Genomic DNA, 72,089 nt, shown 5'->3' with positions numbered 1-72,089 from the left:
GGGCAAGGACTGCCGCAGCTGAGGAGGGTGCTTGGTTATGAGGGAAGAAGCCAGCTCTGACCCAGAATGGCATTTAAAGGAAGTGGGGCAGACAATACTGGTACTTATAGAGGCTATATCCGGAACAGTCCTGAATTCCAGGGCCAGGACCGTCACAGCTCTCACCCTGACCAATACTGAGCCCCTGTCCCAGCCACTCTTGTTCCAGTACTGCTCCCCTATTGTGGAGGGTGCTGCTGCTGGTGCTGTGAGGGTGGGAGAGCACGCACTTAGAGGAAATGCTCAGACATGACTCTCAGGGCTTCTGCCTCAGCAATCTGGGACCCAACCCCACACCCAACAGGGTAGTGTTGACCACTGAGCAGAAGAGAAGCCCTAGGTCACACGTGGCTCTGGCTCTAGCCAGCACACCCTGGTGGAAGATGTAACTTGTGTTCACGTCAGATCCAGCTCTCCCACCAAAGCCACTGGGCACGTGGAGACTATTCAGGGACATTCCCATATGAGGATACCCCATCAAGCCTGCAGTAAGTAACTCTTTCACCTACTTTCATAGAGACAGAGAACAAACAAAGTGAGAACATGGAGGAATTTGTTCTAGTTGAAAGAAAAAGAGAAAACTCCAGAAAAAAAAAAATCTAATGAAATGGACATAAATGATTTACCAATAAAGAGTTTAAAACATTAGTAATAAGAATGCTAACTGAATTAGGGAAATGAATAAATGAGCACAGTAAGAATGTTAAGAAGGAACTAGAAAATACAAAAAAGAATTGGTCAGAACCAAGGAATATAATAAATGAAATGAAAAACATACTAGAAGGAATTAATAGCTTACTAGGTGATACAGAAGAATGCATAAGTGATCCAAAAGATAAAGAGCTATGCATTTGCATGTTTGGAGCAGAATGTTTGTATAATGGGGAAATTAGATGTATTATGACCAATTAGGACAAATTACAATTTTGTAGGCAGAATTAGTAGGAAATGTCTTGTAAGTATGGCAGGTTGATCACATATATTTATTTTCACTCCTACCAGGACCTTCTACAATGACAATTTTAAAAAATAAATGGAGATAATTATATCGATATATAGATGTGTAGATTAGATTAGATTAGATAGGTTTCCTATACTTGTGTAGATAAGTGGTGGAGACCACCTTATAGATTATGAAGTTACAGAATCAAAGAGTTAGAAGGTACCATAGATCTTATCTAGTCTAATACGTTCACTAAAGTTCAGTCCCAACAGGTAGTTTCCCAAATTATACTTTAGGACATTGCTAACAACCTAAAAGTTATTCCTTTTATTAGAGTGAATGCTGTTTTTTTAGAAACTTCTATCTTCTAACCTTAGTTATGACTTCTGGAGGCACACATACTAAGTATAATTTCAATTTCTAATGATAGTACCTGAGATATGAGAAAGTAGTTTTTGTTTCTTACTGAAAACTCCAGACTAACATCTTCATTTCTTACTTAAAACTTCTCCAGACTAACATCTTCAACATGATGTGGGCCCATTCCCTTCCTGATCACTCTATTCTCAGTGTCTTCCATGTTGCTAATTGTCCACATTTTGATATTTTGGTGCCCAGTGCTAAAGAAAATTATCTGGATATGAGTTGATCAGAGTAAGCTATTTTATGTCTGTCCCCTGGATATGTTTCTAAAGTTGGAATGTCTCTATAAAGAGGATAATGCTTAACCTTGGCCCCTCTCTGACACAAAAAATATTTTAGAGATAGAATATTGGGATATTATTATTTTAACAAATACACAGACAAGAGCTATCTTCTTATCAATAAAGGGATTTTAAACAGATATATTAAGTTCCTTGAGATAATGAATTACTCAGATGACAGATCACCACTCCTATTTTTAATTTACTCTACATGAAGAGAAATGAAGAAAACTGTTCTGTAGAAACATCAGTAATAGGAACTTGATTTTCTCCTTTAAGTTACCCAGTCAGAGGAACATAATTAAGCCCAGTCAGAGGAACACAATCTCTCCTAACAATTCTTTAAAGTCAACTTGATTCCAATCAAACATTCTATCAACCAGTTTCAATTCAGTGTCTTCTATAGTATCACCTAACACTGAGCAGAAATAAAAATGAATCATAAGACAAAGTTCCTTCCACAATTTTGCCACAATCTGGGGGAAAGATAAGGATATAAATGAAACTATTAGAAATATAACATGGTATATCTTTTATTCTACTAAGTGTGTGAAGCATCCTCCAAAAGATGTATGTCATTCATACAGATTCATAACAAATATGATCATATACTCTGTGTCTGGCACTATCATTTTGCCCTTTTAAAGTCATCTGATAAGTAAAAACAAGCAAAAAGACATTCATAATATATAGTATAAAAACAGTATGAAAGATGGCATTAAGTGGAGTCAGAATCTTAGTAAATGGAAGTAATTGATGATTTTGTGTCAATACATTATTTTCAACTTGATTATTGAATTTATGTTTAATGGAGATTCCTCATCTCCCTGTGGTTTTTCAGTTAATTAAAAGAAAGTTTGAAAAGTTCCTTAATATCCATCCTATACACATATTTAATAACTACATAACTCCTCTAATTCACTGTCCATAAACTTATGTTCTTAAATTTTATTGGGATATATCTGACAAATTTGTTGTGTTTGTTCATTCAAGTGACTGTGAACTACTCATTTTTGTAAGTTGCAGTGTTTTTTGCTTTACAATAAAAGTTACCTAAAATTACTTTTTTCTCCATGGCTCATGTAGAGAAAGCATTTAAATTAAATTTGATTAAAATTATGTCCTACTGGTTTGTAACAAAAACCTACATCAAGTCACACAAGAGGAAATTTGAACTTAAATATCCCACTACCTTATTATTGCTTTCAGTTCCCTTTAATAATTATTAAGTATTTAATAAGTATGATAACATTTGAATCAAATAAAATATGAAAATGGACTACATACATCTTTGAGTTTAACTAATTTGGAGGCTACTGCCTATAACTCAAGGGGTACACTTAAAGTCAGGGATGATTTTCTACAAATGTTACAAAAAGGCACTTGCATTCAATACTAATTAAATACTGGGTATCAAGTAAAGATCAGCTAAATGTTATTTTTAAAATTCTAACTCAATAAAATATAACAGAATAATAACTGTATCATTAAAGTATAAATATTATTTGAGATCCATACTTAACAAAAACCAATAAATCTGTGACACCAAAAAGTTATGTCTTCTTTATCATTTTAAATTGTTAGTGTAATAGTTATCTATTGTATAATAACTTACAAGCAAACAGTGGCTTAAAACAGCAAACATTTCTTATCTCATCTTAAGGGTGGTTTAGGTGGGTGATCTGGCTCAGTCTTTCTTAACCTTGCAGCCAAGCTCTCAGTTAGGGCTGTGGTCATCTCAGATTGGACTGATAGATTTGCTTCCTAGCTAATTAACATAGCTGCTAGCAGATCTCAAAAGCTCTGCTTCTAAGCTCATTCATGTAGTGCTGGTAGGCTTATCATATGACCTTTTCTTTGGCTGCTTGAGCATCCTCACACATGGCAGCCAGTTTTCCCCCCTCTAGAACTATTTCAGAATATATAGAACTATTTCAAAACATATTATCTGGCTTCCCCAAAGCATGTGCTTTGAGACAGAGAGAACAAGAGAACAGACTTAAGAATTGACAGTGATCACAGTCTTTTTAAAACCTAATAACTTGTTTATTTTTAGAATTCATGTTGCTAAAAATTACTAGAATGCAATAATGAATATATGTATGTTCATGTATAACTGAAAAATTGTGCTGTACACTGGAAATTGACACAACATTGTAAACTGACTATAACTCAGTAAAAAAAATGTTAAAAATTACTAGCAACAAATTATCTAGGGGTGATTTTAAAAAAGTAAAAATAAACTAATATAGAGCAAAAAGTTAAAAAAAAAAGAGCTCTAATATCAACAGTGACATCCTATAACTTCTGCTGTATTCTGTTCCCATTCAAACAGAGAGGAAATAAGCTTCACCCATTGAATATAAGAGTATCAAATAATCTGTAGATATGCTTTAAAACAACCACATTTAATTACTAACTATAACTTGGAAAATCTTGCAGAATTTTTAGAAGAGAACTTTGTAAAAAAATTCCTCACATTTTATAGTTGTAAAATAAATATATCAAGGGAAATACCTGGGATATACATTACTAAAAAGTATTCTCAGAGTCAGAAATCTACTTGAAATTCTTACTTAGAAGACTCTACTTCAAGGTATGAGTAGAAAGTTACGACAATTTGACTCGCCCCCCCACCGCCAATTGTAGTAACTGTCATTGTCATAAAGCTTCTTTCCTCTAAATCCAAGCCTGATTTTTCTTACGTCATCTCTTTTAACAAGTTTAGAAAATCAATACTATAAGTTTCAGAGAAAGTATGGTATGCCATATCTTTCTTCAGTTTGTTGGTTTCTTCCTTCTTCAAACCTGGATGAATTTAGACAGTTTTTCCTGAGTGTCAAACCCATTTTTATTTTATAATCATCTTTCCCAGAAAAGACTATGCAGATTTTACATATTCTTCCTTTCTCGTAAAATTAATTTACATTTTATAAGCTATTTCTAAACGGGTTTTCTGAGGGAAAGGATATTTAAAGGCATCAGAAGATTTTTTTCCTCTTGGAAACATATTAAATTTTTCTATTGGTAAGCATAATGTGAACATTGAAAATAAGATTCTTCAATTATATTTAATTGGCCATTTTAGGAAGCTATTTTTAAACATTCAAGAACCATTCAAATTCATCTTGTGATTAAATGGCTAAATAATTTAGTATTGGTATAACATTTGATATGTGGTAAAGAGAACATATTAGTTTAGCACAACTAAGAAATGTTCTACTGATGAAACTGAGAAGACACAATTGAAATTGAAAAGACAAAATTCAGACATCAGTTTCAATAAGAAGCAGCAGAATGAAACTCCTGAAAAAAAAAAAAGGAACATTACTGATGTAGAGAACAATCACCATTTCAGGAAAGAGATAAGGGAATCCATCATACTGAGGCAGATTCAGATAAATATACCAAGACTGATTGCAGGCAGAAGCCTGCAGCTTTGGAAATACTATAAGACTACAGTATGAAAGCTCCTTAAGAATGTAAATATGTATGTAAATATGTATGTAAATATGTATGACTGCCTTTGACTACACTGTGGTCACAATAAAAAAATGTAATATATTTTTGTTACTGCTGTCATTTTAATGTTCACATTTTTGGACCTGACTTATACATATTGAAATTCTGGGGACTCCAAGAATGCTCCAGCAATTTTACTTTGACTCTGCTAATTTGCCTTGACTTCATCTTAATAAACGACCATGTCTTACTCATCTTGGTATTTCCACAGAGATTACATTAGAATTTTACATGTATTAATTATTAAATTTAGTTTGTTTAGTTAAATATTTAAATGTTAGCAATGAGCTGAGTATGCGAAAAAAAAATTCTCTAAAATACCACATGTAAAAATAGTTGACTAAGTGTTAAATAAATTGATTTTTTACATCAAATAAAATTTAAAGATTTTTACATAATTTAAAAGCTAACTAAATCCCACTGAAGATAGATACATCCCTAGGATAATACAAAATTCTGTGATTTTGTAAATAACTAAAGAATTCCCTATATATAATTAGAATATCTCTGTTGACACAAAAATATAAAAATTTATAATTATTTAATTTAATTATTTAATGATATTTTTACTGCTTAATTACCCATATGATCCATCAAGCCCATGGAGAAACTTCAACATCTGGTAAAATGAATAGATGACAGATGTAATTAATCCAAATAATAAGCCACTGATGGTTTTACTGATGGTATTGCTTAACTATAAAATGCAAGTTATGCATATAGTTTTTCCCTAAATTCTAATGGATCCACACAAAAACCTTCCATAAAAGTCTAGGTGCAAAATGTTGGGTTTGTTTTTGTCCACCTTCTATGCAATCAGATTCGTCAGTTGACAGAGAAGGATTAAAGAGTTCTTTTAAATGCTTCAAATTCTGAGAGAATTTTAGAGAAATCTATTGGTAAAACCAGTATCTTTAAATGTTTTATCCTCCAGCTCTCCTAGCAGTCCTTGATGCTTTCAACTATTTTTACGTTTTAAAGCTTATTCTTTACACAACTTCTAGGGTATAATATTATTAACAGCCCTACCTTTTGTTCTCTAATTTTCCCTCCTACTTAAATATTAATTTTGTCAGATAAGAATATTAGAATAAAAATAACTACCATTAAGTAATGCTATCACTATCATTTGACACAAAAGGGAATATTTGATCAGCAAAGTAATCCAAAGGGCATAATCTCAGATTAAACAATTGACAAACTTGCTCTTTATTAAAAAAAAAAGAAAGAAAAATTATACTAAAATGTTTAACATAGATAAATACAAAATATTTTCTCTGTAATATATATGATAATGGCTAACATTTGTTGAGTGGTTACCATGTACCAAACACCATGGTTTATATATACATAAGGTATATTATTTAGTTAATTAGTTATATTATTTAATTATCAATCTCCTATGACAGAGAACTAATGTTAACCCTACTTTACAGAAGAAGCACTTAATTGATTCATGATGAAATAAGATTTACAAAAATAATTTTCTCTACTCCAGGGACTAAACTGCTGACAAATAAATAATATATTTACTACTCTTTTACTGGTACAATTCTTTCAAGTTGGGGATATTTCAAAGAACAACATACAGTAGAGCTCAATTCCAACAACTTATTTTCTAATTTTAGCCATGAATTTTTAAAAAATCAAATTTCACATGATGAAACTCAATATCTTTTCTCCCAAATTTTCCAGTGAATTGAGAGATTACTTCTCAATTCAGTTACTTCTCTACTTTTTTTGCATTTCCATACAGGATTTGGAAAGTGAAAATTGGAGGGAAAGGCAAGATGTTTGCTTTTGAAATCTTCAAAAAGAGATAGAGGGTGATTTTCACTTCACAGTTTCTTATAGTTTGGGGAGATCATTATGACTATAGCCCTTGGTAGTTTGAATGGAACAAAGAGGACATACTGATGAGGGGCCATGATCCAGTAAAAATTACACCTTAAAAGCATTAGATTGAATAATGCTAAGAATATGATTTAAATCCATGACACCATGCTCAAATAACAAATTTAGATATCTGCTTTTGCTAAGAGAGGCAAACACAAATTTAAATTCTATTAAATAGAATGTTCCACTGCCTGAGGTTAACCATGATGTCAAGAGTAGTACAAAGAGTGTAACTGATGAATCTTGGCCTCTAGAATTTGTCCAGTTTCTCAAATACTTCTAAAGTATTTTTATTTATTGAAATATAATTGACTTACAATATATTAGTTTAAGGTGTACTGTGGGTTCGTCACCAGTTGTGGGTTCTGGCCAGCAGAAGTCCCACCGAGACAGAATGAATTACTCGAGACTGTGTGGAAAAAGTCAAGAGAGTGAGAGGGAGTTGGGAGCCAACTCCTCAAGCCTCTCAAATCTCCCATATTTATTGAGTACAGGCAAAGGAGGAATGCAGGAATTTAGAGAAGGACAGGGTGGGATCACAATGAGTACAAAGGCTTTGTTTATTGTTGGTGTTTGGCTCAAGGTCAGAAGACCCTTTTTGGTAAATCATATTCATGTTGAGCCTTTCAGCTTATCAGGGCAGAATGTATGAGAATCAGCTGCTTAACAGTTTTCTTGGACTCAGGCTGCTGTCCCTGTGTCTTAGGTTGCCCCCCTCAGGGGATCTTACTTGTCACTGGCTAACCAGCCTTCTCACCTCTGAGTCTGTAACTTTTTGTAAGTTGTTTACCATTCCAGTTCAAGGCTGTTTTGGGGATAGAAGACTATCTAACAGCAGACACACCCAGCGTTTATAGCTGAGGGCCTGGGTCATTGCTAAAACCTCAACTATGCAAGTAAGGAGGTTACTAAGCACATTTGCTCTTCTTCAAGGAGATAAGCAGCTGGGGTGTGTTACAATTTGTTAACCCAATCATGGGCTCCCACAGTGTACAATGTAGTGATTTGATATTTTTGGACATTACAATGTGATCACCATGATAAGTCTAGTTATCATCTATCACCATACAAAGTTATTACAATATTATTCACTATATTCCCTATGTTGGATTTACCCCCATCAGTTATTAATTTTATAACTGGAAGTTTGTATCTCTTAATAATCTTCAACTATTTCACTGAGCACCCTACACCACTCTTCTCTGGCAACCACTAGTCTGTTCTTTGTATCCATGAGTCTGTTTCTGTTTTATGTTAGTTTGTTTTTAGATTCCACATAAAGTGAAATCATATTGTATATGTCTTTCTTTGTGTGACTTATTTCACTTAGCATTATACTCTCTGTGTCCCTCTTTGTTTTAACAATGGTAAGATTTCATTCTTTTTATGGCTGAGTAAAATTCCATTGTCTATATATAAACAACATATTCTTTATCCATTCATCCATTAATAGATACATATCTTTGCTATTGTAAATAATGCTGCATATTGGAGTGCATATATCTTTTTGAATTAGTGTTTTCATTTTCCTTAGATAAATGCCTAGTAGAACTGCTGGATCATAATGTAGTTCCGCTTTTAATTTTTTGAGAAACTTCCATATTGTCTTCCATACAGGCTGTATCAGTTTACATTTCACCAACAGTGCATGAGGGTTCCCTTTTCTCCAGATCTTCACCAAAACTTGTTTTTTTGTTGTTGTTGCCTTTTTGATAATAACCATTCTGACAGATATGTTATCTCACTGTGGTTTTGATTTGTATTTTCATGATTAGTGATAAGCAGATTTTCATGTGCCTTTTGGATATCTGTATGTCTTCTTTAGAAAAATGTCTATTCAGGGCCACTGCTCATTTTTTATGGATTGTATGGTTTTTTGATATTGAATTGTATGAGAGTTTTATATAATTTGGATATTAAGCCCTAATCATAAATATCATTTGCAAGTATCTTCTCTCAATCAGTAGGCTGTCTTTTCCTTTTTGATGGTTTCCTTTGCCAGGCAAAGCCTTTCTAGTTTGATGCAGCCCCTCTTGTTTATTTTTTCTTTTGTTGCGTTGCCTCAGATGACAGATCCAAAGCATATTGCTAAGACTGATGTTAGAGGGTTTATTGCGTACATTTTATGGTTTCAGGTCTTATACTTAAGTCTTTAATCCATTTTTAGTTAATTTTTGCATATGGTGTAAGAAAGTTAGCCAGTCTTAATCTTTTTCATGTGACTAGCTTTCCCAACACCATTTATTGAAAGAAACTGTCATTTCCCCATTGTACATTCTTGCCTCATTTCTCATAGACTAACTGGCTTTTGTAAGCATGGGTTCATCTCTGTGTTCTCTATTCTGTTCCCATAGATCTGCATGTCTGTTTTTATGCCATTACAATATTGTTTTGATTACAATATCTTTGTAGTATAGTTTAAAATCAAGGGTCAGGATACCTCTGGGTTTGTTCTTCTTTCTCAATATTTCTTTGTCTATTCTACACAAATTTTAGGATTATTTCTTCCAGTTTTGTGAAAAACATCATGGGTATTTTGATAGGGATTGCACTGAATATGTAGATTGTTTTGGGTAGCATGAACATTTTAATAATATTAATTTTTCCAGTCCATGCACACAATATACCTTCACAATTATTTGTGTCATCTTCAGTTGCTTTTATTAAATGTCTTACAGTCTTTAGAGTACAGGTCTTTTATTTCCTTGGTTAAAATTTATTCCTAGTTATTTTCCTCTTTTTGATGCAACTGTAAAGCAAATTGTTTTCTTACTTCCTCTTTCTGATTGTTTGTTATCAGTGCATAACAATGCAGCAGATTTCTACATACTACTTTTGTATTCTGAAACTTTATTGAATTCATCTATTATTTCAAATACTTTTTTGGTAAAATCTTCAAGGTTTTCTATATAAATAACATCATGTTATCAGCAAATATCGACAGTTTCACCTCTTCTTTTCCAATTTGGATCCTTTGCATTTCTTTTTCTTGTATGATTACTGGGTCTAGGACTTCCAATACTATGTTAAATCAAAGTGATGAGATTGGATGTCTTTGTCTTGTTCCTGATCTTAGAGAAAAAGCTTTTAGTTTTTCAACATTGAATATTATGTTAGTTGTGGCTTGTCATATTTGGCCTTTGTTATGTTGAGATATGTTTCCTCTGTAGACACTATGTTGAGAGTTTTTATTGTAAAGGGATGTTAAATTTTGTCAAATGCTTTTTCTTCATCCATTGAGAAAATACAATTTTATTCTTTGTTTTGTTGATGTGGTGAATCGTGTTGATTGATTTGTAGATACTGAACTATTCTTGCATCCCTGGAATAAACCCCACCAGACCATGGTTTGGATGTTCCTTTTAATGTATTGCTGAACTTCGTTTGTTAAGGATTTTTTGCATCTATGTTCATCAAGGATTTTAGCCTGTAATTTTCTTTTTTTTTTTGTAGGGTCTTTGGTTTTGGTATCTGGAAATACTGGCCTCATAGAATGCACTTAGAAGCATTCCTTCTGCTTCAATTTCAGGAATAGTTTGAGAAGAATAAGTATTAACTCTTCTTTAAACCTTTGGTAGAATTCATCTGTGAACATGAATCATCCTAGAATTTTGTCAGGATTATTTTGTCACTAATTCAATTTTATTACTAGTAAATTGATCTGTTCTGATTTTCTATTTCTTCCTAATTCAGTCTTGGAAGATTGAATATTTCTAGGAATTTATCCCTTTCTTCTAGGTTGTCCAATTTTTAGCATATAATTGTCTGTAGTAGTCTCATGATTCTTTGTATTTCTGCAGTGTTGGTTATAACTCTCTATCATCTCTGATTTTATTTGGGCTCTCTCTCTTTTTTCTTGATGAGTCTGGCTAAAAGTTTGTCAGTTTAGTGTATATTTTTAAAGAACTAGCTCTAAGTTTCACTGATAGTTTCTATTGCTATTTTGTTTTTGTTGTTCTCCATTTTATTTATTTCTACTCTGATTTATTATTTCCACCCTCCTACTAACTCTTGAGTGCTTGTTCTTTCTCTAGTTTCTTAAAATATACATTTAGAAGGTTTATTAGGGATTTTTCTTATTTGAGGTAGTTTTTTATGGCTATGAACTTCTCACTTAAAACTGCTTTTGAACTCCCAATTTATCCCTCTCCATCCCCTTTCCCTGTTAGTAATCATAAGCTTGTTTTCCATGTCTGTGAGTCTACCTCTGTTTTGTAGGTTCATTTGTGTCCTTTTTTTTAAGATTCCACATATAGTGATATCATATGGTATTTTTCTCTACCTAGCTTACTTCACTTAGTATGGTAATCTCTAGATCCACCTATGTTGCTACAATTGGCATTATTTTGTTCTTACTTTTATGGCTGAGGAATACTTCATTGCATATATATAAACCACAATTTCTTTATCCAGTCCAATCTCTTGATGGACATTTAGTCACCTCCATGTCTTCACTATTGTAACTAGTGCTGCTAAAAACACTGAGGTGTATGTATCTTCTCGAATTAGAGTTTCCTCCAGATATATTCCCAGGAGTGGGATCGCTGTACATAGGGTAAGTCTATTATGAGTTTTTTGAGGAATCTCCATACTATTTTCTACAATAAGTGCACCAAACTACATTCCCACCAATAGTGTAGGAGGGTTCCCTTTTCTCCACACCCTCTCCATCATTTATTGTTTGTGGACTTTTTAATGATGGCCATTCTGACCTATGTGAGGTAATACCTCATAGTAATTTTGATTTGCATTTCTCTGTTAATTAGCAATATTGAGAATTTTTTCATGTACCTATGGGCCATTTGCATATCTTCACTGGAGAAATGTTTGTTTAGATCTTCTTCCCAGTTTTTATTGGGCTGTCCGTTTTATTGTTATTGAGTTGTATGAGCTGTATATTCTGGAAATTAATCCCTTGTCAGCTGCATTGTTTGCAAATATATTCTCCCATTCCATAGGTTGTCTTTTTGTTTTGTTTATCACTTACTTTCCTATACAAAAGCTTATAAGTTTGATTATTATTAGGTCCCATTTGTTTATTTTTGCTTTTATTTCTATTGTCTTGGTAGCCTGCCCTAAGAGACGATTGCTATAATTTATATCAGTGAATTTTTTCTTCGAGGGGTTTATAATATCCTATCTTATGTTTAAGTCTTTAAGCCCTTTTGAGTTTATGTTTGTGTATGGTGTGAGGGAGTGTGCTAACTTCATTGATTTACATGTGACTGTCCAGTTTTCCCAGCACCACTTGTTGAAGAGACTGCTTTTTCTCCATTGTATATTCTTGTCTCCTTTGTCAAAAATTAATTGGCCATAGATGTGAAGGTCTATTTCTGGACTCTCTGTTATGTTCTATCGATCCACATGTCTGTTTTTGTACCAATGCTATGCTGTTTTGATTACTGTAACTCTGTAGTATTGTCTGAAGTCTGGGAGGGTTATCCTTCCAGCTTCATTCTTTTTGTTCAGTATTGCTTTCACAATTCTGGGTCTTTTGAAATTCCATATAAATTTGAGGATTATTTGTTCTAGTTTTGTGAAAAACGTCCTGGGCAATTTGACAGGGATTGCATTAAATCTGTAGATTGTTTTGGGTAGTTAAGACCATTTTAACAATATTGATTCTTCCAATCCAAGAGCATGGGATATCTTTCCATTTCTTTAAATCATCTTTTACTTCCTTAACCAGTGTTTTATAGTTCTCAGCATGTAAGTCTTTCACCTCTTTGGACAGGTTTATTCCTAAGTATTTTTTTTTCTGATGGGATTTTAAAAGGGATTTCTTTCTTTACTTTTCTTTTCCGATATTTCATTGTTAGTGTAAAGAAATGCAAGTAATTTCTCTATGTTAATATTGTATCCTGCTACCTTGCTAAATTCTTTTATCAGCTCCTATAGCTTTTGTGTGGAGTCCTTAGGGTTTTCTATATATAGTATCTTGTCATCTGCATACAGTGACAATTTTACCTCTTCTCTTCTAATTTGGATCTCTTCTATGCCTTTCTCTTGCCTGATTGCAATGGCTAGGACTTTCAATACTATGTTGAACAGAAATGGTGACAGTAGGCATCCTTATCTTTTCCAGATTTTAGCAGGAAGGCTTTCAACTTTTCACTGTTACATATTATATTGGCTATAGGTTTGTCATAAATAGCTTTTATTATGTTGAGATATGTTTCTTCTATGCCCAATTTGGTAACAGTTTTTTTTAATCATAAATGGATGTTGAATTACATCAAATGCTTTAGTTTTTATTAGCACCAAGCTCTAACCAACTGAGCTAAAATTCAAATGCTTTAGTTTTTAGAAACATACAGTCCACCAAAATTGAATCAAGAAGAAATAAGATAATTTGAACAGATCAATCACTAGAACTGAAGCAGAATCAGTAATTAAAAAAAATACTCCCTGCAAACAAAATTCTGGGACTGGATGGCTTCACTGGGGAATTCTATCAAACATACAAAGAAATTATACCTATCCTTCTCAAACTCTCTCAAAAGACTGAAGAGGAGGGAACACTCCCAAACTCATTCTATGAAGCTACTGTCACCCTGATACCAAAACCAGACAAAGACACTACCAAAAAAGAAATTATAGACCAATATCTCTGGTGAATATAGATGCAACAATTATCAAAAAAAAAATTAGCAAACAGAATCCAACAACAGATAAAAAAGATCATACACTATGATCAATTTGGATTCCTCCCAGGGACACAAGGATTGTTCAACATATGCCAATCAATCAAGGTGATAAACTACATCAACCAAAAAAAAAAAAAAAAAAAAAGGACAAAAATCACATGATCATCTTAATAGATGCAGAAAAAGCAAAATTTCTAAAATTTCTTTTTGATGGAGCCATTTTGTATTCATCAAACTGACTCCATCCTGACTGTAATTTTTTGTAATATTTATTCTTAATCACATGGAATTCTGAGAGCCTCAGTGGTGAGGTAAAGGGTGTAGGGATTTTCATAAGTAAAGATCTATTTATTTTTCTCTGCCCCTGACACAAAATTTATTATGTGATTCCATCATCACTTGCTCAAAACACTTTGGACATGATAAATATTAAATTTTCCTTATTTTTCTAGCTATTGTGTTTATATTTAGTGCTTATTAATATAGAGAAAACAGAATCACCACTTTTCTATATCAGGGGAATGATGCCTATGAAGCATAAAATAGTCAATCTCTACTGCCCTTTTTATATCTACAAGTCATAAATTAAAGAATGAAAACCTACTTGACATGAGTTAAATCCAGTTTTCTCTCCACTACATTATGTCAAAAACTATATTATTTTCCTAGTGGGAGATAATGTTACTTGTGTCTTCTCTTCAGTTGTCCAAGTTCTGTGAAAGTGTACAACCTGTAGGGCCATTTTTTTCCCCTTTGGTAAAGTGGTTGGGAATCTTTCAGTTAATCTAGTCTTATTTTTGCAAAATTTACTTTTATCATTTCAGGAAAGTCATACTGCTCAACAGTCAGGAATAAGGATGAAATCACTTTTTTTAGGTAAAAAGAAATGTCTCCATGTTCTATATTCTTAAAAAAAAAAACTTTCTTCTTGCTGTTAAATAGAAAAAGCATCTAGAAAGTAAGTACTTTCAATGGCAAGTCATTTTTAACTGTATAATCATATATTTCCATTATGATGGTTGAAATAAGTGTAAGACAACTCTTTCCTGATTTAGTTTTTCATGGACTTTATGCAGCAAGTATTTTATTTATTTTTTAAGATCTTCCAGAGTCTAACTGGCTCAATTTTTATTTCATTTAAATGTTTTCCTAAGATTCTTAAGATCTCCAAATTTGGTGATGTTTTCAGAGTGAGTATTATATGTATAATAAGCAATGATAAAATATTCATTTTAGTTCTTCCTTGACCAACTGCAGGATTGGACATAATAATAACAAACTATTATCTGTATTGCACAAATGTATGCTACTTGAGCTAAACACGAAGAGTTTCTTAATGGAAATGTCTTCCTCTTCTAGATCCCTTGCCCAGGTAGCCTGTCCTTTTATTTTATGGATGAATTTGCAGTCTAATTAATTTTCTTCTATCTTTTAAGAGGACTTTGGCCATACAATGACAAGGACAAATTTTCCTTGCACTGTATTCCATGGGCACCACAATCTAGACGACTGCATTAGCAACTGCAGCTTGGCAACAGATTTTCTGGAATCAGTCCTAAGAGTGACTCATTCTTTTTGACAGTCTCTGTAAAGTCAAGTCCTCCTGTAAGAAACTCTTACTTTCTTCTGAATACTGATACACATGGCCAGAATGTTGGAGAGGGGAAGAGAGTCTAGATAGACTTCAACAAAATGCTAGTCTCACTCTAACTACAACCCCCAAAGAACAATTATATTATAGCAACAGTAAAGCCCCTGAAATCTCTGCCATATACTGTTTTCCTTTACTTCTAGAACCATTTTTTGACCTTGTATGTGACATAGAGAATGTATCTTAACCATAAGTCTTTAGATTTATATAGCGTCTTCATTACCATGACTCACATTTCCAGAGGCCATGCTCCTTAGCTGCAGTTGGTATGCTTATCTTATAAGTGCTTCATGTCAGTGGATAAGTTTTCTCTCCCTTTTCAAACATACACAATAAAACGTCACTCAAAATTAATCTGAATAGAGGTTTAAAATCTATCTTATATAATAAAAATATTTGTTCACAGAACCAACACTGATTATATTCCCCACTAATTTAATTCAATGTGTATTTATAATAGAAAATGCTGATTTATCATGTGACCAAGGTCTGAGCTGGATTCTTTCACATACTTTATCTAATTTTGGTGTATATTCAGCATTTTGCAGAAGAAAAATATGAGGCTGCATGTAGTTAAATACACAATTTCACATAGCTAGAAAATTACAGACCAGAAAAGTAAGCCCTAAACTGCTGACTCCATGCTCAATACTATTTTTATTAAGTACCATCATTATCAAAAAATAATAAAAATGGTATTTATTGAACACCTATTCTGAAATTGTATATGTACAAGATGCTATAGGCTTTATTTTGTTTAATCTTCACAACAACACTATGACATAAATACTATAATTAATCCCACTCTATCAACGGAGAAACGAAAATTCAATGAATCACTGAGATGAGATATAGCCAGGTAGTGGGTTCCAGAGTACACACAGCTAACCATGCACTACTCCTGAACATCTCATTTAAAATAGTGTGAGAGCACACTGTAGAACTTGGTCATTCCTTAAGTATTTAGCACTCAACTGCATGTTAAATTCATCATAAATTTCATGGAATCACGCATCAGTCACAAGTTCTGTTTTTCAGAATCTCCATGTACACACATGAATTCAAATTTTCTGGCTCCACACCATTTGCCTTTAAAAGTAGAAATGGTGGTAAAGACAAGAGGGTGTAGATAAACAGAGAAATGAAGAACTAGTTCACCTACTTTTTTCCTTCTCATTGACACTGAGCCAAGCCAAGGTGATGCCTGAGAAGGGGTGGTGGGAAATCCCAACATACTATGCTCATGCTGATTCCTATTTGAAGTCCAGTCTGTGCCAAGGCTTTCTAGAGATAGTATTTGAACAAAGCCTAACTCCTTGACTTACTGTTTTTAGTGTTTTTATTGAAGTGCAAAATACAAGCAGAAAGTGAACAAATAATAAATATTCAGTTTGATACATTTTCATAAGCACCCAGATCAAGAAACAGTATTATGGACATCCCAAAAGCCACTGTCATCTCTACTCTAGTCACTGCCCTTTGCAGTAAGCACTGTCTTGCTTTCCAATGATATAGATGAGCTTTGCACTGTATACTTATATGTAAGTGGAATAAAAGGTTATGTACTGTCTATTAACTCAAAATTATGTTTGTGACTTCACATCATTCTATTTAACTGCAGAATGGTCACTCATTGTGTAATATTTCACTGTGCGAAAATACAATTATATATGTATTTATTGTACCATTTATGGGTATTTGGGTAGTTTTCAGTTAGGAGCTAATACAAATAGTGCTGCCCCTGGACTGTTATCTTTGAATTGATGACATCTCTACTAAGGAGGTAAAAGGGGACAGCACTGATTTTACATTACTTCTATAAACACAGTAGTTTAAATATATGATTCAGGGGCTACTAGACAGCTTCAACTGTTCATAATTGACTCCCTGATTTTCACATTTGATATGTGACATTCTGCCACTAGTAACCCAGTCCCTGAAAGTAAACAATGTTTTTTCCTAAAGTTTTAGTTTTAAATGCAATCTCATTTGGCAATATCTTGGAATATTTTAATCTTGAGGGTCCAGGAATCCAAGGTTATGACTCACAACAACATAAGCCATCTGAAATTGCGTGCATTAAAATTTTTTGTATGCATGGGTATACAGCAGACATTTCCAGTTCCCTGCCCATATCATCTTGGAATTCATTTCCACCCACACCTAAGTTTGTTTACTTGAAAGCTGTAACTTTATCTGTGTGTGCACATCTGATTTGAACATAGAATGAGCAAGAAGTTCTGTGATGTTAATAATCCCAGAAGCAGCATCCCTTGGCAAATGATGGAAGAAGTTTGGAGGATAAATATTTCCATTCCTCTGTTTCTGATTGGGATAACTCAGGAATGTAGTATGCCGTCTCCAGATTTCCTGAGCAGGATGGAGTTCCAGTTGCCCATAGTGATAACTGGCTTGATCATGCACCCTTTATTGGCTTCCTACCTTTAGCTCTCTTGCTTCCATATTCCTCTGCCTTCATTTCCTGGGATCATCTCCCAAACAGATTTTTTTTGCACTTGAATCGTGACAGTTTATATCAAGTTGTGCATGTGTGTATTTGCACGTGCATATACATTTTGTCTGATAAAATTCCCAATGTCATCAAACGTATTTAAGAATAACCATCTTATCATGAATTTGTTTGTCAAATCTTTTAAAAATAGCACTTGATTCTGAAGGGAGCACTGTGAGGAGGGTTAGCACAGCAGAACTGGCTGCTTGTTCCTTGCATGTCTCCAAAGGACATCTGACCTTTGGCCAACCCCTGGGAATTTGGCCTTCAGCAGACTCATGTTGATAATTGATAGCTCTGTTGTATATACATGGAGCAGCAGACCATGCCATATCAGCTTGTCAGGATTCTTTTGCATAAACATCAAGATTGATGGTGTGTACCAGGTTTCATTTTTGGGGTCTTGAATTTTGTTATCATGGCTGGTTGTGTAGCAGGCCTACACGACCAGCTCTCCATAAAAGCCTTCCCTCAGGAGAATCTCCTAACATGTCCTCACAGTTTACAGACAGGGAAAAGCACTTCCCATACCATGATCCCAGGTGGGAGAGGACTTGAAAAACCTGTGCCTGGCCTCTCTGAACTCTACCTAATGTATAGCTTCCTGCTGTTCTTAGTGCTGGCCCTTTTTCTGTACTAAATCTTAGCCATGGTTATAACCTGCTATTACATCCTGTGAATCCTTCCAGAGAACTGGCAACCTTAAGGGTGGTCTTGAGACCTTTGAAACAATCACTAAGTAAATTTTAGCGAGGGCAAAAATTTTTACTCCTAGGAGACCTCCTAGGGAAAGACATGCCAAGGTAACAGTTTCATAACTGGGGTAGATATCTGGAAGGCTAGGGATTAATCCCGCTCTGTTGGATTTTCTTCAAAGAGGTGTATATAGAAGACTTTTTATAAACAACTTCATTGCCTTTTCAGATTATGCTTAGGATTCACATTTAGTGTAAACAGCAAAGAAAAGTATCTGTTGTTGGTATTCAATTATGGAAAAAATTTGCGAGCTCTTTTGTCATCACCCATCCACAAAATCTCACAATTAGTAAAAGTCCTCACAAATGTGTCACCCTCTAAACCCCCAGAACTACAGAAATTCGAATAGTTAATACAGAAGTCACAAGTGGTAGAAATCTCTCCTGGCCTAACTTGGGAAATGGGGACTTGGAACAAGTTTGAGCAGGAATTAAAACAGACTGATGCAAAGTAACAGAAGGATGTACCAAGTCAGGGCCAGCCTTCTATTAAAACTGGCAGGCTGGAAAGCCACATGCCTGAGAGTATAAAAATCACGAAAGTCAGAAGATGCCTTTTGACTTCCAAAGTGATTCAAGCCCTCCCAGATAACTTCCTGCATGTTAAGTAAACCAGATAAATGACGCAATATTTAAAATCTAAGTTATAGAGAAAGCTTGCTGTGCTGGGGTTATAAATGGAATCATTTTGAAAGAATCTTTCTTTCTTTAGGGCTTTCTAAACTTGCGGGGTGCAGATGCATGGATTTTGCCTTATTTTCAAGTCAATGTCTTTCACAAGTACTGTCAGAAATACTTGATCAAAATAACATTTACTTTCTTAAAATCACTAACAGCTTTTCTTTAGGGAAAAAAATCAGAGTCAGTTCAAGATGGCGATGTAGGAAAATCTAGAACTCACCTCATCCCATGGACACACCAAATCTACAGCTATATATAAAACAACTTCCTCTGAAAAAAACCTGAAACTAGCTGAGCAACTCCTTCACATCAGGTAAATGAGGAAAAGTCCATATCGAAGTGGGTGGAAGAGGCTAATAAACAAATCCCACCCCTGGTGCAATGACTCACAATCAGAAGGAAACTCACAAACCTAACACCCTGAGGGGTATAAACCACACATCAGGCACCACAACTTCTAAGACCTGCACCTGAACAATAAGCCCCCAAAACATCTGGCTTTGAAAAATTAACAGGGCCCACCCACATCTACAAGACCTAAAGTCCTAAGCAAACTGAGAAAGTCTCTCAAAGGGCTCACACATGGATGCATTCTTTTCAGGGCATAGCACAGACGCAGTCATTTGAAAAATGTTCAGGTTTTATGTGTAAGAGATTTGTTTGCTAATGATTTTCATGCTTTTTCTACCTTGCTAAAGCTAGTAGATGTCTTTTATTATTTTTTTATTCTAGACTTTTTTTTCCCTCAGTCAGTGCCATCTTTAGCCTCTAAATGGCAGGAACCACCTTCACTCTCTACCTCTGCCATACTCCAGAGAACCAGTTTCTCCTGAAGGGGAGCCTTTACGTACATCTGGGACCCCAGTATTTGCATCTAGTGACCCGGTGACCTGGTTTTAGCAGCTGCCACCCAGGGACACTTCTTGATCACTTGACTCTGAAGTCCAGGAAAGGCTTGTATTCCTAGACCCCATGGGACTGTAACAATTGGAGGGATAATTCTTGGCAGACTACCATGCCCAGGGAACTGCAGACGCCTATAAGCTTATCATTATAACTGCAGCCTGAGGCGCAGGTTTCTAATTAAACACACATCTAAGGACTGAGTATAAATCTTTCCAGAGCTCTTGGAGGGCAGGTGCCATCTTTGTGCTCCTCGTCTGCTTCACTACAGCTCACCAGAATCTCCCAGAAAGGAGCTTAAACCTGGAGCTGGAACCCTGGTTTTTGAGACTAACACTGAGGGGACACCTTTAGGTGGCTGGCTCTAGTGGCTAGTAGGGCTTATATCTGCAGCCTCACAGGACTGTACATATCTGAAAATTTAAAAATCTGCTGCCTGAGTGCCTAACTTCTAATCACCCTAAATCTAAGTTCTGACTGAGATCCTCTTCTTTGGAACACTGACATGTCTTGGCACAACCTCAACTACTGGGAGCTGTTTAAAATAAAGTAGTAGGACAAGGCTGCAATCACAAAGGTTTGAGAGATAATCAAGAGCTAGGGCAAGGTGGAATATTAAGGTTTATCTTCCATATGAGGCCACTCTTTCTAGACTGGTAGAGATGGCCATTTCATCTAGTGCATAGAAACTAACACAGAGAGTCAAGCAAAATGAGGAAACAGATGAATATTTTCTAAACAAAAGAACAAGATAAAACCTCAGGGGGAAATAGATAAGTAATTTACCTAATTAAGAATTTAAAGTAATGATCATAAAGATGCTCACTGAATGTGGGAGAAGAATGGATGAACACAGTGAGGCCTTCAACAAGATGATAGAAAAATATAAGAAAGCATCAAATAGAAGTCACAGAGCTGAAGAATACAATAACTGAACTGAAAAATACACTAGATGTTCAAAAGCAGACTAGATGAAGCAAAGAAAGATCACTGAATTCAAAGAGAGCAGTGGAACTCATTCAACCAGAGCAGCAAAAAGAAAAATGAAAAAAGTGAAGATGGTTTAGGGACTTATGGGACAACATTAAGCATACTAATATTCACATTATAGGGGTCCTAGAAGGAGAAGAGAAAGAGAAAAGTGCAGAAAACTTATCTGAGTAAAAAATGACTGCAACTTCCCTATCTTGGGGAAAGAAACAAACATCTAGATACAGAAAGCCCACAGAATTCCAAATAACACAAATCCAAAGAGACCCTCACCAAGACACATTATAATTAAAATGTTAAAAGACAAGGAGAGAATCTTAATAGCAGCAAGAAAAAAACTACTTGTTATGTACAAGAGAACCACCATAAGACTATAAGCAGATTTTCAGCATAAACTTTGCAGGCCAGAAGGGAGTGGCATGATGTATTCAAAACGCTAAAAGAGAAAAGTTTCCAGCCAAGAATACTCTACACAGCAAAATTATCATTGAGAATTGAAGAAGAAATAGAGTTTCCCAGACAAACAAAAGCTAAAGGAGTTCATTACCATTAAATCAGCAGTACAAAAAATGTTAAAGGGACTCTTTAAAGCTAGCAAAAGAGGACCAAAATTCAGTAAGAGAAAACATATGAAAGTATGAATCTCACCAAGATAAATAACTAGTAAAGGAAGTGTATCAATCACTTATAAAGCTAGTATGGAAGTTAAAAGACAAAAGAGGTGAAACTAACTGCAACCACAATAATTAGTTAAAGGATAACAAAATTTAAAGTGTAAAGGGCAGTATCAAAAACAAAATGGAGATGCAGAGCAAAAATGTAGTTTTAGAGTGTGTCCAAACTTAAGCTGCTGTCAAGTTAAAATAAATGGTTATAAATATAAATTGTTGTATGTAAGCCTCACAGTAACCACAAAGCAAAAACCTGTAGTATATACACAAAAAACGAGAAAGGCCAACAAGTTCATGGAAAAATGCTCAACTTCACTAATCATCAGGGAAATACAAATCAAAACCACAATGAGCTATATTACCTCACACCTGTTTGAATGGCTATTTAATGTAAAAGAGGTTGTGGAGAAAAGGGAATACTTACTTGTGCACTGTTGGTGGAAATGTAAATTGGTGCATCCACCATGGAAAATGGTATTCAGGTTCCTCAAAAATTAAAAATAGAACTACCATATGATCCAGCAATTCCACTTTTAAGTAGTTATTCAAACAAAGTAAAAACAATAACTCAAAAAGATATATACACCCTCATGTTCATTGCACCATTATTTACAACAGCCAAGATATGGAAATAACTTCAGTGCCCACTGATGGATAAATAGATAAAGAAAATATGATACACACACACACATACAATGGAATATTATTCAGTCATATAAATAATTTAGAATAAAATCCTGCCATTTGCAACAACATGAATGGACCTTGAGGGTATAAACATAAGTGAAATAAGTCAGGGATAAAGACAAATACCATATGATCTCACTTATGTGGACTATAAAACAATTTTTAATTTAAAAAAGCTCATATATACAGAGAACAGGTTGCTGGAGGCGGGAGCTGGAGTTTGAGTAAAATGTGTGAAGGAGGTCAAAAGTTACACATTTTCTGTTATAAAATTAATAAATCACAGAGATGTAATGTACAGCATGGTGAGCATAGTTAATGATACTGTGCATATCTGAAAGTTGCTAAGAGATTATATTGTAGAAGTTTTCATTAAAAGAAAAAAAACATTTTATATCGATGTATGGTGACAGATTTTTAAATAGATTTATTGTGGGAACCTTTTGCAATGTATACAAATCTTGAATCATTATGTGGTACACCTGAAACTAATATAATGTTATATGTCAATTTTACCTCAGTTAAAAATAAAATTTAAAAATTTTTAAAGAAGAAAAAAATTCAGGTAAACTTAAACCAATATGATACCTTCTCTATGCTATGAGTTTTCTATGCCCTGAGAAAGCAAGACAAAATAAATACCAGTTTAATTTTACGTACTGTTATTTAAACATAAACATCCATGATATCATCTAACTTAAAATTTGGTGTTATTGTAATAAAATAGTTCTGAATCTTACTTGTTTCATAAGGAAAATGTAATGTGATTTTCTAATTTTATTTAGATTTGAACAAAGTGTTACCTTGAATAAAAAAAAGCAAGACAAACAAACCTAAGACATCTTTCCAGCCCTCTAATGGGCACCCTGCTGGGATGCCACCCTTGTCTTTAAAGCCTCTGTCCATGGTCCTATCATACATTCACCAGCTGCAACGGATTCCCTATGGAGCTCCAGCCTCAGAGTGCTGAGTTACATGTTGGGACTGCCTGCAGGGAAGGCCAGAGTCTGTTTTTCCCACATGCCACCTCTCCACATTAGCAGCTCTGTTCCTCTCAGACCTGTGCATTCTCCAGTGCTGGGATTAGTTTCACATGAGGACAGGCCTGCCACTAGGACCCAGGAGCAGCTGTAGATGCATGTATCCCAGGGAAAGGAGCAGGAAGTCTGCCACAGGCTCTGAATTGGCTAGAGAACCTTCTAAAGCAGGCACTGGAGTGAATCTCCCTGCTGCATCAGGGCATAGGGAGACTGGTGTGAGCACACAGGCCAAGATGCCCTCTCCAGGGAGCTCTCCAGGGCCTGCCTCTGCCCCAGGGACAGCTGTGCTGGCTTTGGCTCCTGGGGCCTCTGCAGCAGTTGTGCAGGCGAAGAGGGGTCTCAAACAGGAGTCAAGAGCTTCCTGAACAACTGTTCATTCCAACACCCTGCTTTCTCTCATTAAACATTTGGGGGAAAGCTTCCTCACAAAAGGATTTTTAGGGCAGTGAAACTACTCTGTATAATACTATAATGATGGATATATGTCATTTACATTTGTCTAAACCCATAGAATATACAACACCAAGAGCAAACCCTAATGCAAACTATGGACTTTGAGAGTTTATGATGTGTCAATGTAGATTCATCAATTGTCACAAATGTACCATTCAGTGGGGAATACTGATAATGGGGGAGACTATGCATGCAAGGGGGAAGGAAGTAAATGGACAATCTCTGTATCTTCTCAATGTTTCTGTGAGCTTAAAAGTGCTCTAAAAATAAAGTTTATTTAAAAATTATAAATAAAAGGAAAACATGGAAAAAAAGGTCTTTGCTTCACAGGTTCCTGGGACACTTGAACAAAACTCCTTGTAGTAGGTCTCTGCAGAGTCCCTCAGTTTTAAGCCAAAGTGCCCTGTTTTAGGTAAAATATTTTGCAATCAGATCTCAAACTCATGAGGCCTTCTTTATAGCCTTCTGTTTCATCTTCCTCCTGCCCTCAGATTTCAGCCTCTGTATTTTTCACAGAAATCTTTACTTCCTATTCCTTCCTGGCAAATCTCAAACTCTCTTTTTATTTTACCCTATATACTAACAGCTCATTAAACACAGTCCAATTCATTCAGTTCATAAGAACAATTGATTTCCTCCCAGGAGTAGAGGGAAATATTTACATTCTATTTTTCTAGTGTATCAAAGAAAAGAGAAGTTTTAAAAAATCACACAATTCTCCATAAAAATGGAATGGAATGCTTCCTTTCCCTCACTAACTATTCCGGTCCCTAACCAAGTTGTGCCTGCTTGGCTGTACACACAGATCAAATCTTAAATCAATATGCTAATTTCTAATACTTCTGCCACTGCCCTAATCTAACTCACTACCATCTTTTACTTCTATCCCTGCATACTCAAATGAACAACCTTTTCTTCTTCCTTCATTTTTGAATCATTTGTCCTTAAAGAGACAGATGAGTTTTATATACTCAAAGAACAAGCAATCTTTGATCCATTATATGCTAGCTGTTGAGAAGGAATTATCTACCATGACTTTACCAGGCTGCCTTTTGTGGTAAGAGTCACTTGAGAGCAGTTAATTTGGTGTTATGGTGATAAAGAGGGAGAAGAGGGAAAATATCTTAGCATTTCTCAGCAGCAAATGTCTTCCTAAATAACATAAAATATCAAAAGTGCAACAGTGACTCTGACTATTGTTGGAGCTCCTGAGGCATTTAAAATTTAAGTGCAAGGAGAGAGTGAAAGTCTTTCTGGACCTGTAGTTTTCATTTGTTGGAGATTTTGCAGCTGCAGGGGACATTTGGACAGAATGTCTGAAGACATTCTTGATTATCCAGGGGATGCTACTGGCACCTAGTAGGTAGAAGACAAGGTTGCTAATAAGCATACTGCAACATACAAGGCGGCCCTTTGCAGCAAAGAATTATCCAGCCCACAATGGTCAGAGTCACACTTGAGAAGCTCGGCTTTAGACCATCATCTATTCTACATATGATGAATCTAAACTTCAGGGTCTCAAAAGTCCAGAGAGAAGAGGGATTTTCCCTCCCTTCACAAAGTTATGCTCCTACCAAGACTTACAATCAAAATGTTCAATCTAAACTGCAGGAAAGACATAGTTCTTACAGGAATCCAGGGAACTTTGAACATGATCACTAATTTCCTTTTATGACAATGCTAAGTCTCACTGCTTTCCTTCCGTAGAAAAAAAAATTACCTAGAAATCAAAACCAAAGTGGCCTGATTTTAGGAGAAAGGGATCGCCAAGGGTTTTCTTAAATTAGTTTTCTCACAAGAAATCAAAGAACTCTGAGAATTTGGAGCGTTCTTCTTCTGGAATATAAATAAAACTCATATAAGCCTCAGAGAATTTGAATCACCCACTCTTTGGCACCTAAAATTTCACTTGGACTAACAGCATCTGTAGTGTGTGTGTGTGTGTGTGTGTGTGTTTTAACACCACTAATAAGATCATATTACTCTCTTGCTTAAAACTCACCAATGGCTTCTCATTGCAATTCCAATACATCTCTCTTTCATCGTGCCTTTAAGACTCTACAGGATCAGCTCTTCTTACCATTCTAACCTTATCTTTTCCCTCTTTCCCTTTTGTCTCTACCTCAGGACTTTGAACTTATTCTTCCTGTAAAGGAAGTGCTACTTCCCCAGAGAATTTTATTCTTAGCTCCTTCTCATCATTCATTCAGGCCCTGGCAAAAATGTCATCTCTTCAGAAAAAGATCATCCTATTTAAGGAAAGTCACCTCCGTGATTACCTATCATAGCCACTGTTTATTTCTTTCCTAACATTCAGAAAATCTAGAATTATTTATGCATTGTTTAATTGTTAAGTTTTTCCTCCTACTAAAATGTAATTTCTAAGAGGGCAGGATTACGTGTCTTGTTCTTGCTGTATCTACTGCATCTAGAACAGCCGGTGGAATGCAATAGGTTTGTTAAGTGTATGAATGAATGAAGTCAATGACAATAGCGAGAAAAGGGGAAGAGATCTTAGTGTGAAGATTCCAGGGCAATAGAAAAGGTTGGGGGGCAGAATAAGTCCTTGTGGGAACAAAGATGATCAAATAAAGGGGTAAAAATGTTAGGAGTGACATCTCTAAGGAGTCAGCCCTGAAACAACATACCAAACCACACACTACTTAATTCCGAGTGAGTGAAAAGAGGACTAGGAGAGATGTTGTTTAAGGGTACAAACTTAGAAATAGTAGATACATAAGTCCTAGAGATCTAACACACAGTATAGGGAACACAGACAACAATGTAGTATTATAATCATCAAACTGGCTGAGACTAGATTGTAATTCCCACCACACACACAAAAATGATAATTATGTGACATGACAGAAGTGATAACTGTAGCTATAATGACAGTCGTATTACAATGTATAATGAATCAAATCCACATGTTCTACACCTTAAATTTACACAATGTAAAAAAAAAAAAAAAACAGTGAAAACAATCTCTTCATTCTTTTAAGATTTCATGCAACATTGTAACTTTGAGTTTATCACTGCCCATAACTCAATGACTTGGGTTTCTCCTCTGTAAAATGAGACAACAGAAGTATCTCATAGATAACATAATCTCATAGGACTATTGTTAGGATTACATTGGATGTTAAAGGGTCTTATCACAAAGTCCGGCACCTAGATTTAATAATCATCATTACTATTAGTCAGTGATATGGTTATTAATGGTTTATTGCTGTTTGATTTCATTTAATTACCATCAGTAACAAAACCAAACAAGAAAATAAAGCCTTTTTTTTTTTTAAAGAAACCCAGAAGGAACAGTGTGGCTGTTTCAAAAACATCAGCCTAGGGAGAAATTAGGGACTGGCACATTGCTCCAGGCAGAGGCAGAGCCAAGTGGAATATAATGAAGACGGAAGAGTTGTTTATGTCAGCAGAGAGGCAGAAGGCAGACAAATCTCTTGAGCCTGTGGGACGGAAGAGGGAAATGTAACCCAATGGACCTCTGAAGGTTTACTGTCCACAGAGGGGTAAAGAGCTGGTCTAGTGTTAATGTTGGTTGTGAGTGGAAAAGGAGAGAGATACTGAATTTGAGAAATTTTCCAGGGAAAGCAATAACCAGAATTAGAAGCCAGCTCCATATTCGAAACAGAAAAATAAACTAGAAAAATGAACCTAAAAATATTTCAAAGGTTTGAAATATAAAAGCATTCTGGTCTTTTTAGTTCTTTCTTGAACTTTCCAATTTATCAATATATGTACCTCTCCATAGCACATACTTTTTCCTCCTCCTCTTTGTATGTTTTATTTTCTTCATCCAATTTCTTTTCCTTTCCCTCTTTTTCATTCTTCATCTTTTTTGACATTTTGAGGATGTTCTCAGATGGTTTCCATGGGGAATAGCTAAAGTGAGAGCCACATTCCCTTTCTAGAGGCACTTCTAACATGAGCTTCACGGCTTCTTGTGATTAAAATAATTAATCTTTATTTGCTTCAAAAAAGTCATGAGGCTGTAAGTGTCTCCCACAAGATTGTAAACAACTTGAAGTAAAAGCATGCGGTAACTGCTTTCCATCCCTGGTGCTGAGTATTGTGCTGCCTGACACTTTGACAGCATTTAATAAATATGTTGATATTAAATGAATAAGTAGTATTTATTTATTTTCAAAAGACCATTTACTAAAAGACCCAACACAAAATGCATGAAAAAGAAACCATTGGTATAGTGAAATGGAAGTAACTTTATTCAGTGGAATTCGTCATAGGGAACATCTTTAAAGGCACTTGAGGCAGAAGGTGAGAGCCAGAAGGAACCTGAGTATGGTCTGAACCAATCCTGGGAATGAAAGGAAAAGGAAGTGGAGGCAGAGGTGAGAATTGGTAGGGGGTGGAGACAATTTTGTGATCTGCCCATGCAGTATGTCCTCTTCCTATGATCTTTCAAATCTCCAGCAAAATTTCTGAGTTCATGAAATGTCCAGGTAGATCTTTCATGGAAGCCAGTGAGAGATCAAATAGGTGGCATGTCTAACTGATGTTTGCATTACTCATTTGAGTATGGCAAACAAACAATGAAGTAGCAATCAAAAATTGAAACCATAAAGAGATAATACTTTTCTAATCAATTAACACTTAACAACTATTATTGTTTATTGATCTTTAGGTTATCAAAAGATGAACAGTCTCATACACTGGTATTGGTAATAAATATTGCTACCTCTTTTGAAAGTAAGTAGATCAAATACATCTTTTTTGAATATATAAAGTTCTTTGACCAGAAAATTCTACTTTAAGAAATCTACTCTAAATAAGCAATTGGAAATTAATAGAAGATAGTCTTTCTACCTGTAATGTTAAAAATTGAAGCTACCCAAATCTTTAACTTTAGAAATAGAAAATATCATGTATATTCACTCAATATTATACACCATTATAAATTCTTTGTATAAAAATTTTAATGACAAAGAAACATAAATATTATTTAAAGGCAATAAAAAAGAATAAGAAAAAATTAAATATTGATTTTAAGCCTATTTCTATGTCTATAAAATGTATACTTATTTCTATACTTTCCAAATTGTATACAATGAGCAGTAAGAGAAAGAAAACAAGGATATAAAACTTTATGTAGATTCCTCCCTGGTCTCTAATAGCTTATCTAATGATAAAAACCAAGTGATGGCCCTAGGGGCACAGAGCACAACCAATACCCACATCTTGGTTTCTAATACCCTTCTGCAACAGAAGGAACCGTGGCTCCTTGGAGAAATGGCTGACCTAGGACAGGAGCAAGGAATTCACAAGATGAGCCTGGAGCATCTTGCGCCAACAAGTAAGGCAGTGCTAAAATAAATGTATGGGGATATGTGAAAGGGACACAGGAGTCAGTGAGAGCTGACTCAACAGCCAAAGCTAGAACAATTTGAGAAACAAAATAGAGTAGTATTGGATTATAACCCAAAGAATACAATAAATATCCATGAGTCTATACTGATACAAATAAATGATCAAATAAATAAATAAGTGGGGGAGAACAGAGAAGTATCCCTTGCAGAAGAATTCCAAACAATTGATATAGATACTCAGCCCTCACGAGAGACAGCATATGTCTCCAGACGTTAAGCATGGGCTGTGCGTAGTGACTTCCTTCCAGAGACTACAATACGGAAACAGGGAAAAGCGAGTAACTTCCTAGTGAAGAAACTTGATAAATGCTACATCTACTAGGTGATTACGGTTAATAGTAATAGTGAAAAATCCTGGTGATACCATGTATCCTTGTTATGATATGATAAAAATGTCACTTTCCCCTCCAAAAACTAGAACCCTAGTCTAATGAGAAGAAAAAAATCAGACAAATTAGAACAGAGAAGCACCCTACAAGATACCTGACCAATACTACAAAAACCTGCCAAGGCCATCAAAAACAAAGAGTGTGAGAAACTTCACAGCCAATTGGAGCAGAAGGAGATGTAATAAGTAAACGTAAGATGATATCTTGGATGGGATCCAGAAACAGAGAAAGGACACTGGGTAAAACCTAAGGAAATCTGAATAAACCATGGACTTCAGGTAATAACGATGTATCACTAACATTATATCAACACTGATTCATTGTTTGTAAAAAAAAAAAAAAAGAAACAGTACTATACCAATGCAAGATGTTAATAATGGGGGAAATTAGGTGAGGAAGGGGTCTATGGAAAATCTCAGTACTATCTTCTCAATTTTTCTATAAACTTAAAACTGTTCTAAAATACAAATTCTATTTTAAAAAAGATGTGTAATTTTATGCAAAAATTATTTACCCAACTATCAAGTATGATATATCTCAAAAGAAGCACCTTCCATTTATATTTTCTTAGGAAAATTCTAGAAAAAATGTTCTACCAAAGAGTTGCAAATAAGAAAGAGGAAAAATGGAATTTAAGACATAGGTGACAACAAAGCAATTCCAAAGGTGATGGCATAAGAAAATCCTAAGACAAGTCTGAGTAGCCAGTGTAAACAGCAACCAGTCCAGACTTCAGCGGGAAGACAGAAGCAGAGATAGTAATAGGCATGGCTCCAAGCGAAAAAATTGATTTGTGACTTTATGTGTATGTGTGTATATAGAGAAAAATTTACATTCACACAAATGATAGTTATATAGGAAATTAAGAAACAAAAACAATTTCAAATATAGGTAATTATTATCTATTAGGAAAAAAATTGTACAGAAAAGGAAATATGGATAATATTACAATAGTCACGATAATGTAAGAAAGTTTGACTTCAGTGAAAATTTACAGAAATGTCATCTAAAAGTAAGACAGGTATTCCCAGCTTTTCCAAAGTTGGCTTTATGCCACTTGTGTTTACAAAAGACCTATATTAGTACCTGTTTTTGCTAACAAAAAGAAATCCGAAGAGGATTTTCACTTTAACGAAAAAAGACCAGAAGTGAAATAACGTTTAATGTTTGTTCTGCAGGAAGCCCTGATAGAGGGAGCACCCGCCTGGAGCAGAGAAGAGTGGCATCGCCAAATGCCTTCCTCAGGAACTACTCTCAACATCTGAGCATCCAGCTGCCAAAGCTTTGAACTGTGTCTGTAAGCATCTGTGCTTTATCTGGATTTATTTCGCGCATCCGTTAGCAAGCTGTCTCCTAAGGTGATTGCTTCTTCATTTTATGCTGTTTTGTTTTATGACAAATTTCATAGAATACTCTACTTTTGGACAGCAGGGGAAACCTGACACTAGATTTCAAATGTGGAGGAGGCATTTGGAGGAGATGTGTAGGGGACTGTAAGGGAGCTAAATCTTTTTCATTTCAGAAAATCAGATGCTGTACTTATTCTGTCTTTAATTTGTTCTTTTCCTAACTTCATAAAGTGAATGTTTAAACCATCGATTTTTAAACCTTTCTCTTTTTTTAACATGGTCATTTCCTTCTATAAATTTTCTTCTTAGTCCTGTTTTGGTGCATCTCATAATGTTTTTTAAATTATATTTTTAAATTAGCATTTAGTAAAAGGATGTTTTGTAAACATCTAAGTCTACGAATTTTGACACATGAATAGATTCTTATATCAACCACCAGAATAAAGATATGAACAGTTCCATCACACTAAGAATACTTCAACATGGTATCTCCCATCATCCCTTTCCCTTGACTCCCAACCTCTGGTAACTACTGAACTGTTTTCCACAGTGGTAATTTTAATTTTTTGAAAATGTTAAATAATGGAATCATGCAATTTGTAACCTTGTAAGGCTGGCTTCTTTCAGTCAGTACAATGCCTTTAAGATCCGTCTAGGTTGTTGCATGTATCATTCCTTGTTGTCATGGAGTAAAAAAGGAAGATGCAGTTGACATCAACTAATTTTGGGAAGGCCAAGAGTAGAGCAGGTTTGAAGGAAAAAACCTGTTGTTTAGTATTAGATATGTTTAGTTTGAGATGTCCATTTGCCATCTGAGTGAAGATGTAGAGAAAGCTGTTGGATATTTGAGACTGCCTTATCTATTTATTCAAAGAGAGAAACATGTTCTCTCTATATAGATATGTATATATAGTAGAATATATCATAATATATATATATATGTGTGTAACTATGCACATATACACTGAAGACTGACATTTGAGGGAATTGAAAATTGAAAGGTAAATGAAAGAAGAAGGAATCAGAAAGAAGACTTAAAAATAGTGATCTCAAATGCAAGTGGGACCACAAGCGACTATAGTTAGTTCAAATCTAAGTTAGGTGATTGTATCACAGAAGTGGAAGTTAATTACTTGCAAATTAAGAAGTATAAAGACTGAAAATTGAGCATTGGAATTATCAATGAAACCTACTGATAACTTTAATCAGTACTGGTGGAATGCTGAAAACAAAAGCTTGATTTTAGAGAGAATGAGAGGGGTGAGATTTGGAAACCTCAAATAGAGTTTTGCTACAAAGGGAAATAAAGATACCTGGTTGTTACTCGGAGAAATTAGGACCAAAATAAGCTGCTGTTTTCCTTTAAGATTGGAGTGTTACTGCATGTTTGTAAACTTTGGGAATAATGTGGTAGAGGAGGAAACTGGAGAGTACCTAAAATCGAAAAATGAATAACAGCAGTATAAATAAATAAATAAATAAATAAATAAATAAATAAATAAATAAATAAATAAATAAATAGATAAATAGATAGATAGATAAACAGATAAGTAAGTTATTCAGAGGTAAAGATCAGATAAAGCTTAAACTAAAATTATCTGACTCTGAGAACAGTAATCAGGAGAGAAGTAAAATAGTGTGGGGCAAGTGACTGTTGTTTTTCCTTATAATTCTTGTTAGTATAACAAGCATAGAAGTACAAGTTCAATCACAAATCTAAGTTGAAACTACATCCTGTTAACTCTGAATTGAAATGACAATAAAATGCAACTTTCCTTCATAGTTAGAACTTTTCTACACAGAAAATTCCTTTGGTTAACTCTTTGATCCCCAAGACTGGACCTCTAATGCTCCTTTCTAATTTTTTGCATAGTTAGTATCATCTGTTGGATTGAGATTTTTCCAATTCTACATGGAATTGCACCATTGTGAATTCAGTAGTTAAAATAGACTGCCAGTTGCAAAACTCCCTGAGAAAACTCTAAGAACTTATTATCCTGAATGGTTTCCTAAAAAATAACAACAAAGACAACCATATAATCCTTGTTCTATCTAAATGCAAGTGTTGGCAAATTGAAAGCACCCACCTGCTTGGTAGTGCCACCTGACAAGCCACTGTTTTCCTCCAGTCTTTAGAACAGTAGAGAAGCCTAAAAGTTGTCCACAAATCAATCCTTCTGTAGTGGATTAATGACCCACCCATAGTTACTACAATACATTCTAATTTGCTATAGATATTTAGGGTTGGGAGGACCCTTGGCTAAAATGTTTCAGAATCAAAAAAGCTCAAAAAATATTTCAATTTTACCCAGATTATTAGTAAAAGAACCAGATAACGAATTTGAGATATCTTCACTCTTGGCCCAACTCTGCTTGGCTGACAAGTTAATTATCTTTTCCTTTCTATTTCCCTAGTCCTTCCAAGTCTTACTGTTAGTTCCTCCTGACCAATTTGACATCTAAATTTTACCTGGCTACCCACTAACTCTCTAAGCTCATCTTCCACTACTCTTATCTTTGCTCACTCCTCTCTGGCCAAAGAATTCCTTCCCTCAGGCCACACACTTGTTCTTACTCCCACCTGAAGAGAAAACCACCACATAAAAAATAACCAACACCTTCACCCCAATCCTCTCTGCTTTATTTTTCTTCTTATCCTTTATTACCATCTGACTTTTCATATATACTTATTTATTTGCATACTGCTTGTCTTCCCCTACTAGAATACAAGCTCAATAAAAACAGAGAGTTCACTTATTTTTTTTTCACTGCTACATTCTCAGTGCTTAGAAAAAGGGTCTGGCTCCTAGGATAGATCAATACTTGTTTAACATAGACATAAGTGAATTTTAATAATCTAATTGATGGGTTTGAAATAATATATACTTGGATATATAAAAGCCTGACAGAAAATGTATTTTCATTTCAAGTAATCATAGAGTTGTCTCCAAAATGAGTATGTACTGTGATACAGAAAAATTTTTGAAAATTACAAAAAAATACTAAACCATACAAAGTAAAATGAATTATAAAAAGATAACTAAAAATCCCTTCTTAATTGGATAATTTAATATTCTTTTAAATAAATCATGGGACAAATAGAAAATGTAACATAAAGTATATTAAATTGGATGAGATGCAGCTAAAACCATATAGAAAAGGAATCTTTATCTTTACATTCTTATTGTAGCAAAGATGGCATATTGATAAACAAGAAATAAGAATTCAACAAAAGAAATCAGAAAAACAGAATATAAGAAAATAAAAGTAGAACATAAGTACTAGTAAAAATTAACATTAACAAGGCAAAAGGGAAATATCAACAAAATCCAAAAGTTAAAGCTTTTAGAAGACTAATAAATTAGGTAAAATTCTGGTGAGATTGTTCATTAAAAAAAGAGAAGGGCATCCACACAGTCATAAAAATACACACATTCCCATGCCACTACGAACAAAGAAAGTAAGGATAGTCACAGATATACAAGAGATCTGAAAATATCATAAGAGAATACCAAGCACAACTTTGCAATGAAATGGAAAATCATAATTCACCAACTGAGTAGTCTTATAACTACTGAAGAGAAAGAAGAGTAGAATAGAATCCACACATACACACAAATAAACCCATAGTCAGTGCGTGGGTGGATTTAGATCTAGGTAGTTTTGTAAAAACATGTTACCCAACTTCTAATAAACAGATGATTCCAGTTTTATGCAAATTATCCCCCCCAAAGAAAACAAGAAAACAAAAAGAAACAGTATAATCTTGATACCAAAATTTGACAAGAATAGTACAAGAAATAAGTAGCTCAATCCCACTTTTGAACATATATGCAAAATTTCCAGACTATCTTAGCAAAAGATGTTAATTCTTATCTACAAGGGCCTTCCATATGCGAAGCCTGCACTAATCCAGCCTTGCCCGTGACTAAATAAAAAAGTATTCTTAACTCTGAGGTTATGAATAAATACCCAAGTCTGCTTCTATAAATTATGCTCTTTATCTTTAATAATAAATATTTTGGCCCCCATATTTACTCCTTTAGTTGTCAAATTATACTGAACTTCAGCAGGGAAAGGAAGAAGGGTACAATTTACTGAGGTGCCATTATTGAGTGTTTAATATATGTCAAGATCTCACCTCAAAATTTTATAATTGTTACCTCATTTAATTTTCACAATGTCCCTATGTGGTGCATTATTTATAACTGTGTAAACTGAGGAATACCAGAGTTTAAGTAACTTGCTTAGGATCATACAGCTTGTGAGGATGGAGTCATGATTTCAATTCTGGTGGAATTAATTAATTGGCTTTATCAATCAGTAGAAAACAGAAGGCATATTAACCAAATTGGAGCTCCAATTATATTAAGTAAAAATATTTCTTACTTTATATAACACTCACAAAATCAATTCCAAAAGCATCAAAAATTCAATATGAGAAATAAAACTCTAAAACTTTTAGAAAAGAACCATGAGAATATATCTTTGTGGAAGGAGAGAGAAGATTTTCATATTTATGAAACAAAAAAGCAAAATTCATCAAATAAAAGATAAGTAAAATCTGCTGCATTAAATTGAAAACCTCAGCATGACAAAGGAGATTAGAAACAAACTAAGATCATAAGTCATAGACTGGAAGAAGATACTTACCACCCATTTAACAGATAAAGAATTAGCAATTGGAAAATACAATTAATATCTTCAAAACAATAAATAAAAATGAAGCAAATCCAATAATAATCCAAGGACACAAATAGGCAATTCACAGTTGAGGAAATCAAGGTAGACAGTAAGAATAAACACATTAAACATCCAACATTTAATGCAAATAAAAACAGCAGTAAGAATCCCTCTCAAAACCAGCTGCAAAAATTTGTAAGTATGGGACACCAGGTACTGATGAAAATGTAACAGTGACTCTCATTAATAGACTATAAAATGTTAGAGCCATTTTACTTAGCAATTTGCTTAAGGCAGACACATCCTATAACCAAGAATTTCACTCTAGTTTGCTACCCTGGAGACAGTGCCACACATGTAAAGTATAAACACACACAAACGAAGGTAGATTTAACAAATGAACCTTAAGTTTTGGCAACTTCCACTTGCGTAGGCCTCTTTTCAGGAAGGGAAGGGAAGATGTTTTATTCTGAAAATTAACTCATAGTTAAACATGTCATCCTTGGTTTCAGGATATTGAAAGGTAACCAATATGATGGTGCACACACTTGGTTAGTGCTTTATTTCCATTTATTTCTTTCAACAAGCTAAACAGGAATTAAGATAGTGGGATGATAGATAGGCATGCATTACCTTCTTGAGACAGATCAGTCTCTCCTTCAGCAGCTGCTGATGACATCCACGAGCAATAGTTTCTTCCTCTTGAATCCCCGGTGTTGGACATAAACCTGTATCAGCATGACAAGAAAGCACATGTGTGAAATATTAAGTTTAATACACTCCAACTATCAATAATAAAAAGTAAATTTAGTTCACCCATGTTAGAGGGAAAAGCATTTTCTTTCTTAATGGTCTATAGAAATTAGTATTTTTAAATGTCATGGGAAGAGGTAATCAAGGACTACGGTTACAAATGTAGAAAAAATGTATTATAGAGACAGGTCAGGTACTTCATTCAAAAAAATGGTATTTTTGCTTATTGTGTGATGCTTGTGACATTTATTAGCTTTTTGCATTTTTAAATGTGTTGTGAGTTCTTATTCTAAACATTTACCTTTACATCTAACTTTCTTTTGTAATTGTGTTTTTTTCTTAAATAAGGGACCCAGAATGCACATATAAAATAATAATTATACTTTTTTTATATATACAAGATGACATGCACAGGAAGGATACACCAGTTTAAGATATTGGTTACTGGTGGGTACAAAAGGAAACAGAAAAGGGGGATTTAGCTTAATCTATACCATTTTATTTCCCATTTTTAAAGACAGATTTGCTGTACATATGGTGAAATGTTAACATCTGTTTAATCTTAATGGTGGGTACATAGTTGTCTGTGTTATTTTCATATTTTTCTCTATATTTGAAATTATACATAATTATTTTAAAAAATTCATGCCATTAATAGAAAACAATGTATTTACATGAAAATTTTAAACCACTGCTATAGTTAATAGGTCACATATTTGACAAGGTGATTTTATTTTGGGTCGTTTATCCTAAAGTAAAAAACAAAAGGAACACTTCACATGTATAAAATATTTACCATTTCTAATGGTTAGAGTTGTAAACATATAACCATGCAATGTGCTAAGCTCAAAAACATTGCTTTATTTCTTTTTTTTTCCTAAATGTCCTCTGCATAGATTTACATTATTGATACTTTAGAGAAAAAAATTTTTTAGGACATGACTGGTTGAATTTAGGATGCAATGCGCCTCACAATGCATTCATTCATTCATTAAATATCTACTGAGCTCCTCCCATGCTCTAATGCTAGAGCTGGATATAAAGACCTGGTCCTAAATTTTATAGAACTCACAGTCAACTGGAGAAGACAAACAACAGACAAACAAGGGTATAAGTAAAATATCGATTATACATTGTGATCAATGTTCTGAAGGAAAGAACAGTCTGTTGCTGGAGTAAGATAAGTGAGGTGGTGAGTAGACTACTTTAGGAACGTCTCTGAAGATGACATTTTAGTGCAGACGTAAGACTGACAAGGACCCAGTGTTCAATGAATTGATCAACATGTCAAGATGATCCCAAAGTTTTGAAGCTGAAAGGATTTGGGGGTGTTAAGTGCCATTGGCAAAAACAAGGAAATCAATTATGGGAGTCACTGTAAAAGGTCAGGAGAAATTACAAATTCAATTGTTAGCATACTGATTTTGAGATGTTATTAGAAAATCAAACATTGGAAGCAACCTCAGGAAGGAAATAGTATAATCAGCCAATGGAAAATTATATATAAGTTAAAATAAATTAACTGGATCTATAAGTTAAAAAATAGAAAAATATCAAGAATATAATACTGGTAGAAATAGAAAATTGGGAAATAGATGAGTTATAGAATATGAAATGATTTATATGAAGTTTAAAAACATAAAAGAATAATATATATTGATACAAGTGCACACATGTATATAGTAAAAGCATAAAAATATGCATGGAATATATGTGTATTTTATAAGACATTTGGTTGCCTTTGAAGGTACATAAAAATAAGTGGGATTTAGATATATCTGTAAAATTTTAGTCAAAAAATAAGATTTAAAGCAATCTATTCAAATATTGATATCTGATCAACACTGTAGGGGAAACTTAAAGATCTGTTATATTATTTTTCATACACTATGATCTTGAAATATTTCATAATTTTGCAGGGCATTAAACAAAAGGAAAAGCAATAAAAATTAATGAGTCCCTATTTTATTATTTTAAAATTTTTAGTTACTTCCTTTTTTTTTTTTTTTTGCGAGTCTGTATTTTGCAGTTTATTTTTGGTGGCCAAGCAAGGAGATAACTAACTTATGTCTCTGGTTTTGGCATGATTGTATCAGTCATGATTCAGTTGAAGATAACAGAAAGAAACCTAGGTAATTTAAGTAGAATTGTAATAAAGGAGAACAAAACTGACTCGATATTGGATCTGTTCCGTTGGCTTTGACCACTAAGCCCTGTTTCCTAAACTTAGTCTTGCTAGCTCTGCACTTACGTAAAGATCACCAGTTGCAGAATAGATAATAATATTTGTTTTGTTGGAGGTTTTGCAGGAGCATTATGACCTGGCCCATGTGGACAGCTGCAGGAAGAAAGAATTCCTACACCAAGAAGTTTGCAACAATCAACCACACCTCCTCCCTGGTTTTTCTGTATAAAAGGAGCCTGTATTCTGACTGGAGGAGAATGGTTCTCTAAGACATTAGTCTGCCAGCTTTCCGAATAAAGTTGCTATTCCTTGCCCCAACACCTCGTCTCCCGATTTACTGGCCTATCGTGCAGCGAGCAGAACGAGTCTGGACCCAGTAACAGAATGTCATTTAATAAAGGGAATAAAAAAATGCTTACAAAAATCACTGGATGTCTAAAGAAGCTAGTCCTCAAGGAAAGAGGCCCACAACAACATGCAAAGCTAGCCCAGCAAAAGATCTGCTGGCCTTACAACAAAGAAATGAGAAAGTGGAACTCACTGCCAGGAATTATGGAAGGGGCTCCACACATGCACATACAGCCTTAGCTTAGTCCGTCCAGAAATCAGGAAGTCGGTTTTTAAAACACCCTGCCTCTCTAGTCACACACCTGATGAGACATGTTGAAGTGCTTGGAGGGTCTCACTGTAAAGACTGTGGTGGCCACTCTCCCTTCCTTCCTCTGTGTTTGTCAGTAGTATGGAAATTGAGACATTAAATGGACATTTTAAACTTGGTGACTGTTCACCTGAAACTTTCAACACCTGATGACTGTTCACAGCAGCTTCTATAACTGATCTCCAGCTAAAGCAGCTGCAGACAGTCCCAGAGCCTTCCTGACCAAACTTTCCAGCAGTCACAGCAGCAGCTGCAAAAGCAGGGCTCTGATTCCTTCTGTGTCTATTAACTGCATAAACTGTATCACATCATGAACCCCCACTGGAAAAGAGTCCTGGAAATACAGATTTAAGCTTCTCAGTCTCCGCATTACTGACACACACAGAAGAAGGAAGGGGTGGCCACCGTAGCCTGTTCAGTGAGACCCTTCAAGTATTTCATTGTGTCGTAGAGAAAGATCACGGAGATTCTGAAATTTTCTATTAGGGTCAATCCAGAAGCCAGGTACAGTATAAATAAGGGAGAATAGCTGGAATATTTACAAAGAAACATGTACTCCTTTCAAACTTAAATGTCAGCAACAAGACCAAGCTGGCTGCAAAATTGAGAGCTGCAGCTGGTCAGTGTTGGTTAGCAGCCAGGCAAATGCAGAGTAACTGGGAAAGAAAGAAACACATTTTGTTTCCATACTCATTAGTAAATTCCATTTGGAGGTCTAGCAGCTGCTCTTGATGATAAGAAACCTTGAAACTGTTTACTCCTTAAATCTATAATAAGCTAAATTTATACAATCTATCTAAAAGATTTTCACTTATTTGGCTTTAGCACTGAATTTTAATTGTCCAGAGGTCTTCTTTTCTGGCTCATTTCCTTTGTCATTTCATTTTTACTTTTATCTCCTTATAACATTCCTGAGTACAAGAGAACATTACTCTATACCTGTCATTAAAGAATGTCAGCTAATACTTCAAGTCATGAAAAAAAAAAGCCACATGAAACCACCCTCCTCCAAATTCCTGCATGGATGGAAAGGGAGAAGAGCAGAGGCAGTATTTATTTCTGAAAGCACTAATAAGGTCAAGAAAGTGTTCTCCCTTGGGGAATATTAATTCTGTGTTATTGGATCCATCCATGAAACCTATGACAGCATAAACTTTATCATCCTCCAGTCCTATAAAGTAGCTAGAACTCTGTGCTGTAGTCATTGCAAAATGGCCCTAATTTTTCACCTTTCCCAATATCGATACTCTTTACCATATCACTTTTTTTAGGGCTTTAAGGCTCTGACTGCAGCCTCAGCCATTGGCTTGCTTTACTTTGTAGGAAGTCAGCCAGGGTGACAAAAGTAAGTTGGAAAGATACTTTTTGAATTGGGCTGTAACTAACTGAATATCTTTCTAGAGATTTGTAGCTGTTAAATGCATGAGTCTATTTTTTTGTCAACTAGATTTTTTTGTCTCCCAGGGAAATGAAACAGTAAATTTAGAGTTTTGGAGCCAGGAATGACCTTAAAAAGAGCTTTACCCCAGTATTACTGTTGATTTAAAAAAACAAAAAACAAAACTGTTCCCAGATAGTTTAGAATATGCCCCATTTGGAGACACATATTTGGTTGCTAAAAGTAAGGCTATGATTCATATGTCCTGTGTCAACTCCCAAGCCAGGATTTGGTCTGTAGCATGGCTCTTCTTTTTACTCTTATGTCTGCATTTGGTTAAGTGCTTAGTGAAATACAAACTTTCAGAAGATGCTTAAAAGAGATACTTGTAAAATAATAAATAGACTTCTTTTGGCCACTAGAGCAGAATTCAGTACAGCACCACAGCACGTTGTTAAAAATGTGTGGTTGTTCTGAAACAGTTAATACAGCTCTGAAAATGCATACCTTACGCTTTCAGAGTAATGTATGCGCTGCCAAACCTTGTGTAAATCTCATTTCACAAGCCATGCTTGAGGAATACTGAAATTGCTGCTATTCACAAGACAATATTAGCAAATATATTTTTCCTATGCTAAATATATCCTTGTCATTTTTATTATCTCCTAGTGTGCTTATACTTACTACTGACAAGAAAGATTTATTTAAATATTTCTCTTTGGCCTTTAGATCTACAGAAGTCACAGAAAAAAATTTATTCTGTTTTCCATTTGTTTATTCCCTATCTTGTCATTATATTGGTAGTTATATTACTATAGGTTTTGGTAACCATCCCAAGATGTCCATTAGGCTTAGCTCTAAAAACATAAGAGAACAAATTGACAGAGTCAGTGAATCCCTCCAAAGTTTCCTTTGTTTATAAACATCTATTTCATAAATAAAAAGCTTTTAAATTTATTAGGTTTGCCTTAGTGATAGCTATTATACCAAAAACTGTATCCATAAGCTGCATTCTAATTTTTTTGTTGAAGTTTCTCAACTAATTTCTTTGCATGAATAACTGTGATCCTACATACAAAATTTCATAAGCCAATTGTTTAATATTTGTAAGGGATACATAACCTTAATTGTCCTTCATTAATCAAATAGCTGCACAGTTAACATAAGCTTGAGGGGAAGTCAGAATTCTAAATATTTGGATGAAAAAGAGTCACTTTATTGCTAGGTTGAAACTATTGCTAGGCTCCATATTCTATTTTCACACTTTGGAAATAAGAAATTTCACTTATTGTTAAGGAAACTGCACCTTATATGGTATCATTTGAAAGTCACCAGGAAATTTTATCTATTAATTCTGGAAATCATAACAAAGTTAATTTAAAGAATATTTACATAAATAATAAGCACAAATATATGATTTTAGGAAATTCACTATTTTATGCATTGATTTGACAGTATTGTTCAAATTTCTAGAGAAATTTTAAATTCATTATTCTCAATTGAATCTGTTTCTGAGAACTGTAATTCTTGGAGTACCTCATTCTAACTTTATAACTTGTCTTTAGCATTTCTTATGATATAATATCTGTATTTTACAAGTGTTTATATATCAAAGTTCTCATACCAACATTACTTCAATATAACTCTCATGACGTATTCAAAGACCTTCATAAATATTTCACTACCTCATTTTATCTCAAATTGCTGTAATGAGAAACTCTTCGGGAACATTTTGGTTGAAAAAACATGAATTCCACCCAACTATGTCTAGTTTGTGTCAAAAGGAAATTTGGAGGCTTATAAAACTGTCAATTCTGGGGTAAATTTGACTTAAGATATGTCAGTACTCCAGGGCACAAAGCATATCACCAAGTCTCTGTCTTCATGCCTGGGTGGTTGTCATTCTCAGGAATGCTTTTCCTTTTATTGGCTACTATCTCCTCTGGAAGCACTAGTGTTACTGTCAGAGCAGACAGATAGCTAGATATGAGCAGAGAAAGGGGGCTGCAGGCCAAATGGCAGGATTTGGGACAAAAAGGAGGGGCACAGACCAAATGCAGGAAACCCTTCATCATGAAAACAACAGGGTACCCTAGGCTGAGTAAGAAAAGCAGGAACCTCTGGGAGGATAAGCAGTCACACATTTGGGGGTGAAAAGTGGCCTGGAGGCCAACAAAGAAAGGTGGGAAAAGGCAGGAATCTCCAGTGTCCCAATATAACTTCTTGCTCATTATGCCCTCATTACAATAAAATTAACCTTGTAGATTAGAAGCACCCATCGTGCACCGATGCCATGACATTTCCAATCCAGACTAAATAAGGACAAAAGTCCCTCCTCCCTTTGGGAAGGTGGAGTTGAGAAGAAAATCAGGGAATATAACCCTCAAACTCTTCCCTCCCCAGTGAATATTCTGCCCATTCATTTTTACATTCTATGTAACCAACTTGCCAAAGAAACTCAGGGCAGCTGCTCACCTGAGCCTTCCTGCTCTCCCCTTGAATGGGTACTAACCATTCCTTAACAAATCCTCACTTTACTTTCTTAACCTCTGCATCCCGTTTCTGAATTCTTTACGTGACAGTAAAAGAACCTAGTCGTCACTGGCAACATTACAATATTTTCAGAGAGAAGAGTCCTATTTCTCTCAGAAGTCTAGGAAAGTAGTCCAGCTATGACTCTCATTGGCTCGGGCTCACAGGTCCATGCCTGAGTCAATAACTGTGACCGGGTTATGAACTGTTCTGAAGGACTGGTCGTGGGCCACATGCCCTGCATTGAAGCCAGACGGAGGAGTTAGCCTCACTGAAGCCGCACTAACTGAGAGGGGTAAAGAAATGACTTCTCAAGAAAACTGGTACAGAGCATACAGACTCACCAGCTCACACAGCCTTATATAGCCGCAAATAACATCTATAGCTTTCTCTCTGCTTTTGACAATAAAAAAGATGTTGTGATGGCCCTACGACATTCATACCCACTGGTATAACAAAGAACATTTTACAGTACTTAATTAGCATTATTGGAAATCTGTACTCCTGTCAGATTTTCTTAATCCTGTCAGAATACCTGAATTTCAGAGCTAACATTTTCCATAATCTACCTAAAGCAAAGCTTACAGAAGGAAACCTTAGCCACACAAACTTTGTAACTGAGAGAGTTGATTGCCTGATTTTTTAAGTCATGGCAATACTCTCAGGAAGTGAAGACTTCAACTAGCAAATGAAGGAAGTCATGTATAGTGGAAGACTAACTGTGTGTGGGTATTCAAGTTTTAAATAATGATTGTCCATTTAACAGTCAGCCTGAAGGTCATTCCACCATGCAGTATCATAATGAGCTCAATATACCACTTTTTTTCTGTCCAGACAATACTCAGAACAACAATAGTATCTCAGGCAGCCATATAAGCTGTCCGAGCAACACACTCTACTTGCAGGGAATCAAACAAGAGAAGGAGGCCCATCTATTCAACATTACATATTGATGTCTATTATTTGTTAGGTACTAGGAATAAATCGGTAAATAGAAAAACAAAAATCCCTGCCTTTATAGAGTTACTATCTAATGTACTAAGACATATTGATCCTATTGTTAACTTTCCTTCTCACTTTTGAAGCCAGTGTTTGTCCTAGTTTTTTTCTGTACCATTGCATATTGAGCATCTCTGCTTGTTTAATTTATTAGTTAGTACTGACTGAAGTACTATTTGAGGTGTGATCAAGGCGTGACGCTGACTAACTTAAGGAGGTCATGACTTTAGCTATGCTATCACACAGAAAAGAGAAGAGTAACCCCATGATATCCCACTCCCACTCTTCTGTTTGTCAAGCTTACTATATTTTTGTAAATAATAATTTTGTGAAAACCATAGTTAGCTGGAGTAACATTTAACTTTTTTTTCTGATAGCAGAGGAAGAAGAGCTTTTGCGCTTATATGTAGGATTTTTATAATACATTAATGGTGACACTTTGATCATCTATGTACAGGAAGAAGAACAAGAGAGAAGGCATGTTGAGAACTGGTTGAAAGAGGATGTGGGAGTACGCTCTGCAGCTAAGCCGAGGACTCGAGTGGACATCAATATGATCACCTCCCTTTGGAAAGAGCCTTCCTCCATCTCATCAGTGAGGTCCTATAAGGCTGCCATGTTCTTATATGACCCCAATTTTGGCCACAGATTAGTGGTTCAGAACTCGTTGCATGATCCAAACTAGACAAATCGGTAAAATTCCTAGTATTCTGAGATTTAAAAATTGTGGACTAAAATAATCAATTTTTCCACTATGGCCAAAGGTATGAAACTGAGGAGCTGTTTTGGGTTTATCTTTTCAACCATGAAGAGAGAAACATTTGTCTGAGAGAACAGACACCACAAAGAGAAACAATGATGAAAGGAAGCAAGTTCTAATGGCACTCATGTCTCTGTTACAAGTATTTCTGATAAATTTCTCTTACTACTTAAGATGGTTCAGGTTGGTTTTCTGTCACTTACAAAATGTACTAACACACAATTAAATGTCACTAAGTGACATTAAAAGTCCTGATACTTTGTCCTTACAGTTTTTTAGTTTCTTTACTCTCTGTCAATTTAACCTCTTTTAGCTCCTTCCTGTTTAGTTGAGAAGCCAATTAACCAATTCCCTTATAATTGTATCTAAACTAAGGTTTAACTGCATCTAAACTAAGATTTCTAATTACATCTAAATTAAGTTTAGAAGTACTTCGTGATGGTGTGGACAGTTCTCTTTTAATTAGAGTGTCTGAGCATTACTGCTTGCGTCTTGTGACAGCTGTTCCAATAGCCAGAGGACTTGTTGCTTTCTTCTACAGGGCAAACTTCATGTATGTTAGGTTTGTTAGAGCAATCAATTGTCCTGGTTTTCCTGGGACCAAATGGCCTCCCAGGATGCTGGACTTTCAGTGCTAAAATTGAAAGAAAAAGTCCCAGGCAACCTGGAACAACTTGGTCATACTGGTTTTAGAAGTGGCCTTGTGAAAATGTGAGGCATCATTGTACAGCTGAGTAAGTGCTTAGGCTCTGGAGTTCTGGGTGAAAATCCTGGCTCTGCTGTTTATTGCATCATCTGTAACAAATTATTTAACCTATTTATATGTCAGATTTCTCCATGTAAAATGGGGATAATAATGGTACTTTCTTATTAGTTATAATTTGTGCATTGCTAATATATGTAGCCCTGAATATAATGCCTTGAACATAGTAAGGACTCCAATTTAGCTGCCATTGCTACTGTTGTTATTATTGAGTTTCTAGTTCCTATAGCTAAATTGATGGCATACATTTTAAAGGAAATTTCATACTGGACTCCCCACAAGGCTTGAGTAGAACATATGTCCTAAAATACTCTAAGCCTTTTTGTACTATGCAGATTTTAGTACCTCCATTATCTGCACACGGTCAGACAGCTTTTCTTCTTTTTAAGTTTCATGTTCCCTAACTTCACTATATCATTAGAGACTTCTCTGTGTTTAATTTATAAAACAGAACACTTCATTTGTCCTATAAAGTTTCCCACTCTTTTTTTTCCCCTTATGAATAAGCAAAAAGAAATGAGGACAAGGATAAGAAGAGGAGGGGGTGAAAGAAACGGTCACATAGTCATAAAACGTTATACTAATTAGAAAAGAATTTGGTGTCGTTACCAAATCCAAGCTTGTACTGCTCTCCAATACTACAGCTTGAGAGATAAGTTGTTGGGGCAAGGAATAGCAACTTTATTCAGAAAGCCAGCAGACTGAGATGATAGACAGCATTCCGAAGACCCATCTTGTTCAGGTATGGATGTTAGGTTCTTTTATAGAGCAAAAGGAGGAGGGGAGGGTGAGGAGATAAAGTAAAAGAGGAGATAAATTGTTACAAATATATCCCGGTTCAGGACTCTGAAGAGGATGTGTTAATTTCTTCCTTCCTGCAGGCAATCATAGATGGGCCTGGTCAGGACATTTCCTGTGAGCTAAAGAAAAGTATTTTAGCTTAATGCTTGAGCATGGGAGGCAAGGTTCCCGGAGATGGGCCATTATGAATACTTAAAGATATAGGCAACACCCCTTTAGTGATTAATTTGTAGTAAAAGCAATATAATACAAAGTTTAAAGTGAAAGAAACAGATCTAATATGGAGTCGGGTTTGCTATTCCCCATTACAGTATTTGCTCTAAATTTAAATCCAATTGGATTCGCACTGAATCTATATTCAATGGCATTCTTTTTATTTGTCCTTTTTCTCAAGGGAACTCTTTTTCTAATACCATTTTATAAAACACAGCAGTTTTAAAATATTAAATAGAACATGACAGGGTATCTTTTTAAGAGCAGTTAAAAATTGATTTCACACACAAAAATAATAATAATAATAGCTTTTACTTTTTATTGGGGGACTTGGTGAGTCCCAATACTAGGTTAAATGCTTTACGTATGCTGGATCTCATTTTTACTTTTACAACGTTTTATGAATTAAGTACTCTTCTTTGCACAGAAGATTGAAAAGCAGATGAGCCTCAGCTTAGAGAGAATAAGTAATTTTTGAAGTAATATAAATAGAATTTAAATACATTTGTTTTATTTTGCTCAAGTTAAATTGATAATTTTCTTATCTATTAATTATGAAACTTTCTGTCATATTCTAGTTCCATGAATCTCCTAATCTTCCAGGGTGTCAATAACTATAATTACTTTTGGACTACATGCAATGGCTCCTATTTGTGTATTTAGTGTCATCTAGATTTGAATATCAATTTTATTTTGTTTTTTTATGTGTTTGTTTTTTATCAGAGCAGGAGGGTTTCTAAGAAGCTATTCATCTGTCAGATACGCTCAGCTTACCTCTTATCACTGATTCTGTTCTGAAATTATATTGTGATTGCAGTAACTGACCCAATATCCTGTGACTCCCAACCTAAGTCCTTGATAGCCACTCTGATACATCTTTAACAGTATCTATGCTTCTCCCCACTTGGCTTTATCCCTTCAGAAACTAGACCTGGGTCAGAAATCTAAGGCCAGTAGGTCAAATCTCACTCTACCTGCTTTTGTAAATAAAGTTTTATTGGCACATAACCATGCTATTTGTTTACAGGCTAAATAACAGAGTGGCATAGTTACAAAAGACACTCCATGGACCACAAAGCCTAAATTATTTATTATTTGGGCCTTAACATAAAAAGCTTGCTAGACCTTAGTCAACTAGACTGTTGAACTCAAACCTGTTAGATTCCCTCTGATCTGGTTTTGCATTTGCTATGTCCACACCTAGGATTCTTGCCTGAAGTTGAGAAGCCTTCCTTCTGGCCCTCCACTTCAAATGATATGATTAAACCTCCCTTAATTATCTCCTTGATCTGTCTATATTCAATGTCATGGTCATTGCGTCTGGGCCATTGTAATGCCTTATATATGATATGTTTCAAAGAAGCAAGTTTATCTTATCTTTTACTCATTCATTTGTTCTAATTAGCTCAACAGGGAGGGGAGAGGAAATGTACTAGCATTCCACATATGGGACAATGACATCACAGGTGGCTGACTTAGAGAAATTAATTCTTTATTATTATTTCTAGCATGTATTATATTCATGGTTTGTTTATTTCCTTTTTTCAAAATGGCATTTAGGGAGGGAAAATTACAGAGAAATCTTTTTTAAAAAATTCTGGCATGATCTGACCTTTATTATTTTCTTTAAAGAGTAATAAGAGCTAAATTCTGAATAAGACTCCAATATACACATCTTTCCATGGAAGGATAGGACTTCATCAAGCAAGGAAGCCATTAGAGGATAATTGTTGTTATATCAACTTAGAGCATTTTAAAAATCATAGCCACAGCTATAGAACTCCCAATGAAAATGAGCTAAAATTAAAAATTCTCAGGTCCATAACTGTGGCTCCCTGTTGCTGGGCTACAGTCCAGATTCCTCCCCAACTGACTGGAGTTTGCATGACTGTTCTTCGAAGCAAGAAATTTTCCCTTGTTTCTTAATCCTAATTGGGCTAGCTGGAGCAGGGCAGGCTGCTGCTGATTAAGACAACTCCCTGAGAATTTGGAATCAAGCAATGAGCTGTATAACCAAGGTCTGATGCTTATGGCCAGGATGTCTCGGGGACATAGCTCCTTCTAGAATAAGCAGCAGAAGGCCTGCAAATTCCTAGATAAAGCCTCTGCTTCCATGAATTTCTTATAAATAATAACTTCACTGGCACAGATTATAAGAAGAACAATGTTCTCACTTGAACTTAGGGAATTTTTTATTCACTGAAAATTAAGAAAATAGGGGAAGTGGCTGCTTTATAATTAAGGATTTATATTCCACTGTCATTGTAACCACAGCGGGCATGAACCACATTTTATCTCTGGTTTGATACGGAGCACTCCTTGAAACACCTGAGGCTAAGAGCAGTGCCTCTTGTACGTAGGTGATATTCCTCTCCTGGTAGATTCCAATTGCTGGCTTGATCTTCTGATTACCTAAAGCTGTTTCTCATCCATCTGTCATAACAAATAACAAGATATTTAAAAGAATGTCTGACAACCAATGTGAAAAGCTATTTAGTTCTAGTCTAGCTTTTCCAAATGGTAGTACATTGATCAGCCAGGCAGTTTAATGACTCTGCCATCTTGCATCAGCAGTTATTCTCTAAATTAAGTCATATTCCATATAAAAGCCTGATTGTTATTCAGAGCATGTCCCAGCTACAGCTGTAAGATTCGATTAAATCAATATGTTCCTGTGAGGAACAGCTTGTTGGGGGAAGGCAATGTGAAAATGCACAGGGTAACAATAGAAGAAAAAAAATTCAAGGTTTCATTTTACTAATAAAGTTTCAAGGTGTGTTTTCTTATCCTTGTTAATATCTCTTTTCAAAGACTCTTCCTTTGGAGTCTAAAGTTTTCTTGCCCCAAATGATGTGTATAAGAGCTCTTTGAAAATGAGAAGATAAAATTCAGGAGATTATTTTAGCTAAAAGCATCAGGTCTTATACATACAAGGTGAGGCATCTGGCTTGGAATAGTTGGTAAAGTGATCAAGTACCCTCATTTATCCAATGATACTAATATAGGGCAGAGTTACATCATCGCTGTCCTTGTCTCTGCATTTAAATAGTGGACTCTGGGTGGCATTCTAATCCTGCCAGGATTATAGACAAATTAGGAAGTAGCACAGAATTGATTTGAAAGACAGACCAAACTCTGTTCAATTCCAGGCCCTCCTATTTACTATGCGTGTAAACTAAGCCATCACTTAACTCTTTTGTAAAATTACTGTACTTTTGAAGCCAATGTATATGATTGATTGGAGTATTGATCCAAGTTCTTTACCCTTTGTTATGTGACTCTGTAGCTCCTCCTACCACTGACAGAGTGTATTTCCTGACCCCTTGATTTCTGGCTTAGACATGGAGTGAATGTTGAACAATGGGAAATGGGTGAAATGGCAAAGTTCTAATCAGGCCTCGACAACAAGAGGCATTGCAGGTTTCAGCTTGCTCTCTTGCCCTCTGCCATTACCATGTGAATATGGTTCAGCTGAGCCATTGATCCAAAGAAGACAAGAGACATGAGGAACACTTGCAGATGGACCTTGCTGGTGAGAATCACCTAGGCAAGCCCAAACTGGATTGGCTGAACCCTTGCTAAACTGCAAAAGCATGAGCAAAATAAATGCTTATTGTTGTGTGTCTCAGAGATCTTGTAGTAATTTGTTAAGGCAACATTTGCTAATAAACATACTTTGCAATTTATATACTTACTGATTGTACTGTGTAGTGACACTCCTAGTGAAGGAAGGTGAAAAGCACAAACATGGCAGGATATAGGCTGACTCTTAAGAAGTTTAAACGTTATTGTGGATACAGACAAATACAGTCACTACAACACTGGAAAAACTTAAGAAATTTACTGTGAAATCAAGATGGAAAGGTAGTGGTAATGTGGAGGTCACGTAAGACACATTCATTCATCCAACAAATATTTATATAATGCTCATGCTTATTATGTGCTAGGTACTGGCAAAACAATGGTTTGCAAAACAGATTCATTATCTATTTTCATAGAGCTTATCACCTAGTAAATACAAAGAGGAGGTAATATTTGATCCTGGATAGGAGGGTGAACTTTTTGCCCCCATTGGCAAAGACAGAGGAAAGACTATTCAAGCACAGTAGATGGCTTGTGTCCAGGAGCACAAAACTGGGTGGAGTGATCTGAGTGAGAAGGGGATAGGTCTTTGCTTGAATGTACAGTGGAAGATTCAGGTTCTCAGAGCTTACTCATCAAATTCCCAGTCCCCCCAACCCCCACCAAAATGCTCACCAAGTATTCTAGATCTCTAAATTTCCCTTTTTTTCTGAAATTTACTGTCATCATTCCATTCAGCCTTCTGCCATTTGTATTTTGTTTCTTAAGTGTTAACCTTGTTTCCACAACTAGGTTTTAAAGCTTGTAAATATATAGGCACTTACTATGTGCCAAGAACTGGTGGTAAAGCTTACAATAAAGTGCAGTAAGACAGTAAAGAAACAAAGTCAATGAGTCAATTACATAATATGTTAGATGGTAATAGTTACAATAAAGAAAAATAAAGCAGCACATAGAAATAGGAAAACCTGAAGCGGCATAATTTAAATAGAGTAGTCACCAAAACCCTCATTAAAATGCTGGTGTTTTCTGAAGAAAGTAAGGAAGCAGGTCAGAAAGATATCTGAGAGGAAAGTAAGCCAGGCAGAAAACAGCAAGTGCAAAGGAGAGGAGGGATCATATTTCATTGATCAAGACATAGGCATGATGTCATCTCATGGCTGGTGCAGAGAGAGAAGGAAGTAAGACATTATGTCAGTGAGCAGGAACTAGATTGGGTGGGCACTGTGTTCTCTGGTCTTTACTCTGAGTTAGAAGAGAAACCATTGGAGGCTTTTGAGCAGGGGAGTTCATGATCTGACTTACATTTTAACAGGCTTCTCTGTTGATAACAGACTAAAGAGACACAAGCATAGTTTGGAGGCCAGTATTTATGTGACAAATGAGGGTATCATGGACCAGAGTAGCAGCCACAAAGGGTTGAGAAATGGTCAGTGCTAGGTATATTCTGAAGTAGAGTCCACAGGATTTATATCAATGACTGAATGTATGGTGTGAGAAGATAAGAGCAAAGGATCAGTTTGATGTGTCTGGCCCTAGTAACTGGAAATATGAAGTTGCCAATTACTGAGACAGAGAAGACTGTGGGATGAGCTACTTTCATGGAGCATATCAGGAATTTAATTTTAGACATATTATGTCTGAGATATTTATCTCTAGGTCCGGATGTAGAGTCATCAGTCAAATTTATTAGTGTAGAATTCAGGGAAGAGATCTGTGCTCTAGACATAAATTTGGGAGTTGTTGGCATACTAGTAGAATTTAAGACCATGAGACCAGATGAGATCACCAAATATGTAACTAAAATAAAAAAGAGAAAATGTCTTAGGAGAGAGCCCTGGGAATTCCGTACTTTAGAGGTCAGCGATATTAGAGTTAACCAACAAAGATGACTAAGAAGGAGCTGACTGTGGAATAAAAGAACAAACTAGTAGAGTGTGGTGTCCTGAAAGCCAAGAATCAGACAAAGATCAATTGGGCCAATCAATGTTGCTGTTAGGCCAAAGTGAAACAGGACAACGGCATCAAGGGAGGTGATAGGTATCAGAGAGAAAAAAGCAGCACATAGGAACAGGAAATTCTGAAGGGGTAAAATGCTTTTACAATAAGATAACAACATGTTTGTAAGTTGATGGGAATATTAATTCAAAGAAAAAATAAGATGTAGGAAAGACAACAGACAACTGCCAGGGCTATGTCCTTGAGTAGTCAAAAGAGATTGGTCTTGAGAGTTGGTGCCTATTTCTGTATTTCCATGGCCTACCACAAGTCTAACTGGAGTTCAGAATATTTGTTGACAAACTAATTTCTCCCATGGATGAACAAAAAATAAGGACTATCATAAGACTGAGAAAATAATTCTTTGGAAAACATTTCATTATTCATTCAGTTTTACTGGCATGACTACTTGTCAGGTATATGAACAAGTATGTTCAATTTCCTTGAAATGTGGAGTTTAAAAACATTATCATATTTTCTCAGTATCAGAACACAAACTACCCTGTGGAACATAGTGTAATTCTAGTGAAAATAATGCATCTCTTTAACTAGTTATTCATGATACAATAAATGTCTAAAGCTAATCACTGTTATGCTGAGGATTGTTATACAAGTCGATGAATATTAATTACTAATTAGTATGCATCTAGATTTCACTGTTCACGTGGAACATGCATATAAACGGATAAAATGAAAATGCATCCTAGAAATGGAATTACTATTTTATTACCTAATTTCATCAAACTCTAACCCCACTATGATCCCTGTCTCAAATGCAGATTTTTTCTTAAATTTATTCTTATCTGAATGATTAGATTGCAGTGAAAAAGAGTGATGTCTCCTCAAAACAGTAATATTTACCAAGGTAATTATTCATACCTACATATTTTCTTGTATTTTCACATTTGGAAAAATGTGGTTTTCCTCTCAATGTCTCAAAATCACTCAAGTCCTTCTGACCCAATTCTAACAGGATCTATAAAAACTTTTCAAGAGAAAAAAAAAAAAAACACTACAAAGTATCTCTTATAGGTCTAGAGCACTTTACAACCTTTAAAGTATTTTCAAATTTGTCCTCTCAGTTGATTGGATCCTTATAACTCTCCTGGGTCTCAGAAGCCAGCCAGAGAAAATCTGAGAGCAGCTGTTAGAGTAGGAGTCAAAGATTTATCAAGAGTGCCTGCTGGGGTTTATGCATTGGGAAGTGGTGCTGAAGGCATAGGTTTTGTGATAGTTAACTGTGGCTTGCTAAAGCAGCAGCTGTACCAGGAGAAGTTGGGGTGGGTTGTTGATATGAAATGCTATAGTCAGAGGGGTTCTGGAAAGGGAAAACCAGTGCTGGACCCAGAGAAGTGTGGGTCATGAAAAAAAAAGGCTTATATTCTGACTCTCCACCTAGAGTTTTACAAGTAGAGGAGTCCTAGAGTTGGTCTTTGAAGTTGCTTCTGATACCCATGATAGGAGGTGACTGCTTTGTCTTAAAAGGAGGCCCAAAGATGCTAAACTAAGGGGTTATATTATTACTGAGATGTAGCTAACATCAAACACTACTCTATCTCTTTCTACAATTTCCCTCATGACATTTGAAGATAATTCTATGGTATGTTTTACCAATTCCAATTTTGGAAATTTAAAGAAAAAATTTTTGAATATTGATTAAAGACATCCAGAGATTTCATCTTTATTCAGTTTTTTTCTTAAAAAAAAAAAAGGATATGGTCAGAAATAAAAGTAGTTAAATGATGCCTGTGAAGCTCCTATAATTAAAAAAAAATTTTTTTCATGAATTTTAACATGTCAGGTTTTCTTCAAATTGTAAAGGAAGAAGACTAGCATGCTGATTGCCCATCATTACTAAAATAGAATAGAGTTTTTTTTTTTCAAAGTAATATTTGGGTGCTTGCTGATTTGGTTTCTCTCTTTCTCTCTCCTCTCTCCCTCTCTCTCTAACAGGTTTTCTCTCTCTAATGTAAATTTAAGAATGATCTTGTGTGGAAATCATCTTGGATACATAATTCAAAAATTTAGTTATTTTGTAATAGTATAGTAATAGGAAATGAAATGAATTTGACTTAGAGCTGAACTGGCTTTCCAACTCTATCACTTTCTTGCACTGTGATTTGGTCATGTCTGAGCCTTCATTTATTCATCTATTAAGGAGTATAATAATACTTCCCTGATACTATCCTTCTGAGGTTTAAATTATAATGGTTATACAATTCTTAGCCTGGAAGCAGACACATAATATTCAATAATATGTTGGGGTTTTTTTTTAAACATCACTAGGTCACAAATCTACCTTTCTCTACAAATAATTTTTGGGCTATAGTAATAGCCCAAGTCACGTTTCCAGACGTCCTCCGTCATATTTCCTAAGTGATGTAATAACACAAATGTTCTCTGTCCAATCCAAGTAAACTCACTTAATGCCTTGACCTCTACCATTTCTCAGATTTAACAAAACCTACCACCACAATGATTTTCCATTATCTCCTTGAAAAACAAAAATAAAACAAAAATGTTCAAGTTACTAAAAGTATCGCTCAGTATTAACCAACTTCCTGTGAAAATCTTCCCAAAGAAAGCCTAGCAGATTGCAATCACTTAGTGACTCTAACATCTTGTTTGTAACTAAAATGTGTTCATATTTCTGTTTGTCAACTTCTTAGCTATTTTCATTTAGGGAATGTTCTATTTCATCCTTTAGAAGCTAATTTTATGTCATGTCCCTGCAAATGTGTAATTTTGTATTCCACACAGCAATTAGCAAATGTACTCCCTAAGATGTGTATTATATTTAATAACTAGTCTTACTCAAATGCCACTACTCAGTGCTTTCCAAACTTATCAAAAGATAAGAATCATCTGTTGTCCTGGCTAAAATGCAAATTCCTAGGTCCCCAACCCAACCTGATGAATTTAAATTTCCAGGAAAGAAAGCACCCTAAATGGTACTTCTCATTCAGAATGTTTGAGAAACTCTAACTCATTTTGAAAAACAGAGCTGAGCTGCTTCCATCAACCCCAGAAGGGCTAGCTGAAGTTACAAGAAGAGAAATAAAAATCTTCCTCTGAGATGCAGGAAGAAAAAGTGAGAAAGAATATAAGCTCTGATTAATTTGTGTGTGTTGGGGATGTGGTAGGAAGTTGAGAATGCTAATGATTAATGAGCTTTGGTTTCTCTGGGAGGTAAGAAAGTGCAGCCATCTGCTGAGGCAAGAGGAAGGAAAGCTGTTAGGGGATTGAGGAGCATGATGAAAGCTGGACATATGTAAGGAGAGGAGGAGAGGAGACAGGTAAGAATCATGGAGAAGAGTTCAGGTGGTAATTGAGTACTCTCTGACATAGGGATACATTTTGGGTATTAAGATAAATTTATGTTTATATAGTGGCTGTGATGGTACCAAATAACCTAGCTAGGTGGAAAATTTCCTAAAAGAAGGCTAATAGGTATGGTAGGCAGCTTCTTCAATGACCTTAGCTCCCTGTTAATTATCCTGTTAATTATTCTCATGTAATTTTCTCCCCTTGTTTGTGAGCTGGACTTATTGATTCACTTTCAATGAATACAACATGGCAGAAGTAATGGTTGAGTTATAAAAAGATTGTTATGAAAAGCTTTCAAGTGGGTCTTTCTCTCACTTACTTTTGGATTATTCACGGTATGGGAAACCAGCTACCAAAGAATCCTTGTAGAGAGGCCAGATGCATAAGATTGGAAACGGTCACCTGTCAACAGCCACATTAATGAGCTTAGAAGTGGATCTTTTGACTCCCACCAACAATGTCTTTGGTCACAGGAGTCCTGAGATGACTGCAGTTCTGGTCAACAGCTTGACTGCATCCATAGGGACAGATCTTGGGCCAGAGTCACTTAGCTAAGCCACACCTGGATTTCTTACCCACAGAAACTGTGGGATAATAGATGTTGCTGCTACACAGCAGGAGATACATAAAGGAGTATATATATAAAGACAGAATTAAGCAGAACAAAGAAATTGGCTAGAAATTAAGCCTTGACAATGTAAATGTTTGTAATTATAATTCGATTTCATTAATTTTTAAAACATAAGTTTGATAATTTTTTCTATTTTTCATTACATTCATAATTCAGTTTCTTATTTATGAGGCATATGGTATATCATTATCCTGATTTTTTTCCTTGGGTGTAGAAATTTTGGCCTGCTGTACCCTCAAGTTTAGGTACTAGTGAAAACAAATTGCCAGAAATAAGAGCAGAAGATAAGAGAATAACACATTTTGATATGTTCTAAATCTTTAATCATTTATCTATAACAGGAATACTAAGACGATGTAGCACTAGGTAATGTCGGCAATAACACAAATAGGATCTTTAAAACATGTAAATGTATCAATTCTTAATATTCAGATGATCCCAAACTCCTAAGTATCTAACATAGAAATATTTTCCACTTTATATTTTAGCCAACCAGTTAATTATTTTTCTCAAAACTTTTGTTTATGTAATGAGGTTTATAACAATAACATCTCCATAAAAGGAACAGGCCATATGTCTATATGTTATGGCCAATAAAATTAATATTTATCCTGGAAATTTAAAGTTAATATATGAAAGAAAATTCAGGAATGATATGACAGATTTATAGCTACAACTCTTCAATCTCTCACTTACCTGATTTATGTAATGCCATTCTCTGAACCCTGTCTGAACACTAGTAGATTCTCATTCATTACATCAGAAATACTAATTAGATTGGATTGAGGAATGAGAAGTCTTTATAGAATTATAAACATTTATCCTTTAGCTTTTTATATTACCATAATGCTCTTACTTATGCATGCCATGTGCTCATAGATCTTTGGAAATAATTCTTGACACTTGATTTATGAAATAATGAACACAGACTTCATAGGGTATATTTTAATAGCACATACATACACGCACACACACACATTATTTTGTATTCAAGAACTATAATTTCTCCTTTACTACAAAATAATACAGGAAAATACTCATTTATAATAGCAAATATAAAAAGTGTATTTTTAAAATTAAACTACTAATTGTGTGAGCTACTAGAACTCTGAACAGCACCAGTTTATTTTCTATATAATAATGGCCAAAGAAAGGGCAGCAAATTCTAAAAATCAAAAACTCAGCATTTTGAGCAACCAGCTAGAACAAGAAGATATAAACTTACATTTAAAGGATGCTTTGGTTAATCAGTTAAAGGTGGTAAAAATAAAACAGGATCCTTAATAAATTTTTGTGAAAATTATTAACAAGTGGGACAAATTTCTGAATTACATGAGTTTCTTTAGAGGACTGAGCAGGTACATTTGATTTATCAAATATCTACTTGAAGCATATCAGCGTAACTTTTGTTTCAGTTAGGCATACTATACTCAGTTGCATTACAAAATAGCATACCGAGTCTTGAACACCGTTTCCAAAGATATTTTTACATTGGAATCACATCCTTTTAATTATCCTACAACATCATTCTAGAATTTTAGATCTTAGCTAAGTTAATTCATCAAATAATTTGAACCAGTTCAATTGACCCTGGCTTCATTTCAGGTGATTTTATTTTGGAAGAAAGAGATCGTAGTCATACCCATATGTGTACACACAGGCCTACACATGCTGTAAACACACAAGCCACACACACACATACACACACACAAGCACACAAGTACACATACACATGCCACATATGCGCACACAAAAACCATGAGCAGATGCCTGAAATCTGAACACAGATTGCTTTGGAGCCCAAGGTCCAACCCAGGGAAGCCTTCAACTGCAGGTGATGATGTCAAATTGGAGAAGTTCAGATCATGCTGGGACCAACTGTATTTCTATGGTTTACATCTCCAACAATGGAAGAACTTAGACTACCCATCCATTCACTGTCACTCAAAGATGTTAACAACTATAGGCCTCTTCTTTTTTTGAAAATATTCAAGTCTACATCTTGCACTTTGGGTATAAAAGAGAAAAATATCCAATCAGTGCTCCAGCCTTCCAGGATTCTATAAAATCTCCTCTCAATAACTCTCTTTATAGCACTGATATCATCTAGATAATTTTGGAGGGTTAAATGACAATATTTTTTACTTCTTTACTTTCTGCTCAATAACCTGTTTCAAAATTAGTATTCAATATCAGAGACAGCTAAGAAAAATTTTGCTGATGTTTCTCAGATGTGTATCTCTAGTGCTGACATTTATCCTAAACACAAGGGCTATATTTTCACCCATTTTCTAGAACTATCTATCTGGAAGAACCATAAGAACAAGTGACTCAAATACCCTAAAACCAAACATATCATCTTGTGCTCCTATTCCCATTTGTCCTCAAAGCTCCCTCTGCTCCCATTTTGCCTATATATGACCATTCTTGCCATTGGGGGCAAAATCTTGGAGTCTTACTGAAAAATCTTTGTACATGCCTGTATTATTTATTACCTCAATTATTTTAATTACCCCCCAAGTGGCCTCCTTTCGTTTGTCTCGGTCCCTTCTGTTTATCCTCCAAATTATAAGGCAGAATCACTTATCTTGAATGCAAATCAGAACATTTCTCTCTTCTGTTGGGAAAGTCTTCAGTGATCCATCATTGTTTTCAGAATGAAGTAAAATACAACAAGCAATTTCTTTTTCGGTCTTGTCCCTCTGGCGCCCGTACATATCTTGCCACAAATATCAGTTTCTATTTCCTACATGCATTGTGTGATCTCACAGAGCTCTCACACGGCGTTCCATCGCCTAGTTAACCACTTCCCTCAATCTCAGAAAATTCAGATCTTGAGGACTCAGGAATTATTTCATCACTACTCATTCCTGCCAGGCAAGCAGAATTATATGCATTTGTTCTTTAGCTCTTAAGAAGATTTATTGTATAGTGTAGGCTATATTGCTTTTTAGTTACCTCTTGCTCTGTGCTTTTCTTAAAAACAAATAAATAGTGGCAGAAATTTATTACTGCACAAAACTGAATCTGCAAAGGGCAGAAATTTTAACACCATTAAGCCTTGTGTTTGAATGTATATGCTCTCTCTCTTCTTCTCATCTTTTCCTGCTTCACATCAGAATATTTATTTTGTCTACTGAATGACAGGCATCCGTATGTGGTGAGAAACATGGGAACATGGTCTCACTATATTAGACAGATATACTATCAGTACCCAAGATCCAAAAAACAAAGAGTTTTTTTTTTCTCTCAGTCTAATTAGAAAAAAAATTCAGATAAGACTCATATTGGTTTCCTTGTGGTGGATGCTCACCTCTGGACCTGTCACTGTGGCTAGAAGGACTGAGTACTAGGACTGATTGTTCCTGACACACATCCCTCCATGATGGGACCCAAGATTTAGGATACCTTCTGTGCCAATCCCAGGTAGAGAAACTCTGGCCCTCCTGGGTTGCCTACCATACTACCATGTGACTACTCTGGGCTCTTTCACCAGAAAGTGAATTGGGTTAGGAGAGTCTGAGATCAACAAAAAGAAGAGTTATAATTGCCTCCAAACTCTTACTTTCTAAACCAGCCTAATTCGGATTCAGAGAGTCAGAGTCATAGTCTAACATACAACCTTAGTTATGCTAACCAGCCACTGCCTTCCTTAAATAAAATTCACATCCCTAGTAAGTCATCCAACCTTCCTCTGCAACAGGTTAAGTTGAAACAGGTTATGATTATTGGTGACATTTTTTCCTTTGGAAGCTTGCATTCGATTAACCTAAACAAAATGGGGAAAGTGTTTGTTATTGAAGAAAGAGAATCCTCAAAGATGATACTGCTTCTAATGGGTGCCTTCTCACTGAGTTCAGTGAAATGTTATGAATCCACATTCCTTTCAATCCTGTGAAATTTTGAAAACTGTCTTTCCAGAAGGACAAAGGAATCTGTCGCACATCAGCAATATTTCTGTCTTTTGACAAACTGCTCTTTATGTTTCCTTTACTTTATGTAAGATCTTACCTATTCAAGTCTTTAGAAATGATGAAGGCATCAACTTGGTTGACACTTCTTATAATTGAAAGTGAGAGACACTTATTTTAATACAAGATACAATCTCATTGCCAACAATTACGTTGTTTTATGTGTATCCAAGTGCCAGGGAAACAGTATGTATTTCCAATGGTAAAAAACAACTTGCCTCTAGTAATACCACTTATTAATAGAATAATTGTAGGAAGAATGAATTAGAATTAGACAAAAAGGATTTGTAAAAAAGAATCAGCATGTAAAGGCTTTATCTAAAGATCTGAAAAGTTTACGCTAGATGTGTAATTATTCATTGTTTAGCATTTCTTGAAAGGACCGTTGGAGCTGCCTAAAGGAAAGGGAACATTAAAATGGGGGTGAGTTCTCAATTGTAGGTAATAGAGTTGTGTTTTTCTATTTAAAGGTATTAGGGTATCATCATATTAATGGACAGATTCAGAAAGGCAACAATGACTTGAAGGTTAAGTGTTCAGTCCTCAAAGTAAGACATATCTGGCTTTCAACTGAACAAATATGTAAGAATTAGACTCTGGAAAATAAGATTTCTTTGGAATTTTGAATCTGTCAGACCCCTGCAGTTTGACAGTGCTGATCACAAGCTACTGCCTGTTTGTATTCAGTATGGGTTGCAGCAGAAACAGGCCATGGACATAAGACTCCACAAGTCTGAGAAGCAGGGGTCTTGAATGTGAAGTCCCTGTAGCTTGACCTTAACTTCTTTAGGCACCTGTGCCACAGGCATAGTAGCTACAAGGATTATTAGCAAAGAAAATCTTTTAATCCCAGGGAAAGCTCACTTTGTATAAAGTAGAGTTTCAGTTATTGCTCCTATTGGACTTTTCAGCCAAGTATGCATGTCAGTAGACTGGGGCTTTGAACAGCAAAGGGGCTTTGAACAGCAAAGGTGCCTGAAGTCTATAGGTGCTATAGAACATTAGAGATTGAGGCTTAAATTGTTATTATCAGATAGAGGTGAGCAATGCTGGACAAGCTGCTCTAAATCTTGCTCTTCTTTCATGTTGTTTTTAATTACCTCCAGGGCCAAGGAAAAGAACTGTAGTCTCTCCACACATTCCAAAGGGCAATACTGAACCAGACAGCCTCAAATGTGTTAATTATACCCATAAGTTACTATGCTTTTAGATTTAAGAGACTGAAAATTAAGGCTTGTATCCACATGAGTGGTAATTTCTATTAATAAATAAATAACAAAAATGGATGTCCTTATTAATAAGAAAATATATCACCTACTTGAAATGAAGCAGAGAAATAATTCAGTAACAATGTTACAAGGGAGTGACATACCAAGATGGTGAATATGAAATCCTAGACTCTCCTTCCCCTCCTATGACATGGATTGAACAACAATGTATATATCAACTCTCTTTGTGAGAAATCAAGAACTAGTTAAGAGGGTCCTCCACCCCAGGTAAGTGAATAACTAGCAACTTTAAAACTAGCAGGGGAAGCAGAGACATCCTCTTACCAAAATACTCACCCCCAGAACAGTGCCCTATAATTAGGATGGAGCTTCCAGCTCCCAACTTCTCCTTGAGGAGTGAGTGAGGTGGTCTGCACATCCAACATCCCCACTTCTCTGGGTTTCTACATGAGGGACTCACTTTTCTCTCTCTTCTTTGAGAGCTGATGGAGTATTATGCTAGTCCCTCAGGGGCTACAGAGAACAAAACAACAGTCAGGACTAGCATGCAGGCATTGATCACAGCTCTTCTCTCTGGCTCAGCGCAGAATGAGTGATGATACACCCAAGCTCTCAGCTTCCCCAAGGAGTAAAAGCACTGGACTGTGCATATAATTTCCAACACTTCCAGGTGCTCCCAGAGAAACTGACTTCTATCTCACATGTTTCAGAGGTCAGACAGGGCCTAGCATATACCAGTCCCCTGGAGGGTACAGAGAGAAAAACTATGGTTTGAACTAGTGGGTGAGCACTTACCTCAGCTCCCTTCCTTGGCTTAGCATAGAGTGAGTGGGTAATACAACCCAGCTCCCAGTGTCGCCTTGAGGAGGGAAGAATTGGACTGCACACCCAGGATTTCAACTTCTCTGGAGCCATCCAAAAGACTGGCTTCTCTCTTGTCTGTCAGAGTGCTGATGGGGCCTAGCATACTCTAGACACCTGGGTGCAGCAAGGAACAAAGACGACAGTACAGACTAGTATTAACTTTAGAGAGGCCCACAAAAGGTCAGGCCAGGTTGAAGGTGAAAGATTTTTCCTGTACAAGACCAATCTGAGAATATTGGGAGAGATGGCAGTTTTTGTTTTTGTTTTTGTTTGCATAAATACTAACCCAGAATCAAATAAAATTAACAAACAGAAGAAATTGATCCCAAGGAAGAAACCAGATATAACTCCAAAAGTCTACTTTAATGAAATAGAGTTATAGAATTTGCCTGACAAAGAATTCAAGCATGATAAAAATGTTCAATGAACAAAGGGAGAATTTCCAAAAAATAATAGAAAATTTTGAAGAGTGAAATAGAAATACTAGAGCTGAAGAATACAGTAAGTGAACTTAAAAATTCAATAGAAGGGTTTAATAGATTAGAAGACAAAGAAGAGAAAACCAGCAAACTTGAAGACAGGTCATTTAAAAGAGGAACATAAAGAGAAAAACTGAAGAAAGCTTAAGAGACTTATGGGACAACATCAAGTAGGTGATATGCATTATGAAAATCTCAGAAAAAGAGGAGAGAGAAAGAGGATTACAAAGATTATTCAAAGAAATAATGGCTGAAAACTTACCAAATCTAAAAAAGAAAATGGACATCAGATCTAGAAAGCTCAAAGGATTCCAAAAAAGTTGAATTCAAAGAAATTTACACCAGTGGGGAGGGTACAGCCTAAGTGGCAGAGCACATGCTTAGCATGCACGAGGTCCTGGGTTCAATTCTTAGCACCCCCTCTAAAAATAAATAAGCCTAATTACCTCTCCTCCCTACCAAAATAAAATAATTAAATAATACATTAAAAAATAATTTAAAAAATAAACAAAGAAATTTACACCAACTTACTTTATAATTAAATTGTCAAAATTCAGAGAATTTTGGAAAGTAGCAAGAAAAAAGTGACTTGTTGCATACATAGGAACTGTATAAGACCGTCAGCAAAATTTTCTGCAGAAATTTTCCAGGGCAGAAGGGAGTGGAATGATATATATGATACTCTGAAGGGAAAAAAAAACCTGCCAACAAAGAATACTATACCTTGTAAAACTGACCTTCAAAAATTAAGGACAAATAAGACTGTCTCAGACAAACAAAAGCTGAAGGACCTGCACCAGACTTGCTTTATGAGAAATGATTAAGGGAGTTTTTCAACTTGAAATGAAAGACACTAAACAGCAACACAATAACATATACAGTATAGAATTCTTTGGTAAAAGTAAATATATTGACAAATACAGAACAATGTACTAGTGTAATAATGGTGGGTAAATCACTTTAAATACTAGTATAAAAGTTTTTAAAGGTATTAAAATAACTATAACTAAAATACATTAAAGTATACATAATATGTATAGGTATAAACTGTGATATCAATAACAAAGTGTTGGAAAGGAGTAAAAGTGTAGAGTTTCTTATGCAATAGAAGTTAAGTTGCTATCAGCTTAAAACAGACTGTTATAATTATGGTATTTTATATACACCCCATGGTAACTGCAAAGAAAATACTATAGCTGTTATGCAAAAGAAAAATTAAAAGGAATCATAGCATATCAGCACAAACAAATAAACAAAAAACCCAAACAAAACAAAAAGGAAGACAGCAAAAGAAGGAAAAGGAATTAACAAAATGTCTATAGTAAATCCTTTTCTATCAATAATTACATAAAATAAAAAATGAATTAAATAAATTAAATTAATTCCTAATTAAAAGACAGAATAGCTGAATAGATAAAAAACAAATTCCAACTGTATGCTGTATATAAAAGGCTCACTTCAGATTTAAGGACACACATGGGCTGAAAGAAAAAAGGATAGGAAAAGATATTCCATGCAAATGGTAACCAAAAAAAAAGCAGAGGTGGTTATATCTATAGCAGACAAAATAGACTTTAAGTCAAAAACTGTCACAAAACACAAAGAAGAACATTAAATAATGATAAAAGGGTCGATTCACCAAGAAGATATATTAATTCTTAATATAGATATACCCACCATCAGTGCTCCTAAATATGTAAAGTATTAACAGTATTGAAGGGAGAAATAATAATACAATAATAATGAGAGACTTTAATATCCCAATCTCAACAATGAATAGAACAACTAGACAGAAAATCAACAAACAGTGGACTTGGACAATATTATAGATGAATCTAACAGACATATATAGAATATTCAAACAAACAGCAGTAAAAAATGTACTCTTCTCAAGCACACAAAAAATTCTCCAAGATAAATCACATGTTGGTTCATAAAACAAGTTTTAACAATTTTAAGATTGAAATCATACCAAGGGTCTACTCAAATCACAATGGACTGAAAGTAGAAAACAACAGCAGAGGGAAAACTGAAAAATTCACCAATACATGGAAATTAAGCAACACACTTTGAACAACCAGTGGATCAAAGAAAGAAATAAAATGAGAAATTTAAAAATATCTAGGGACAATAGAAAATACAACATACCAAAATGTATGAATTTCAGGAAAAGCAGTATAAAGAGGGAAGTTAATCATGATAAATGTTTACATTGAAAAACAAGAAAGATCTCAAATAAACAGCTTAACTTTATGTTTCAAAGAACTAGAAAAAACAAGTTAAATCAAATTTAAAAGTTAGCCAGAAGGAAGTAATAAAGAACAGAGCAAAAATAAATGAAAAAAAAAAAAAGAACAGAAAAAAGTCAATGAAACTGAGTTATTTTTTGAAAAGATAAACAAAATTAATATATTTAGCTAGAAAAATTAAGAAAAGAGAGAAGATTCAAAGTAATAAAAACAAAAATGAAAGATGTTATAACTAATGCCACAGAAATAAAAAGATTCATAAGAAATTACTATGAATAATTGCATGTCAAAAAATTGGGTAACTTAGAAAAAGTAAATGAATTCCTAGAAATGTTCAGCCTACCAAGACTGAATCATAAAGAAACAGAAATTCTGAAAAGCCCTATAACTAACAGGGAGATTGAGTTAGTAATCAAAAACCTCCCAACAAAGAAAAGTCCAGAACCAGATGACTTCATTGGTAAATTCTACCAAACATTTACAGAGGAGTGCCAATCCTTCTCAAACTCTTAAAAAATTTCAGTCTCTTCTTATGAGGCCAGCATTACCTTGATACCAAAGCCAGACAAGACACGACAAGAAAAGAAAACTACAGGCCAACTTCCATGAAAAATATAGATGCAAAAATTCTCAACAAAATACCAACAAATTGGGATACAAGGATGATTTAACATATGAAAGTCAATTAGTGTGATACACCATATTAACAGAATGAAGACTAAGAATCACATGATCATCTCAATGGATGCAGAAAAAGCATTTATTAAAATACATATTCTTTTATGATTAAAAAATCTCTCAACAAACTAGGAATAGAAGAAAATTAACTTAAAATAATAAAAGCCACATACAAAAAGTACACAACCAACATCAAACTCAAGAGGAAAAAAACTGAAATCTTTTCCATGAAGATCAGGAACAAGACAAGAATGCTCACTCTCACCACTTCTATTCAGCATATTAACTAGTCAGGGCAATTTGGCAAGAGAAATAAATGAAAAGCATCCAAATCAGAAAGAAAGAAATATAACCGTTCCTGTTTGCAGATGACATGATATTAAATATAAAAAACTCTATTCCAACCAAAAAAAAGTTAGAATTGATGAATTCAGTAAAGGTACAGGATACAAAGTCAACATAAAAAAACTTCATTGTATTTCTATATGCTAATTATGAACTGTCTGAAAAAGAAAATGGGGAAACAATCCCTCTTATAATAGTATCTAAAAGAATAAAATACCTAAAATAAACTTAACTAAGGAAGTGAAGGACTTCGATTTCAGTTCAGGACTGAAAACTGCAAAACATTTATAAAAGGAAGTAAAGAATACAAACAAATGAATAGATAACCTGAGTTTATGGATTAGAAGACTTAATATTGTTAAAATATCCATACCATCCAAACCAATCTACAGATTCCATGCCATCACTACAAAAATTCAAAACGTGTTTTTTATAGAAATAGAAAAAAATCCTCAAATTAAAAAAAAAAACACAAAAGATTCCAAATATCCAGAATAGTCTTGAAAAAGAACAAAGCTGGCTTATCACCCTTCCTGATTTCAATATATTTACAAAGTTACCATAATTAAAATAGCATTGTACTTGTACAAAGACAGACATCTAGACTATTCAAACAAAATAGAGAGCTCTAAAATAAATCCATGCATACATATATGGTCAACTGATCTTTGACAAGGGTGCCATGAATAAACAGTAGGGAAAGGACAGTCTTTCAACAATGGAAAAATTGGATATCCACATGCAAAGGAATGAATTTGGATGTCATACACAAAAATCAATTCAAAATGGATTAAAGGCAAACATTTTTCATGACATTGGTCTTGGCCATGATTTCATGCTTATGGCACCAAAACCACAGGCAACGGAAGCAAAAATACATAAGCTGGATTACATTAAACTAAGATGCTTCTACACAGCAAAGGATATAATCAATAAAGTGAAAAGGCAACCTATGGAATGGAAATAAAAACCAAACATATATATAATTAGGTTAATATTCATAATATATAAAGAACACCTACCACTCAAAAGTATGAAAAAAAAACCAAATAATCCAATTGAAAAATGGGCCAAGAACTCAAACAGACATTTCTCCAAAGAAGATATACATAAAAAGATGCTCAAAGTCACTATTCACCAGAGAAATGGAAATCAAAATCACAATGAGTTATCACCTCATAATTTTTAGCATGGCTTTTATCAATAAAAACAAAGGACAACAAACATTGATGAGGACGTGGAAAAATTGGAACCCTTGTACACTGTTGGTGAGAATGCAAAATTGTGCAGCTGCTATTGAAAATAGCAAGAAATTTCCTCAAGAAATTAAAAAGAGAACTACCATATGAGCAATCCAACTTCAGGTTATTTATCTAAAAAAATGAAATCAGAATTTTGAAGATATATTAGCACCCCTATGTTCACTGCAGCAGTGCTCACAATAGCCAAAATGTTGAAATAACCTAAATATCCCTTGAAGGAGAATAGATTTTTTTAAATGTGATATGTACATAAAATGGAGTATTATTCAGCTTTAAAAATGGCAAATCCAGCAATACACAACAGCCTGTATAAACCTGGAGATCATAATGTCAAGTGAAATAAGCCAGTCACAAAGGACAAATATTGCTTGTTTCCATTTATGAGTTATGTAAATAGTCAAATTCATAAAAGAAATAATAGGACTGTGTTTGCTAGGAGAAAAATAGGAGTTTGCTAATCACCAAGTATAAAATTTCAGTTATGCAAGTTGAATAATTTCTAGAGAGCTGATGTATAACATTGTGCCTAAAGATAACAATGCTGTATTATATAATTAAAAAATCTGTTAAGTGGGTATAGATCTCATGTTGAGTGTTCTTAACCACAATATATTCTTTTTAAAAAGCCAAATAAAAATTAAAATGTTGCAAATGCAAAAGTTAAGATGACAATTTAAAAGGTCTGTTGTCTCTAGGAATCAGATCTGCACAGAGAATAGAGAAGGAGCTGGAGTGTTTGGGAAAACATGTTTCATAACTACCATTAAGCCAGGAGCAACAGAAGAACGCGAGTACAATGAAGATAGGCTGATTAAGCTGGAAGAGGAGAGATTTCTTTAGGAAAAATGTTGACTATAGACAATAGACAAGAGTAAGGTGAAGTGGAAAATGAGAACTTGAACATCTATATACACAGAAAACAAAAAATAAGTTGTGCCAGATTTATCTATTTTGAATTGACTTAGGTCTGCCTGGATGAAAAGAGTATTGTAATTTATTGCATAGCCCTGTCCTCTCACATCTAAACATTTGTTCTAGCCTACAAGTTATTTTTACAAATGTAGACACCCTCTTATTTCCAACACAAAATCCTGAGCATCAAATTCAAAGCCTCTTCAGTCTGGATCTAGCCTGTCCTCCTAATCACAGCTCCTCATTTGTTTGTACATTCATTTATTCAATGGCATTTACTTGGAATTTACCAGTTGCCAGGTACTTTGCTAGTACATGGAAGACAGTGCTAAAAAGACATTCGCAGTCTCCTGCAACATAGATTTACTATCTTGATGGAAAGAAAAATATTGTAGACAATTTCCAAAGTCAGTTTTCAGTTGGAATTTTATTAAGAGTAAAGAAGACAAACAACTGATCCAAGGTCATATAATAAAGGGACTTAACCAAGTCTTCCCTGTCAGATAAGTGTGCCCTGAGGAAATGGGGGTTAGCCTTAGCTCTAATTTTGAGTGGGTATTAGCTGGAAGATAGAGAGATAGAAGCTTTGGAGGTAGAGAGAGAGAGCTCATTCCAAGCAGAAGGGAAAAGCACATGAGAAGGTCCTAAGGTAGTCAGAAGCAGATGTAGTCCACTTGAGGACATAAAATGTGCTTAATGTTGTACAGTTAGAGCTCAGAATTCTCAAGATTAGCAAATGAGGACTAACGTGACCAAGAAGTAGCTGGGTCATTACAGCTGCGTTGACCCAGGTGAAAAGAAGAAATAAGTTATGAGACTACAAGGGTGCTGTACCAGAGGAAGTCAATACACGAAGTGGTTGAAAGCAGGTTACTAGGGCTCCTAATGTAAGTGGAAATAAGAGATGAGGTTGGAAGTTTGCACGAAGGTGTGGGGGCATTATAAGGCTTGTCTTCACCGAGAACAACTGGACACCACTGAAGTTTTCAAAGGTGAGGAAAGACAGGGTCACACTTGTATTTTAATTTATCTTATTTTATTTTTATTGAAGTATAGTTGAAATATATTAGTTTCAGGTGTGCAACATGGTGATTTGATATTTTTATACATTACAAAATGATCACTACTATGAGCCATTACCATCTGTCACCTACCAAGCTATTACACTCTTATTGACTATATTCCCTATGCTGTACATTACATCCCCCAACCACTTTATAACAGGAAGTTTGGACCTCTTAATCCCCTTCACTTATTCTGTCCACCACCACCCCCACCTCCCTCTCCTCTGGAATACTTACATTTTTAAAAAGGTCAGCATGGCTACAAACTGAAGAATGGTGGTCAGAGATATGTAGGGACAAAGAAAGCAGGTGGAGACTGATGCTCTCACTCACAATTCCCTAAATGTGCCTTAAGACTTCTCACCCCTGCATCACTGCTGACTCGTTTTTCCTTTTGAAATATGTTGCCTCTGTCAACCCCTTTCCCTATCTCAACATATCAAAATTCCATATGTCCTTCATTGCGCTACCAAAATTCTGCTCCTTCATAAGTCTAACTGTCAATCAGTATGGTTCTGAAAGATCATCTTATTCTCTAGGAATTAATTCCTCTTACTTTCAGTTGATCCATTTATACTTAGAACATTTTTGTACCACTTTGTCATACTTCAGACAGTTTATCTTTATTCTGTATTGGCTGCAAGGATTTTTCTAGTCCTCATTTTTTTGAGGACATATATCTTATCGTTCTGTATCCTTCTAGCATCTAGGATAGTGCTTACAAACAACAGATGGTAATTTAAAAAAATTTTAACTATCTATAACATGAAGATTCTCAATGCATGATTTGAAGGATGTTGGGGCACTTAACAGAGATATCCAAAATGGGAAGTTCAGCAAAGAACCTGACTGTTTTCTGCATAGATTATTTCATTACTCCCTTGCTGGGCTGCCAATAACACCTGATCCACATGTTAAAACCTGGTTTTTAGAGATTTCTTCAATTAGTATTGTCCTTTCTGATTGAGAAATAAGTGCAATCTTTTCAATGTTTTATTTCCAGAGTTAATATGTTTGTATGGTTGATGGATGTCATTAATAAAATCCATTAGGAAAGAAAGAATATAAATAATTGCTTTGTGAAATGGAAAATGCTAATTGCTAGAGAGAGTCCAGGAGAATCGTTTTGCTTGGATAGGCGGCACCAAACTCTGTAATTGCTTAGTGCTCTCCCTTTGTGTTTTCATAGGAGCAACAACCAGTGATTTCTTGTTAGTCTATAGTTTTATTTGTACCGTACACCTGCTGCTTCTAAATGTAATAATTAACTTGTGCAATTTATAATTCTATACCTTCTTTAAAATCATCATAATTCTGCTTAGTTAAAAAGATAGTTTCCACAGTATGTGTTTTGGGTTGTACTGGGATAAATCATTTAACTATCACATACAAAAAAAAAATCTTACTTCCCTTAACTACTTCTCTGAAGGGCAGCCTCCTTAGGTACTTGTGTTGTTCTCTCCAAACTATTTTATCTGACACCAAACATAGGCTTCACATTTCCAAGTAAAGTACAACATCTCTCAAGGTTTGTTGTCATGTTTCCAATCCTGTGGGTGTCTCCCAGGCAACAGAATTTTAGGGGGACTAAACATAGTATATGAAAAACAGATGGAAATTGAGATGTTGATCAAGTGAACAGTGGAAACTAGAAAAATGACAGACCTTATATAGATGTTTATAACCTAATGATACTGCAAGGAGCAAGTAGTGAAAATTGACTGCTGATATACCAGCCTATAATAGACAGAGCTGGAGGTAGGCTGTCTTGACCAATATGGAAGGCAGGATAATTTCTGCAACTCCCCAAATATGGCCACATCCTAATTCCCAGAATCTAAGAATAGGTTAGGTGACATGAGAAAGAGGAATTAAGGTTGCTAATCAGTTGACTTTATAATAAGAAGGTTATCCTGTATTATCTAGGTGGGCCCAATGTAATCACATGTCCTTAAAACAAAAAGTAGGAAAAGGAGGCAGAAGAGTCAGAGAGAGCTGTGACTACAACCAGACAGAGAGAAAAGCAACACTGTTGGCTTTGAAGATGGGGGACAGGATCCAAGTGTTAAGGCAGGCTGGCGGCCTCTTAAAAAGAAGTAAGGAAATGAATTCTCCCCTGGAATCTCCAGAAAGAAATGCAGCCTTGCCAGTGCCTTAATTTTAGTCCACTGGGGCCCAATTTGGGTTTCTGACATCCAGCAATGTACAGTAACAAATTCATGTTGTTTCAAGTCACAAAATTTGTGGTAGTTGGTTACAGCCATGATAGGGAAATAATAAAATTAGCATGTTTGTCTTTTCTTCACTGTTACAGGGCTTGGGGCCTAAGGGAATCCTCAGGATTAAAATAAACATAAAATATATGCATAGAGTAGGTGGGAAAAATGGAACAATACTACAAGGTCCAGTAGTTTCTAGACCATGAGGGATCCAATATATGATGTGGTTTAGGCCAACACAAAAATATGGGACAAGAGTTCTCCCTGACATATAGATTTTTTTTAGAATCAGTACCACCCCCTCTTCACAGTTCTCTCCC

Source organism: Camelus bactrianus, chromosome 2, assembly GCF_048773025.1.
Source record: "Camelus bactrianus isolate YW-2024 breed Bactrian camel chromosome 2, ASM4877302v1, whole genome shotgun sequence".
Taxonomy (NCBI): domain Eukaryota; kingdom Metazoa; phylum Chordata; class Mammalia; order Artiodactyla; family Camelidae; genus Camelus; species Camelus bactrianus.
The sequence above is the reverse complement of the archived record's forward strand: the minus strand, read 5'-3'. Positions refer to the sequence as shown.